At 39.4% G+C, this 72,089-nt stretch overlaps 2 protein-coding genes and 1 non-coding gene across 4 annotated transcripts in view; 2 read left to right on the forward strand and 1 right to left on the reverse strand.

The window, feature by feature from the left end:
- Positions 1-357: 357 nt before the first annotated feature.
- MGME1 (mitochondrial genome maintenance exonuclease 1) lies at positions 358-25,727 on the reverse strand. Of its 2 annotated transcripts, XM_032220104.1 has the most exons (8): positions 24,995-25,726; positions 15,082-15,653; positions 11,310-11,532; positions 9,795-9,927; positions 8,732-8,896; positions 7,788-7,897; positions 1,520-1,561; positions 358-778 (listed from the first exon to the last, which is right to left on the reverse strand). In XM_032220104.1, the coding sequence occupies exons 2-5, from the start codon at positions 15,581-15,583 to the stop codon at positions 8,747-8,749; spliced, it is 1,008 nt and encodes a 335-aa protein (XP_032075995.1). In that variant the 5' UTR covers positions 15,584-15,653; positions 24,995-25,726; the 3' UTR covers positions 358-778; positions 1,520-1,561; positions 7,788-7,897; positions 8,732-8,746. The 2 variants fall into 2 exon arrangements, with proteins under 2 accessions (XP_032075995.1, XP_032075996.1); XM_032220105.1 differs by lacking the exon at positions 7,788-7,897 and having other exon boundaries at positions 24,995-25,727.
- Positions 25,728-40,615: 14,888 nt separating this feature from the next.
- On the forward strand, positions 40,616-40,726 carry LOC116510861. Its single transcript, XR_004255694.1, has one exon. It is a non-coding gene; the product is annotated as a U6 spliceosomal RNA (small nuclear RNA).
- A 12,541-nt stretch (positions 40,727-53,267) lies between these two features.
- Positions 53,268-72,089, forward strand: part of LOC116510599 — a 31,825-nt gene continuing 13,003 nt past the window's right edge. Inside the window, 13 exon segments of the mRNA XM_032220209.1 lie at positions 53,268-53,680; positions 57,167-57,341; positions 59,898-59,932; positions 60,922-61,018; positions 61,020-61,049; positions 61,051-61,171; positions 61,174-61,428; positions 61,431-61,580; positions 61,583-61,687; positions 61,690-61,747; positions 63,033-63,093; positions 63,095-63,214; positions 70,278-70,425. Coding sequence (XP_032076100.1) covers positions 57,249-57,341; positions 59,898-59,932; positions 60,922-61,018; positions 61,020-61,049; positions 61,051-61,171; positions 61,174-61,428; positions 61,431-61,580; positions 61,583-61,687; positions 61,690-61,747; positions 63,033-63,093; positions 63,095-63,214; positions 70,278-70,425 — 1,273 coding nt within the window. The 5' untranslated portion in view covers positions 53,268-53,680; positions 57,167-57,248.

Consider the following 72,089-nt stretch of genomic DNA (forward strand, 5'->3'; position numbering starts at 1 on the left):
CAACCATATTGACTTCTACTTGTCTCTTGGTTTCTATCCAAGAGTGTTTTTAAATTTAAATCCCTAAATGACTTGGCCAAATGTACCTTCTCCACTCCTGTGTCCTTTGTAATTATCTCAAACCATTTCACCACAGTCTTGAAGATCAATATTAAAGTAAATATTACAAGAGGTGGGCTGAGTATTTCCAAGTGATTTTAAACTTGTTTAAATGTTAAATGTTCTAGAAACATTCACTGTACATTATTAAACAAGCAGTTGATAGCCTAGAACTAAACTGGAAAAATTAACACAAATTGTAGCTTATTCAATATCTTTGGGATTGCACAAATAAGAAATTCAGTTAAATGTAAACAATCAATTCAAAATTCTTTTTATTCAGGAAAAGATTATATAATTTTGTAAATCTTGTAATTTCAATTCTAGGTGAAATGTGTACTCCTGAATTATCGTAGTGAAGACAGCTGTAGTTTGGAGAGTTGTAGCAGCGGGGATGCAGAGACTACTAATGATTCAGTCCCTGAGTCCATAGAAGAAAAGCTTCTGGACTTGACATTGAGTCATCGTACAGTCAGATCTAAAAATATTTTTTATTTGTAATTAGGAATATTTCTTCTATATTGCTCAAATTTTAATTCAAATAGCTATTTTGGCATATCAGGTTTACTTCAATGATTTTGTTGAAGAGGTGTTGATAGTTGTTATTTCCTGAATATAATTATTTGTGATACCACCACTGTATGGGCCTCACGCAGTGCTCCAAGAAATTTTCTGTGATCTGCAACAATAGCAATTTTGGGTCAAATTTACTATAGACAAGTAAGCTATAACTCTGAAATATATTATTCAAAAATAATATAAGTTACTTCAGTAGATAATTCCTGAACAGGTTTTTGAGCATTAAGTTTTACAAAAAACAGGCAACTTAATAAAATACTTCAATTAGTTATTTCAAGATCATTCATTATTCCTATGCCAAGCTTCAAAACATGCTTCATCAGTAATGGTTCATACAAAATATCTTTCACACTGTTTCATAAAGTAACATAGTCCCCGTAGTTCTGATAGAGAAGTGAATTAACTGTATTGTTTTGCTTTGTCTCATTTCTGAGGTCTTCTCTAGAAGATCTATAGTAATTGGAAGAATAGGTGATGCAAAACATTTTTGTGAAATTAACCCTTAGAGGTTAACCCTTTAGGTGTGAAATTACCAAGAGACAGCTGAACAATAATTAGAGCTTTATTGAACTTTTGCAAAAGGGACCTCCATGCTCATATGGTGAAATCACAGAGGACATCTTCCATAGAAATATATGATAGTTATATACATTTTCCAAAGCTCAGCCTTGTTACTGCCCACTCATCCTATTGGCTAAATTCTGGTTGAAAGGGTCCTCTTCCATCCCATCTGTTTACCAATTTCCAGTAATTTCCATCTCTTTTGGCGTATTCTCCATCCTGTTTGGCAGCTACTATAGTCAGCATTATTACTTTTAGCATGACAACTAGACAGCCTCACCTGCCAGCTATCTTCTGTGACCAGCCAACTATTTTCTTTGACCTGCCAACAGAATGTGCAAAACAGTCTTGTTATTGTAACTAGAGAACATTCTTACACAATGTCTTACTTAATATTCCAGTAAAGTGTCTTAGGTTACTTGGGGGCTAAATATGGTGTTACCATTGCTGTCTCTTATAGGAATAATTTGTATTTTTCACAATTTTGGTAATGAAAATCATATCCTCTCCCAAACTTAATGAATTGTTGCAATGCCTCACAGAAAAAAACCAGGTTATCTATGTGATGATTGATTTCAGAATTGTCACTCTTTTGTCCTTTACTTAATATTTACTGTACAGATGGTACCACTTAATGTACGGTCTTCACATGCATGTGAAAAATATGAAGTTGACAGGTTTTTAACATAAATGTACATACCATATTTTTCAAAGTATAAGATGCAACTTTTTCCCCTCAAAAAAGAGGATGAAATCTGGGTGCATCTTATACACCGAATGCAGCATTTTTTGCTTCCAAATCCCCCCCCCCTTCACTAAAATGGCCCTACATAGCTTGTAAGAGGCTTTCAGAGAGCTCCTGGGGGCTGGGGAGGGCAGAAATGAGTGAAAAACAGGCCATTGTTTGCTCAATTTTGCCCCCCCCCCCCCAGCCCCTAGGATCAATCCTCCTAAAGGCTATACATGTCCTTTCTTTGACAAAAAAGGGCTCCTTTTCATGAAAAATGGGCCATTGTTTGCTTGTTCTGGGGCCCCCAATTCAATTCAGTTTATTAGATTTATAGGCTGCCCAATCCCGGAGGACTCAGGAGCACTTTACAACCCCCAGAAGCACTCTACAAGCCTCCTAAAGGTTATGCAGAGTACAAAAACTTTTTTTTTTATTTGCCTCTTCAAAATCTTGGTGCATTTTGTGGTCGACGGGAAATTCTCCAGCTGAACAGACGTGGGGTATGTGGGCTCTTAAGAGTCTCACATGAACCCTGTCTGACAAACCATCTCCAAGATTCTTTTGAATCAGAACCCTCACTGGAGGTGGAGGTGAAGAAGGGCAGTGTCTCATCGGACCCTGAGGGAAGCAGATCCCTCGTGGGTTAGAGATTTGCCTATGAATTGGAGTCGGTGTGGTAGCCATCAACATGGCTGACAACATGCTGGCTTTTTGTCAAGCAAATGGAACAGGAGTGGAAGAGATGAAAGGACCGGGTAAGAAAATTTATCTAATCCACAACTATAAATCAAACCTGGAAAAGGCAAAGAAATTTTGAGAACATAAATAATATTGATGGTCAGGTTGGGACTTTCTCTAAAAGAAAAGGAAAAAAGGAAGGTGGAGGGTTGTAACACCCCCCCCCCCCCCCGAAGCTCTTTGTTTGTAAAGCTTTCAGACAGAAGGATAGAAAGCAGAGAAGTGACAAACCCATGCAATTATAAACTCTAAATCTGGTTTTGGATCCAGAAGAATTTATTTTTACTTTGCTAGAATTCCTCCAGGCTAATATAAACCAGAAAAAATCACATCTTACTGATAATGGATAACTTAACCTTGACTGTGCAGGAAGTTTTAATTAACCAACTGCCATAAATTAGAAGGAGGCAAAAAACTCTTGGCTGATTACAAACTTGCTACAAGTGATTTATTTTGAGCAGTTATTAAAGGAAAGAATAAAGCATCACACTCAAGAACTGGGAAATACGAAGGTTTCTTTTTTCTTCTCCTCCTCCTTCTTTTTTTCTCTCTTCTGCAAAAGATTAAGATGGTGTCAGCTTCTCTTCCAATTTCAAATTACTTGGATTAACTAAATTTAAGGTGGACCAGAATTTTTGAAATAAGACTTGTATAACTAACTGCAATCTTGGAACTGGATATTGGGGAAAAACAAAAGACTAAGGTGGCTCCCATTGCATTTCTCCATAGCAGTTGAAGTAGATAAACTTAAGGTGGATTAGAACTCTGAAACAAGAATTGTATAACTAACTATAACTTTGGAACTGGACATCATGGAAAGCTGGGAATTAGAAGAACTATGTGAAATTATAAAAAAATGTGCATAAATCAGTAAAATCAAGCCTAAATGGAGTTCTGAACCCAGGGAAGCAGAGATTTAAAGAAGAATTTAAAGAAGAAGGGGGGGGGGGCAAGGCAACCTAGGGGTAGAAACTGAGGGAAATCAAAAGCAGACAAAAAGAATCATCAGCCTTGGCAGTAGTATAAGGAAAAAGGTAAAAAGAGGAGGTGTCCCAACAAAAGGGAATAAATAGCAAACAAAAGTGGTTTTGAAGGTTCTTAGTGGTATAAGGAAAATTGAACTAGGAGACTATGCCCCAACAGAGAAAAATAAAATACGCTTGTGAGGGTGGCTGGGGGAAAATTGATGGGAGTGGAGTTGTTAAAATAAAGAAAAAAGAGAAGACAGGAATAGAGAAGTGGGGCAAAAGACTTACTAGGAAAAAATCAGATACCTAGATATGAGAAAATATAAAGCAAGATAATGATTTTATCCCTTAATATGATAATAAATGGAGTTGTTAACTGGTTGAACATAATAATGGGAAGGTAACAAAAAAAGACCAAAATATACAGAATATGGATAAATATGAAACTGATATGGGGAGGTTGTAAAGCAGAGGTTTGTGTCTCACTCTTATACATGATAATTAAATTAATTAAATTGAGCTACAAATTGATAGAAAATGACAACGGAGGGATAACTAAACATGGGTTAAAATATATGAAACATGGATATATATAGAACTTTTAAAATGATGAATAAAGTAAGATGTTTACTGCTTGTCATTCTACATAATAATGTAATGGCTCCAAGTCAAGTCCTCCTAACTTGAGAAAGTAAAGACTCTTGAAACGGATTATTTCAAAAGGAACCTTTAATCAAGCAGGATGGAAACCATTAGAAGCAAAACAGCATCTGAAAACCTTTAGGCCATGCAAATGGGATTAAGCTGATAATGACCCCTCCCCTTTCTCCAAATGCAGATTCTGACCAATACACAAGTGTGAAGATGCTTCCTTAATTCTTCTGCCCTGTGAGTCAATAAAGAACATGTTCCAGTGCTGGGTTTCTGCCGGTTCGCACCGGTTCAGGTGAACCGGTTTGTGAAATCCAGCGAGCCCGTGAGAGGTTGTTTGACCAGTGGACCCGGAAGTAACTTCCGGAACACTTGCACCGGCCCTGTCGCTCACTCGCCCTTGCCGTCCCATCGCAGCTTGCTCACTCCCCTGCCCGTCCGCACTAAACTAGGCTAGCCCAGCCGGCTGTTCACTGATTGGCTGTGATTGGCTGGAGTCCAGCCAATCAGTGAGCGGGCTGGACGCGACCCGTTTACAAGTGTGACGCCAATGGCCAACATTCCTCTTTTGAAAAGAGTCTTTCTCTTTTGGAGACTTCTCTTTTGAAAAGAGTCTTTCATTCCCGAGCAGCTGTCACATCGTGCTTGCTGACCGGGTCCTCCCTTCATTTAGTTTTGTTTCCCTTCGCCTTCCAGAAGCTTGCTGCTTCCCTCAGGTGAGCAGCTAAGCGCGAGGGGGGGGGGGCAGGACTCGGGAGGCTTGCTTATGCCAGATCACGAAAGCCGCGAGCTGGTGTACGCCGTGGCCGAAAGCGGGTGGGAGGCGGTGGAGGTGGCTTAGCTTTCATGCGAGGGAAGGCCTTGCAAATGTTTTCTTTGTGATGCAATATGTTGCTTTTAAGTGTTCAGATCAGGCTGATGTGTCTCAAAGTGGCTGCTTTTCTATGGGCAGGCCAGGTTGGTGCAAGGCAGCTTTGCCAGATTTAGTGTGTTTCACCCTCGTTGTTTCTGATAATTCTGAGGTGGTTGCTGGTTCTGTGAGCTTCCTGGCACTGTCCTTTATAATTTCCCACAATGCCTTGATGGTTTTTATTCCAGTGGCTTTGTCTTTCCTGTCCTTAGGGTTAGGGAAAAAAACTGGTTTCATTTGCAGTCTTTTTTGGGGGGAGGGAATTCTTATTTTTGGGTGTTTTCCTGGCACTGTCATTGTGTGTGTGTGTGTGTGTGTGTGTGTGTGTGTGTGTGTAATGTCCCGCAGTTATCTACGCATTAATAATGATCTAGTAAGTAAATGTATATCTAGTAAGTAAAGTAAATGTATATTTCCTTATACATTTTAGGGACCTTTCCTTACATAATTGGTGTTTTCTTTCATACTTTTGTATTTCTAATTTCTGTTTCTGTTAGTTAGCAATTGCTAAAACAAATCCCACATGAAAAAGTATTCAAAGCTTTCTTGATTTTCATTGTCAATTTATTTATTCCTGCACATTGTAATATTTATTCATTTTCATATCTCTGTTTTTCCACTGTTGTGCAAACACAATTCCAGAAGCTGCTAACATGTGTAAAATTAACTATACATTGGACTCTCTTTCAAATAGCCAACAAAATATTTCTGGTTTTTATTCCATATCTTGCTTTACCATTGCTTCTAACCACTAACTTCTCAATAGCTACTTGGACCGACCTAAGTACTGAACCTAATTCATATATTCCTGTTCTTTTGGACCTGAGAACTACATTTCAGAAAAAAGGAAATCTGTATTGCTCTGGGAATATAACATTCATTCTTGAACTATCTTCTTGGATGAAAGACTATATCTTTCCTGTTTGTTTATATCTTTCCTGTTTCTCATCCTTCCTGAAAAGACTGTACATTGTTGGTTGAAAGCAGAGGTCCCTTCTGTTACCTGTAGTCCTTAGCTTACAACCACAATTGAGTCCAATATTGTTTTATTTCTTTGGCAGGCAGTTAGTATTAATTAGCATAATGAAGAAGAGGCAACAGAGTATGACCGCTTTCTTCTCCAAAAAAACCAAGAGTTGAGGAATCAGCTAATCCACAACAGTCACCAGCACAAGCACCACCAGCACCACAAGCACGACCACTACCACCACTTGAGGTCGGAGAAAGCAGCAAGTCCATCGACTCCACTGAAGTTCCACAACTTCCTGACTGCTGGAATTTGTAGCAATACAGACACTTCAAGGACAAGTATGATGGACTGGCAGTATCCAACAAGAAGGTGGGTTGTGAGTACTGTGCAAAACTCATGTTCTCGTTAGAGAAAGTTATTCATGTTTCTAGGGAGTGAAAACATTTCCAGGTTGTGCCAGCAGGGAAAACCAAGGATATAAAACAATCATCACTCAGAAAAAAATTAAGGGAACATTTTCAATCAAAAGCACACTTATTTGCGTGGAGAGCAGTAAGCAATGGGAGCAGGAAGCTTTAACCAAATCCCTGGATAAGTCAACTGAGAAATATTTATCCAGTACTTGCACAATATTTTCTACTGTTTACGATCTGGCGCAAAGATGTAATCCATTCTCAGACATCGAAGCGCAAGTAAATTTGCTAAATACGATTGGAGTGGATGTGGGAGTTGGCTTGCATTTATGGAGATCTGCAGTGAAAATAGTTGAATTCATTGTGAACCAAATCAAGACCACTGTGTTTTCAAGGATTATTGCAAATAATCAAAAGGTGTGCCTAATAATCGATGAAGCCTCAGCACTTTCAATGAAAGCAGTGCTGATAGTTTTTGTTAGAGTTGAGGATCCAGAATGCCCAGCAACCGTCTTCGTTGAGCTTCTGGAATTAGAGAAACAAGATGCGGAGACCATATATTCCGCATCGATGGGAAGCTTGCATAAAGTTGGATTTACCACCGAATATTTACGGAAGAATTTAATCACTTTCTGCTCCGATGGTGCCAACGTTATGCTTGGAAGAAAATCTGGAGTCAGCGCCAGAATACTCAAACATCATTATCTGGCACTGCTTGAACCACCACCTGCAACTTGTGCTGAATGATGCAATAAGAGAAGTGAAGCAGATCAACCACTTCAAGATCTTCCTTGATAAAGTACACACCATCTTCCACAAATCCTGTAAGAGCCAGAATGACCTCTTCCAAATCTCCGAACAATTGGGCATAGAAATTGTGAAGATTGGCAGAGTTTTGGGACCAAGATGGGCTTCCTGTAATTTAAGGGCAACCATAGCTGTGTGGCATGCTTATCCAGTGCTACATCAGTTTTTTCAGGGCAATGAAAAATCCAGACAAGTACAAAATTCCTGACAGTATCAGAAAAGCTAGAGATATTGTCAGGACAATTGCTGTCAGGACAATTGCTGTTAGTTCAGCAGAGGCGGTGCTCATATGTTCAGAGCAAAGAACACGCCTAATTGTTCCAAACATAAGTAATCTGATGGTGATGTGTTGTTGGCATACCTGTTGAGAGATGGGACCCTGCAGTGAAAATTTGGCTCAGAGCGCACGACCACACAGCTGATGATCCACGAGTAAAGACCAGGAAAGCTGCAACAGAGGAATCTGGAAGCCTAAGAACAGTATGGAAATATCAACAACTAGGAAAGCAATAACACAAATAAGTACTTGAGTGTATCTCTTTCATTGTGTTATTCTTATGTAAGGTGTAAGTGCAAGCAATTAAAGTCTTGCTTTCTGTGTTTGTCCTTTGTGCAGGTTGTTTGAGCAAAGTGATAAGGTGGTGTGCAGAAGATCGGCAAGCCAGTGATCCTTCCTCTGTAAGTAGCTGTCTTTATTGCTGGGTGTGATCTGTGCTGTGTTCATCCTTGAGATAGTGAAGTGCAAGCAATAAAAGGCTTGCTTTCTGTGTCTGTCCTTTGTGCAGGTTATTCGAGCAAGGTGGTGAGGTGGTGGTACAGAAGACGCAAAAAAGGACAGTAATTTTCCTTTTCTATTATTTTGTGTCCTGGTTTCATCCTAATGCAGTGCATGCAATTAAAGTCTTGCTTTCTGTCTCTCTCCTTTGTGCAGGTTATTGGAGCAAGGTGGTGAGGTGGTGGTGCAGAAGACGCAAAAAAGGACAGTAACCAATATGACAGACAAGAACTGCTTTCAATCAAGCTAAAATGGACATTGAAAATGGAAATAATTTTAAAAATACTCTAAAAACATGATTATTATTCCAGAGGCAATAATAGCAATAACAACAATAACAATAATAAAAAAACCAAAAACAAAGAGTACTTGCAGTGGAGAATCACCAAGGAGGGAATGGCAAAGCTTCACCCAACTTGTTCATTTTCCCTCCCAAGAACATTTGTCCACCAGCTAGTTAAAATTCCTCCTTACTACCCCAGCTCCCAAAACAGAAGGAAAGAAAAGCAATGGAATTAAATATAATTTACCACAAACTACTTGCTTTACATAGTATTATCATTCCCTTTCTTTTTAAACTCTTCCAAGCGAAGCAGCCACTTGTTCCAGTACTGGGAGCACAGCTCAGAGCTCATAAAATGTGAATGTGCAGGAGAACCATCTTTATAGGCAACCACAAGTAAGCCACAATTAACCTAGGAAACAAAGCAAATCAATTGCTCATCAAACCATATGCAATTTTAGTCAATGTTCATTAGGGATATATAGTTGAAATGCTTACTAAATAGTAAAAATGGGTAAAGATGAACAGCATTTCACTCAGCTCCAAAATATTTTTGTCCTTTTTGTCACAGGAGCTGACAAAATATAGATTATATAAATCTGAGATGAGATCATGGTTTACTATAAAAATGCAATGTTTCCACTAACCAAGGCATTTTGTAGACGATAAGAGTTTCTGGATTTTTTGTGCAAAATACCACTGTCTCCAGAATTCCCTTCATAGAAGCATGAGACTTGTGCACTACTTCCCATAATATCAAAAGCTATTACCAGGTACCTACTAAATTTAGTCAACCACCTACTTTATCTGAAAGATCATAATCTGCTTTTAAAAAACTTGACAACTGTATTCAAAATGTTGTCTGCAATTTCTCTAGGGAAGCTCAGTTGTTGATAATGTTGAGACTGCAATATTTTTGGTCTAGCATGCTACATTTTACAGAATGAAATAATTAATATTTTACTTGCACGTCTCCACAACTGTTCATAGATTGATTCCTACTATGACAATTCTGATAGGACATATTTTCATAATGGATTAGTATAAATAAAGATGCCACAGGCACAGTCAAAAGAGCTAAAGCTGTTTACTTTTTTCTATTTGAAGTTTTTTCTTCATCCTGACATTGCTACTAGAGTGATAGAGCGCAATCAACCTACATCACTTATAGGTACTGGCTACTATTTAGTAAGACTGGAATATTGGAACTGGAATATTATGCAGGGAAATAAATTCAACTGTAGTTAAAATGTGTGAACAAGAAATCAGGAAGTGCTGAACCGAGATGTTTCTTTACAGCTGTCACTTACCTGGAAGTCATAGTTGCTGTCATGGTTAATTGCTCCTATGTATGCTGCAATTTGTAATGGATTATCATATGTATTCTTAAGAAATGGCTTTGGTTTCTCTGAAGTCTTCCAGTCAATTACACATAATGTTCCGCTGTGAGATCAAATGTAAAAGATAACTTAATAATGTATAGTCAACTAAAATTTGTGCTTACCACTGACCACCAAGAATGTAAAATCTTAGATATCACCAGACTAAATTTGAGGCCTAATGCAACTGTACAATAAGCCTTCACTTTTCCTCCAGCTGTAAACAAAATGGATGTGGATCTTGAGGATACTTGGAAAGCAGAAACATTTATTTTCATTTCCTTAGAAATCAGCAAAAATTTAGAGAGAGAAGTATGGAAATTGGCACTAAACTGAAGGCTCATCAAATCAAAAACACCTTAATAAAAATGGGAATATGTATAAAACCTTGTTTAGAATTAAATATAATTAGCATAAAATTACAATATGGAACTATAATAATACCAGATAGTAACTACCCTTTACAAATTTTATACTTGTTATTTGGTGACTACTTCATTTAGTAACTGTTTGCAAATATAATAGTAATAAACTAATAAAAAGTTCATTTTCCAATCAATGTGCACATTTATGAACAAATTTGAAGTTTCAAATAATTTTAGCCTGACTTCAGCATTACTTCCCCTCAAAAAGCCCTTTTGTGTTGACTGCACATTTTATCCACATGCCTTTTATTCCATTATCTAAGTCAATTATGAAGACGCCACAGTAAAGTCCAAATAGATGTTAACTCTGAGAAGTAGTCCAGACAAGAAGCACAACCAGGAGTACTAACTCTGCCTTTATTGTAGGGTTACATTAACAGAATATTGCAAGACTGAAAGTATTTCTCCCTAACTTTCTGTCTATTCTTTTAAAACTAGTCCCTTCTGAAACATTTCCCATGCCTTTCTCCTTCGGTGGGCTGAAATACCTCTTACATGTTGATTGCCCAGGCTGCGGCTTTTTATCTCTCACACACCTCATTACAGTATACTACATCCACAGCATTTCCTTAGTTCACTAATTCAGTCACAACTAATCTACAATTATAACACTCCACCTCCCCAGTTTTTTTGCTATTTTTATGCAAGCCAATGAGGATCTTTTCTGTTACGATTTCTCAGGGTTTTCTTTTAACTGTGAATATAATGTTAAATATGTAACTCTGTAGTTCTTGATTTTGAACATGCGTTTCTTCAATTTTTTTCTTCAAATGGAGAGAATGATACATAGTTTACAATGATGAGAAAAGAACAAGTTTTATAACATGCTTTATCTTATTTTTGAGTGTAAGGGAAATATAAACCTACAATTGAATTTAGAAATATTGGGTATGAGGCAGATGAAGTTAAGCATTGAAGTCATTGTTTTGAATGAGAAAGTGAAACATGACCTCAATATATTTTAGTCCCCAAAAATGTTTAACAAGGTCACAAACAATATTATCTAAATTTAACCTCTCACCGATATTCTGCTATGCAATCTATTAGGCCTTGGTAATAAAGGACCTCATGCTGTACTGCACTTTCAAGAGCTCTCACTCTAGTAATATCTTGCAGCACATGCTTTACACTCATCACATAGCTTGAAATGCTGGTATCTTCTTTCTGTTCCTTTATAACATTTTCCTTAGTTAATAGTAAGGCTTCCATGGCTGCATGAAAGTTCTTGCCTTTTTGAAAAGTATCTACAAAACAAGAAAAAATGATATATAAAGTTGTTATTCAGGATTAAAATTGAATCTTCAGATTGAATCAGATTATTTTATAGAATGATAATAGAGACTTAGCATCACACTTAGTAAATGATTTTATAGGAGATAGCAGCCTAATTGCCCTTTTTAAAGTGACTCAAGCCTGGCTGGTAGAGGAATGGGTTATAGGACTGTCTGCAGGAATGAGGACTATTTAGCCACCTGGCAAATAAATTCCTTTGGATTCACTCAGAGGGATAGTGCAGCCCTTTTAGCAGCATTCAATATCATTGACCATGATATCAATTCAATATCATTGACCATAGTATCTTTCTAGTGTGCCTGTGGGGATTAGGAATGGGGGACATAGTGAGACAGTGATTCTCCTTCTCTCTCTGTGGTTAAGTACAGTCCATATTGATAGGAAGAAGCAATCAGGCCCAAAGTCTCTAGTGTGTTTGCAGTACTTCAGGCTCAGCCGCATTTCCTCTCCTGTTTAATATCTACATAAGGCTGCTGGATAAATAGATTATCTGTTGGTTTATGCTCAGGCGTCCTCAATATGCAGATAATATACAGTTGTCCCAGCCTCTTAATCCCAGACAGACCAGATGATGCTATCATACTAACACCTCACATGATCTTGATTATACAGAAAAAAGTGTGAAATGTAGTGAAATACTATCAGAAATGAACATGAAAAATAATGTAATTTCTCTACTGTGAAATGTTACATGAATTTAGAAAGGAAGGATCCTTTCAACTGTGGTGAAAAGCATCAGAAGAATCTGACAAAATAGATAAGGATAAAAAATAATGCATGTTATGGGAAGTTAAATATCCTAAGAAAGAAAATCAACACAAGGAGGGTTAAGAACTTAGTAACAATAAGTAGGTAAAAAAGTGACAGATTTGATATTATATTTTCAAAATAATTAGACACTTTCTTTTAATTTAGGATACCATGAAAACATGAACAATGTCATACAATCTTTCTTCATCATTTGTTTAGAGCATCACTAGAATGGCCCATCACTCTTGTGCTAGGCTCTGCATATTGTGTTCTCCATACTGCAGAGAATCAATCACTTAGAAAAGAAAAGAAAAGTCAGGATAATTCATTAATTTACCAGACATTCTTTCTTTTCTGGAGTCCACCCTCAGGGAAACTGGCTGAAAAACAACCTCCCCTCATGATATCATGCATCAGGTAAAAGCAATGCAAAACAAGTACAGGTAGTCCTCAACTTATGACCACAATAGAACCCAAAATTTATGTTGCTAAGTAAGACATTTGTGAGTTTTGCCTCATTTTACAATTTCACTTGTGTCATTTGTTAAGTGAATCACCGCAGTTGTGAAGTTAACAACATGATTGTTAAGTAAATCTGGATTCCCCATTGACTTTGCTTGTCAGAAAGTCACAAAGGCTAATCAAATGATCTTGAGAAACAGCAACCATCATAAATATGAACAAGTTGCCAAGCATCTGAATTTTGACCACATGATCATGGAAATGCTGCGATGGTCTTAAGTGTGAAAAACAATCATGTCACTTTTTTCAGTACCATTGTAACTTTCAACTGTCCCTAAACAAACTGTTGTAAGTCAAGGACAACCTGCATACTCTGAAAATGTGAGATAAATACTAAGAAAAAAATAGTCAAAATTGTTTAGCTTTTTTCTAAGATGCAACCATTTCTTGGTAGGTGAAAAACAGAGGATCAAATAAGCAAGGAAGACATTCTATACATTGCTGGATTTATATCCTGCCTTTCACATAGAAACTCAAAGCAGGATGTGTAGTGGATACATCTTCATATTTTTCAGCATTCCCAATGAAGTAGGTTGGGCTGAGAGAGAGAGAGAGACTGATCCAAAATCACATAGTAGTCAGGTCTCCCCATTCCTAAAGTAACACCTTCTCTACAGGACTTTTAACAAAGATTGTTAACAAATATTAACAAAAATGAAGATAATTTAAGCTATTTTATTAAGTAACATAAATCAGTGAAAAAAAATCAAAAAGATTACTGATTAGTTAGAAAGAACACAACAAATAATATACTCCTATAATATTTTCTATGTAAAATCTTGATATTTATTAAAGGAATAAAATTAAATATTTTCCAAGTCTCATAAAAATTAAAAGTAGACATAATAAAGATGAGGGGGGGAAATCACAACAAAATGTTTAATTCCTTTTTGTGTATCCAATTAGACACTATTGGAGTGAGGTGCTACATTTATCAAATTTAACATCATTTCAATCTAATTAAACTCTACGTTTTTACTACATATATAAAACTACCGTATTTTTCGGAGTATAAGATGCACCTTTTTTCCTCAAAAAAGAGGCTGAAAATCTGGGTGCGTCTTATATATCAACTACAGTATATTTTTTGCCTCCCGAAGCCCCGCCCCTTCATCAAAATGGCCGTGCATAGCCTTATGAAAGCTTTCAGAGAGCTCCTGGGGCTGGGGAGGGCAGAAATGAGCAAAAAATGCACCGTTTTTTTCCCCTTCCCAGCAGCACTCTATAAGCCTCCATAAGGCTATGCATGCAATTTTTTGACAAAAAACAAGCCCGTTTTCATGAAAAACTGGCCATTTTTTGCTCTTTTTTGTCCCCCCCCCCCCAAGAACACCCTGCAAACCCCTCCAAGGCAATTCATGCCTTTTATTTAAAAAAAATGGACCCGTTTTTGCAAAAAACAGGTTGTTTCTCGGAAGTTTGCAGAGTGCAAAACTTTTTTTTCCTTTTGGAAAGCTCTTTAACTGATGAAAATTACATTGATCAAGTGCTGTGCCAGCAGAAACAAAGTCTTAAGCTTTGTCAGCGATTTTCTGCTCCAGCACATGGATAAATACACCTGGAAACATCTACCTACCTACCTACTCTCTCTCTCCCTACCTATCTACTGTATTTCTCTCTCTATTTCTCTCTCTCTATCCCTCTACCTACCTACACACACACACACTCTCTCTCTCCCCCTATCTACTGTATTTCTCGCTCTCTCTCTATTTCTCTCTCTCTATCCCTCTACCTACCTACCTACTTACACACTCTCCCTACCTACCTACTGTATCTATCTATCTATCTATCTATCTATCTATCTATCTATCTATCTATCTATCTATCTATCTCTATTTCTCTCTCTCTATCCCTTTATCTACCTACCTACCTACCTACCTACTGTATTTCCCTTTCTTTCTCTCCCTCTCTATCCCTATCTACCTACCTACTCTTTTTTTTAATTTGCCTCTTCAAAACCTTGGTGCATCCTATACTCTGAAAAATATGGTACATTTTATAGATATAATAAAAATTAAAATATATAATGAATACGTCTATATAAAAACTAAAAAAGTGGAAATTGTACATGCTTTGTCTAGAAGCCTGCATCTAGACTGCTTTTTTCATGAAAATGGCAAAATATTGTTACAGAGGCAAAGATTTGAATTATGAGCAATTATGAGATAAAAACAATGCATAAATGTATTTAGAATTATTATAACATCTAAATGCATTTGTTTACTTACTTTTAACATATTCTTCAAAACCTTCTTTCCCAAGTTGTAGAATCATTCGCTGTTTCCACTTCTCCAGGTTAGCAGCCTGTTCCACAGGCATTGTCTGGTGCAGAACAGATGTCACGCTGGCCCAGTTGTTCTTTTGCAAAGCAATTTGCAAAGGCAGCCCCTGGTGAAATTTCTGATGCTGAGTGGTCTTCCTGGGATTCATTAAGGGAATCCAGTGCTTAAGAAGTTTTGTTTCTGTTTTATGAGCTGGACGTTTGTGTTGACACCCTGCATTGTCTTCTTCAAACAGTTTGGATCTGTCAGATCTATCTTTGCCTGAAGTGAGGTAATGGATCAAATTTCCATATTTTGGGCGGTCAATATTTTCATACTCTGTTTTTCTCTTCTTATAAAAAGGCAAAGAAATAGTGAAGGATCTATGAAAAATATTTTTCTCACTGAACAGTGTTGAAAATACTGTCAAACTTCCAGTTTTCCTAATCACCAGATGGAATGACTCCATACTCCAACTTTGCAGATAGTGCAATCCCAATTCCTTTTTGCCTTTAGGAAACACTTCTACTTCCTATTTCCTAGTGTAAAAGATAACATGTTATAGTTATTTACTCTGATTTGCCACTGCATTTTGGTAGGAAAGGCTTCATCATTAGAAGTCCTTCAAACTGCAGATTATGAAGTATTAGTTAAAGAAAAATATTAGGGTATGATTAATAGTATCAATATGTATTTAGTTGTCTTTGCTTAGTTTAAGATTTTACACTATATAGAACAAATGCACACTTTTAATTCTTATAGTTTATTTTCTCAGAAGTAAATATCAATAAATCTCTCAGAACTGCCACCTCAATCCTGTGCTGTGTATTTGCTTGATACCAGTCTGTCATGTACTTTGGGGAGAGGGAGCCGGAGGGGAGGTGGAAAAGGTCTCTACTCACTGTACCTTCTGGAGATACAACTTTACAGTCAGACATTTGCGAATGGCATGCAACTGCATACTGGCCAGTCCATGGTTGAAGTGACAATTCCCAAAAAACTTCATTTGAATATAAGTGGAGAATGAGAGACCAACTATGGAAAGGGGGGTGGGAGGAAGTTAAACTAGGGATTTTTGCATACGAATTTCAGTTTTGCCTTTGCTTTATTGTATTCTGCTTGACCTTTAGTAAACTATACCTTTCTCATTAAATGAAGTCAAGGGTCATTCTTACTTAAAAACTCGAGCTGAGGCACAACTGACATTATCAGTAAAACCTATTTATTATTGCCTGGTTTATTGCCATACTTAGTTGAATCAACCTAGTAAATGTTGGATTTATCCTGAAGCAATTCTACGTTTGTTTAAGGTTAAATTAAGTAATGTAAATCCCTTCTTTATTATGCAATCTCCATATTATGGAATTAACTGTTTCAGGATTGAGATCATGCCTTAATTTCTTTTCGGTGATTTGTTGCGACCAATAAAACACATTATTTTGAAAGATAATCAGCAATTCTGCCTCCAAAATCACTAAGGACAAATAACATTGAATAACAGCGTTAGAAGGGACCTTGGAGGTCTTCAAGTCCAACCTCCTGCTCGAGCAGTAGACCCTAACCATTTCAAAAATGGCTGTCCAATCTCTTCTTTAAAAAACTCCAGTGTTGGAGTATCCCCAACTTCTGGAGGTAAACCAAGAGTTTCTGTGATGATGTCACAGCGGGACAGTTGGGGCTAGCACAGCTCAGTGAAGCCCAGCTGATTTCTACCTCCCTGGAGGTTCCTTGGGGCTAAAATCTCCCTATAGGGGTGATGAAGATAGGAACGGCTCTCCATAGACACGGGTCCCTTTGCTTGATCTGGAGAAATCTTCCTGACAGGCAGAGAACAAGACAGCCATAATGGCTGAACCAAAGCTGTGAAAGCCGAAACGAAAAAAGCATGAAAAAGAAGTGGAAAGAGAAACAGTGTATAGGATCTGGGTAAGGATTGCCTAATTTCTACCCAGAAATAAGTTCCCCAGAAGTAATCTTAATAAAAAGAAAGTGGCACTCCAGAGAGGATGGAATTGTTTCTCCTCCCTCCAAAGGAAAGTGGCAAGTGAAAGTTTAGAGCTGATTACAAATCCATGCAAAAAGAGAAAGAAATGAATGGAAAATTAACTTTAAAATACAAAGAGAAAGACTGCACTGGCTATTTTAATAGATAAGTACTATCTAAGATTTGAATATGGACAATATTCCTTCTTTTTGAGCTCTCTTTTCTTTTTTACCTTTAGTTACAGTCAGGGGTGGTATGGTTTGGGCGAACTGGTAGCAGCGATTTGAATTGGTTCAGATAAACAGATAAATACTATCTCTGACTGACCCCGTCCACATTTGCCCGGTCTCCCGGTTGCTGCTCGCCCTTTCTGGCCACTCACTGCTCCCCCCCCACCATATATATGTTGCTTTCACCACACACAGCTAATTGCCTTGCCACCTCTGCTCAGCTCACCAAAAGTAAGCAGTGCATGCCTCCCACTCATCCTTGGGTCAGGGCCCAGGGATGCACCATTCCCCAAGACCCCGGAGCCGCTGCTCACCTTCGCCAGGGAATGCACCATTTCCCAGCTCCCGCCTTGCTCCGGAGCCACCATCCGCTTGCCTCCCACCTCACTCATCTACCTTCACACCTTGGGGGGGGGGGGAGACATGATGAGGCTCAGCTGCTTTTTGCCCTGAGAAGCCTGAAGCCGCTACTGGTAATTTTTGGCTACCTTCTGAGCTGCTATGCTGCGACACCGTCCTTCTGGCTACTGCCTTTCTCCTGGCATGTGCACCCCAATGTCTGCCGGTACCAGGAGAATGGCAGCAGACGGAGGGACAGTCACAGCAGAGCTGCTCAGAAGGCAGCCGCTGGCCACAGTCTTTAAGGTATGATCCTGAGAGAGAGGGGATGGACCATAAAGGGACAGACTGGCCGGCAGTTGCTTCTGAGCAGCTCTGCTGTGAAGTGAGGGAGAAAGGTTTGGCTTCTCTCTGCTGTAGCAGTCAGCTGCTTTTCTACTCTTTCTTGGGCTCATAAACACAGAGCAAACATGAGAAGGAGGTGAGAAGCAGCTAGGTTGAATGCTAGAAGACTTAGCCAGCCGAACGTCTCTGTCAGTTCTGTGGGCATGACTTGGTGGGCATGGCTTGGTGGATTGCCATGAGTGATGTCAAGTTGGTCACACCCACTCAGTCACATGACCCCACCACCACCAAGCCACACCCACAGAACCGGTAGTGGGGGGAAGTGAATTTCACCACTGGTTACAGTGAGCGGAAGTTTTCCTCCCTCTTTTTTTACTTTTAAAACTTGCAGTAGAAATTGAGAAATACAACAAGAGCAACATCTACTGGCTAAAGTTAGTATGGAGGTGGGGAGTCTAGGATAAAGGAAATTCTCTGGAAGTGACTAAGCTAGATCAAAGACTGACCTTGAATACTTTGTTTTGGCAACTGTGGCACCTTGTGTATAGAGACTGACTGAAGTTAGTTTTGGAAACTAACATGGGAGGAATGAGATAGATGGTGGCTATAGCAAAGAATTTCTCTTGAATTTCTCTGGATTATAAATATCCCTAACTGACTGATTGACTGAAATAGTGGAATAAGATAAAGCTGTTTTTGAGAACCTGGGAAAAAACATTGGAACTAATCCGAGATTTTTGATTATTAGAGTATCAAAGGCTGGGAGACTCAGCAGGCCTTGTGGATTACAAATACTGACAGAAGACAAGAAAAAACAACGGGTATCCTTAAATACAAATATTTTTCTTTCTTCGAATCTTTCCTTTTGACTTCTTTTACAAAGGACTGTTTGAATGGATTGACTCTGGATTATAAATTTAACTGATTGAGACACTGAAGACTCGTTTAAACTGAGGGAACTGGACTTGTGACTTGGTCTTTTCTCATTGGCTATGTGAGGTATTGAAGTATTGGGGGGCTGCCTGTGGATAGCCTTTGGGCTGTTAGTAGGGCTGATGGGTGCATTTCTATTTAAAGGGAAATAAGAAAAATAAGGAATTAATATTAGCTGCTGAGATATCAAGTATTCCAAACTTAACCAAAATAGGAAAGAAAGCATCTTCTACACCATCAAGTCCATCCAATCAGAGGTCAATAGAAAGCATGTTACAGCAAGATAAATCAAATAAATTTCAAAAGGAAATTCAAGCAATGTTTCAGTTGCTACAGGAGGCCATGACAAAAAACACAATGAGATAAAAAAGGAGATAGGGAAAGTGAGAAATGATATGGGAGAGATGAAAGAAAAAATACAAAATATGGATGAAAAATTTGAAACTTTCAGCAAATGATAACAAAAAATGAGCAAAGAATTCAAAAAATGGAAAAAAAATCAGAACAAGCAGAGAAAAAAGTTGATGAAATTGATCAGATTGACACAAGAAAACAAAGACCTAGAAAATACAGTGATAATGCTAGAAACAGAAAAAGCAGCTCACTATTTAAGATTCCAGAATATCGAGAAAAAAGGGGAAGATCTACCAGACATAATTAATGAGCTGTTGGCAAATGTGTTAGGGATTGTTAAGCAGGAGATGGAGGCAGAGATAGATGAAACTTAGAATACATACAAGCTACATGAGGAGAAATAAACTTCCAAGAGAAGTGCATGTGAGATTTGTGAAAAAAATGACGAGAGAAAATACTTAACAAGGCAAGAGACAAACCATTACAATATAAGGGAAAAGAGTTGGTGGTCTTGAAACAGGTCCCTAAGAGGGTAAGAGACCTATGGAAACAATACCAATTTTTTACTACAACGTTGATTAAATATCAGTGCCATTTTTTCTTCTTGCTTCCTGACTGCCACATATTTTAGCCTGGGAAATTGGGACATATTTTTTTTGTGGGAGCGGTAGAAACGCAGCCACAACAAAATATCTAGCCTCAGAGTTTTATTTCATTGGGGGTGTTTTCTGGAACCCTGACATTCAGGTAAATTTCAGATGGCTGATACCTGAGGAATACTAGTTACCTGGTGTGATAAGAAATATAGACTGGATTTACTGGATAAAGCAATGGAATTTTATAATCACCATTTTAACATGGATGAGGGACAGGAAGTGAGGGGAGAAATCAGGAAGGTGGTTAGCCTATAACCTGAAGGAGAAAGAGAAGAAAGCAGTAAGCAAACTTCAGGAAGAGGAATGCACCACCAAATGGAAAATAAAAAGAAGATAAGTCAGGAGTTTTACAAGAAGTTATATGTCTATGAAAAAATTTCAGAGGAAAAAATAATACAATACTTGGAAAAAAGCTAACTTACCAAGAGTGTCTGAAACAGTGAAGAATATGCTAAATGAAAGAATAACAATGGTAGAGGCTAGTAGAGGCGATTAAAAGAGAAAAGAATATAAAACACCAGGTCCAGACAGCCTATCAGCAGAGATCTACAAAAACCTACAAGATACATTAAGCTTGTCAATGTTAGAGGTATATAATGAAGTTTTGTTAGAAGCTAAGATATCACATACATGGGCAGAAGCTAATATTACTCTAATCCCGAAAGAAGATTCAGATTTAACACAAATAAAGAATTATAGGCCAATATCCTTATTAAATGCAGACTACAAAATATTTGCTTCACTAATAGCTGAAAGACTTAAGAGATTTTTGAATGAGTTCATAGACCCTGATCAAAATGAGTTTTTACCTAAAAGGCAAATTAAAAATAATGTGAGAATTATCTTAGATACATTGGAGTATTATGAAGTACACTGTGAAAAGCAATTGGCATTGGTCTTTCTAGATGCCCAGAAAGCCTTTGATAATGTAAACTGGCAATTTATGATGCAACAATTAAAGTGCATGGATTTTGGTGAAAAATTTATAAATACAATTAAGGCAATTTATACAACACAGAGAGCAAAAGTGATTGTGAATGGAGACTTGATAATTTTTATATTTAAAAAAGCAGAAGACAAGGATGCCCATTGTCTCCATTGCTATTTATACTAACATTGGAAGTGTTAATTAGAAATATTAGGCAAGATCCAGAAATAAAAGGAATGGAAATAAAAAAAGAAAAATATAAATTACAAGCATTTGCAGATGACCTGGTTTTTATATTAGAGGAACCATTAGAAACCAGCCCCAGACTAATAGGTAAAATAGAGGAGTATGGAGAAGTTGCAGGACTGAAAATAAGTAAAGAAAAAATTAAAATATTAGTCAAGAACCTTACAGTTAAGCAGAAAAACAAATTAACAAAGAAGATCTTCAGATAGTAAAGCAAGTGAAATATTTGGGAATTCATTTAACAGCAAGATGTGCAACAATTAAAGATGACAATTATACAAAGTTAATGCAACAAATTAAATTGGACTTGGAGAAATGGAAGAATCTATAACTTTCTTTTTTTAAATTTTTAATACATTTTATTTTGTTTGTACAAACTTCACATCTTTGCAACACATTACATTTTGTTACCTATCTGTTGTGTCTGTTTTATCTATACCAATAAATCTTTTTTAACTATGACTGTGACTAACTATATTTGTGCACTTACATTATTTCATACATTTTTTTCATTCTATATGTAAGTCTATATGTTCTATGTATAGCAGTTTTTACTACGTTTATGTCATTTTGTAAAATATATATTTGCTATAGTCTATCTCATATTTCAGTCTTTTAATCCTTTTCCGGTTTTGTAGTTGTCTATTGTTTTGTTGATCTTTCTTCCTTTCTTTTTTGCTTCCCTGCTTTTCCCCTCCTTTCCTCTAGCCAATTGTACAATAAATCCCATATGGAGTAGTATTCAGCTTCGTCTTTCTCTTTTAGTTCTTTCGTGAGCCTATCCATCTCTGCACATTCCAATATTTTTTTAATTACATTTTCTTCTGTTGGTATATAATTATTTTTCCAGTTTTGTGCGAATATAATTCTCGCTGCCATAAACAATGTATAAAATTAAGTATCTATTTTTTTTTCATAATTTCCTTTTATAATCTCTAACAAAAATGATTTGGGTTTTAGTGCAATTTGGTGTGTAGTAATCTTCTCTAGCCAATCTTTTATTTTTTTCCAATACTGGGATGGGAAAGACAAGATTCATAGCTATTTCCAAAAACATTTAATTAGAAAAGCTCTACTACAAACATGGTTAAAAATAAAAACAAAACATTATAATATAATCCCAACCTGGCTAACCTGGAAGCCCTGATATACCCAAACGTATTGGACATAAACAAGATAATAAGATATAAAGACATATTAGACAACCAAGAAAGCCTAAAAACAAGGCAAGAATTGAAAGACGAGGAAATAGATATTGGCTGGTGGCCCTATTTACAAATACAGGCAAGGTATAAAAAAGACAGGGAAAAGGATGGATTCTATAAGGCGCTGCAAAAGCTGGATAAAATTTTACAGGGAACCAAAGAAAAATTGATTAAAAAATATATCACAACTTATTAAAATTTAAAATGGAAAAAGAAACTGTGATAACATGGGCGATACATTTTGGGTATAGAATAGAATTGATGGAATGGGGAAAAAATTGAGAAATAAACTACAAATTAACGATGGCAATGGCTTATAGAGAGAACATGTACAAGATGTTCTACAGATGGCACCTTCCACCAGTGAGAATTGCAAAAATGTTCCCGGAGTGTTCACCTATCTGCTGGAAATGCAACAAACAACATGGAACATACTACCATATGTGGTGGATGTGCACAGCTGCGAAAAAGTATAACTTTCAATGATAGGGAGAACAGCTACTATAAAAATGAATATATTGCCGAAACTACTTTTCTTATTCCAAATAATACCGATAAAACTAGAGAAAAAATATTTTGAGGAACTAAATAAAATAATTTTGAAATACATCTGTCAAGGGAAAAAAGCAAGAATAAGATTGGAAATGCTACAGGTGTCTAAATGCAATGGGGGTTTCGGGCTACTGGACTGGAAGTTGTATTACCAGTGCTTACCATGTGCTTACATGGGTGAAAGACAGAATAAATGAGACATAGAAGATTGTTGTTACTAGAGAACCATGATCTTCAATTAGGGTGGCATGCTTTTCTGTGGCATGGAAGGAATAAAGCATATAGATATTTTCAAAGACACTATGTGAGGAATGCTTTATTTTTAATATGGGAAAATCTCAAATAAAAAAACTATAGGAAAATACCAATCTGGCTTTCTACAATAGAAGCATTGATATATCCAAATATTGTCAATTTGGAAAAAAATGTATCTTAAACGAGGAAGGGGAACTTAAAACTAGACAGGAATAACAGAACCAAGGGGTGGATCTAGCATGGTGGCCGCACTTGCAAATACAATCAAGATATGAGAAAGACATGAAAATATGGTTTTTTAAAATAAATAACCAACAATACTTGATCAAATACTTTTAGGGACAGATGAAAAATTGATAAGGAAACTACTGTATTTTTCGGACTGTAAAATGTTCCAGATTATAAGACACACATTAGCTTTACAGGAGGAAAACAAGAAAAAAAATCTTCCTCTGCCTCCCAGAACCCATGCGATATTCATCATGCTAGCAGCAAACAGCAAACAGCCTGGTCAGCTTCAGCACATTATCGCAGCCCCAGCACATGGATTGTCAGGGCTCTGCTCTGTTGAGCTCACCACTGGTCAATTGAGTTGAGCCGCTGCACCGCCAGGGAATACTGGAGCCTTCTATGCCAAGCATTGGCGATTGGATTTTCCTCCCAGAATACCGCCAGTCAGCTGTTCTAGGCAATGGGGATCGCTGCAGCCCATTTGCCGCCACCCATTCACCGCGATTGGATGGAAACAAGCAGCGGTGGTGGTGATGGCTGCCACTTAGAACAGCTGATCAGTGCCGCACCAACCTCCTTCTGCATCGCAACATTCGCTCTATAAGACAGAGACATTTCTTCCCATTTTGCAGAGTGTGCATCTTATACGGTATATAGTTACTTACTAAGCTTTAAAATGGAAGATGAACAAGTTAAAGAAACATTGATAGCATGGACGAAAATTTTTGGCTATGCTATAGAATTAGATACATGGCAAAAGCTTTGGGATAGAAATTATAAGCTGAAAATGACCACTGCATATAAGGAAAACATATATAAAATGTTCTATAAGTGACATTTGCCACCAGCAAGATTAGCAAAGATGTCTAGAAATATGTCCACCAAATGTTGGAACTGCAATCAGATACCAAGTACTTATCATATGTGGTGGACATATATGAGGGCAAGTAAATATTGGACTAAAATACATATGTAGTTGGAAAAGATGATTAAGCAGCACTTAGATTTAAAGTCAGAAATATTTTTGCTAGGTAGTATACCAGAAACCTATGATAAAGGAACTATACACTTAATACTTCATGTATTGACAGCAGCGAGAATTGTATTTGCACAATTTCACAAAAATTAGAACACCATACCAGACGAAAACATAATTTGGAAAATATTGACTGTGTAGAGATGGATAGACTGATATTACAAATAAAAGATAAAGGAGTAGTATTCAACATGGGATAGATTTTATCAGTGGTTAGATATGAGAGGTAGAACTTAGAAGAAAGATTATTGTTATGTGTATGTAAAAGATGAATACTATCTGCGACTATAAGTTATTAATAGAAGCACAAATAAGTTAATGCAACTATAATTATTATAATTACTACATATATTATTACTGTTACTATATTTGGTGTTTTCTCACTAAAATGAAATACCTGGACAACCCACTGTTTTCAAAATAAATAAATAAATATTACAAAAAAAAACCCAAACTTCTGGAGGTAAACCGTTCCACCGATTAAAAGTTCTCACGTCAACTATCTTTTCGAAAAAGGACGCCTGTGGAATCTGCTTTCTTGAGCTGCCTAGTAAATCTGAAGAAGCTCTCGGGACCAATACTGTACCTTGTTCTTTAGGAATAAGACACGTTTTCAGCCACGATATCCCGCCAGATATAGTAAGCCGCTTCTCTTTTCCGGGGAGAAAGTCGTCCCTTCTCTGACATTTTTTAATCTCTATGGTGAAAGAGAAATGGGCGGAGTTCGAAATTGCGTTGAGGAGCATTTACCCAATAAGAAAACGAACGAAAGCCGTAGCGGCTGAATTATGCCTGTGATTACGAGTAAGGGAAACAGGACGGGTGAAAGTAAGAGCCCCGGAACTGAGAGGCCGGTCGGCATTCGGATGCGTATAATTGTTAAAAGATTTATAAATATAAATCCTTCTAATATATACATGCATATATTTGTATTCGGTGATTTGAAGCTGTTATTACTTGAATAAGGTAATACGTCACTAATATCAAGTCATGCCTTCTCTCTCCGGCGTCTCAAGTTAGTCTAATTCAGTTGAGGCATGTTATTGGGGTTGGTGAAAGAAGATAATGTGGAACCTTAGCATTGCGGTGAAACGGAAGCAGCTCTGCTGGCTGGAGAATTCTGGGAGTTGAAGTCCACAAGTCTTAAAGTTACCAAGTTTGGGAACCACTGCAGTAAGCCATGGGCAATGTATGGATTCTTTTCCCTCCACATTTCTACGAGAGTGTATTTATTTAAATAACGCCGAACTATCAGCCTTTTCAGCTGTGTTTCAGTCTTTTTATTCATTTAGTGAATAAAAGTGATATATAATTATTGTATGTACATGAGAGCTACCGCACCGGAAACAAATTCCTTATTGTGTGTCTAATCACTTGAGCAATTAAAAAATTCTATTTGTCCACGGGTCTTGGCCTAAGAATTTCCTGTGAGTTTGTATGAATACATGCTGTATTCTAGAAAGGTGAATGAGAGGTCTGTTCCATTAGACTGCAAATTTGCTTTTTTTAAAAAAAAACTCAGGACATATGAATTGTTCAGGGTTAGTGGAAAGAGCTACTTTAGATAATAAAGGGCGGCAATACTTAGATTTATATACCACTTTAGAGTGTTTTACATCAGAGGTCCCCAACCCCTGGATTGTGGCTTAGTACTGGGCTGTGATCTGTTTGGAATCAGGCTGTGGAAGCTGCAAATAAGTGTGCAGCTCCATTTGCGTGAGCGATGGTGGGTGAGTGTGCACATTCTTGCAGGTTCATTTGTGCAAATGGCTGGCAAGCACACGTGGACACAGATCTATTTGTGAGCAGCGGGCATGCATGCCCGCCACTCATGCAAATGGAGCTACGCATATGTGCATGAATGTTGCTTATACAAAACCATACCCTCCTTCCTTTCCCCGCCAGTCTGCCAAGCCAGAAAGGGCTTTACAGCACTCTCTCAGCAGTTTACAGTCAGCATATTGCCCCCAACAATCTGGGTCCTTATTTTACAGACCTGGAAGGCTGAGTCAACCTTGAGCCAGTCAGTATCAAGCTCTTGTTAGCGGGCAGAGTTAACCTACAATACTATATTCTAACCACTGCACAACCACAGGATTTTTTTTTTAAAGATTTTTATTTTTTGTTCTCTATACAATTATAGGTATACATTCACACAGTTATTATTCTTTTTTACATTCATTATTCTTATACATTTGTTGTTCCATTTACAGGGTTATAAGTTATAACTTAGCACGTGCCTTGTGGTGCCTCTGCCAGCTCAGGGCAGCGGGCTCAGCTGCAGCCCGGATGAACCGAGGAACTGCGGCTAGCCTCCTGCATTTTGCACCCCCTCCTAACCCCAACCGGTTTTCGCCTGTGCCTCTCTGCCATTTTGGGGCAGCCACCTCCTTGGCCAGCTGCCTGGTCTTGCCGGAGAATGGCCATCTTAGCATGAGATCGGCAACTCAAGTTTCAATAATACAAAGGAATGCTAAAAGACCGCAAATTGTTCACATTTTTGAGAATGAGGATGCTATCTATTCTGTGATGGAAAAATTAGCCAATAATGTCTCCTTGTACAAATATGCTATTATTATATAACTTGTACCACAGGATCTTTAAAACAAATGCTAAGATAGCCCTCAGCCTTTAACAACTCATGGGTGTGGCAGGAAAGGTTGGCGGCAGAAGAAGAGGGCAGTGGCAGAAGAAAGCAGTGGCGGTGGGAGGAGAGGGCAGTGGCAGTGGGAAGGGCAAGGTTAGCGTGCTCCCAGCCACATCCTGCGGCGCCTCCGACTGCCAGCTCAGGGTAGCACACTGAGCTGCAGCCCGGACAAGCCGAGGAACTGCGGGGAATCTCCCATGTGTTGCACCCCCCTCCCAGCCTTCTCTTGCACTTCTGTGCCATTTTCGGGTGCCCAGCTTGCTAGGCTGCCCCTGTCCCCACCACGGCTGCAACAGTGGTGGCTTCAGGAGATGCTGGCCAGTGGAAAGGCGGCTGCCCAGCCTGGCAAGATTCGTAGCCACATTGCTACGAAGCTTGCTGGGCCGGGAGGCCCACTCCCCACCAGCCAGTGTCTCCTGAAGTCTGCAGCGGGGATGGGGGCAGCCTGGCAAGCTTCGCAGCCACCATTGCAGCCACAAGGGGGACAGGGGCAGCCCGACTGTCAGCATTCCAGATATCATCCAAAATTAAATCAGAGTCCAAGGCAAAGTATTGCTCCAAGTTCCAATTTATTAAGAGAGACATGTTGGCACATCTGTGGAAAACCCGAATCTGAAAGCTTCCCGGTTATCCCCACCCAGTTGAAAGTTCATGATCTTGCCCCCACACCCACAAGTCTATCACATGGTCCAATCTTCCACTGCCATGCTGGCAGTTCCACCCATCCAGTTCCGGTCAGGCTCAAAGGTAAAGAGAACAAAATATGAATTTGGTTTCTAGAAAGGAATTTTTTATTTTGACAACACATTCTACTCCTTATTATTCCCCCTCCCAATTACCCACTAATGAAACAGATAGTAAAATAAGAGAGAGTGTGCCAGGCCAAAGTTCCTAAAAGGACCAGGCTGCAGGCCTGACAGGCAGGCGGCCTCTCCTCAGAAGAGAAATGTTTCCTGAAAGAGAATAATATAGGGGTTAACATAACAGAATTAACTACCTCTCCCCCCGCCCAGTGGGACCCTTTGGCTTGTCGGGAAACTTCTCATGGAATTGTTTTACTAGGTTATCAGTTTTTAGGTCCCAGCTTTTCACCCAAGTAGCTTCAGACAAAGGGTACCCCTTCCAATGCACTAAATACTGTAAGCGACCCCTATACAGCCTGGAGTCTAAGATTTTTTTAACCTCATAATGTGTTTCTCCTTCTACCACTACAGGAAGGAGGAAGGGGAGTTTGGGTGGATGGTCTTATGCTGTATCCAATTATTGGCTTCAACAAGCTACAATGAAATATTGGATAAATTTTCCCTAGAATTCTGGGTAGACTGAGTTGAACTGTAACTGGGTTAATTATCTTCACTATTGGGAATGGACCAGTGGTGGGTTTCAAATTTTTTTCAAACCTACTCTGTGGGTGTGGCCTCCTTTGTGGGAGTAGCTTGCCGGCCATGTGACCTGGTGGGAGTGGCTTGCCGGCCATGAGTTTTTTCTCTCTTTCCTTCCTTTTGTCTCTCTGTCCCTTTTTTCTTTTTTTCTTTCATCTCTCACTTTTTCTTTTTTTATTTCTTTCTTCCTTTCTTTCTCTTTCTCTCTCTGTGTGAGTTTGTCTCTCTGTGTGTGTGGGGGGGCTCTTTGCCTCTCCCTCCCTCCCTCCCTCCCTCCCTCTGTGTCTCTCTATGTGATTCTCTTCTCTATGTCTGTCTGTCTCTCTCTGTGTATCACTCTCCTCCCTCCCTCTGTGTTTGTGTCTGTCTCTCATTCCCTCTATCTCTCTGTGCATCTATCTGTCTGTCTGTCTCTATCACACACACACAGACACAGAAACAGACATACACACACATACTGTGGTCACCTTGTTGAGTGTTCCAATCACATTTGAAACACTCAACAACTGCCCTGTATTCATGTTTTTTTGCAGCATTCTGCAGACATGGGGGCAAAATATATGGTTAAAAGTACCTGGCAACGGCATTCTTCCCTGGGGGGCTCCACAGAACATCCCAAGACCAATGGCTCCGGGATGAGGGACGGAATCTTTGCCGTGGGCCAGTAAAGCTTCGTCCACCAGAGGCAGCAGGACCAAAGCCCCTCTCCCAACTGGCCTTTCCTCTGAGGGTGAAGGACCCAGCTGCCCCGCTGCTTCTGGCTTCCTTCCGAGAGTCTCCACTCTCCGGGGCTGTAATTGTGCAGGCTGTGCGTACGTGCTTATGTTTTCCACGGGGGCTCCGGAATCGCTCCATGCCTTGGAAAACAAAGGCACCCGCGGGCAGCGGAGCAGCCGGGACAAGGGAGTGCAACCCGCACGGCTTGTTCAAACAGCAAAAGAAGGGACAGGAGAGGAGTTCGTCTGTTTGAAAAGCCCCGCTTGGAACTCCTCTCCTGTTCCTTCTTTTGCTGTTTCTACATGCTGAGCGGATCACGCTACCTTGTTGGCAAGGGCACTTTGCAGCGACAGGGGCCAGGAGCGGTAACAGCGTTCCCGGAAGTTAATTACTTCCGGGTTCACCGACCAACCGGTCCACACGAACCGGGGTGATCCGGGAGGAACCCACCCCTGGAATGGACCTAGAAATTTTGGACCTAATTTCTTGCTAGGCATTCTTAATCTTATGTATTTGGTAGATACAAAAACTTTGTCCCCCACACGAAAGGGAGGTTGGAGCAAGCGACAAAGCATCCACCAACAAGTTCCTCCCTGCAGGGATGTGTTTAAGTTTGAATTGGAACCTTTGAAAGTATTGTGCCCAGCGAACTTGTTTGAGGGATAGTCTTTGATGGGCTTGGAGAGCTTCGAGGTTTTTATGATCAGTCCAGACCTCAAACGGCATATCCCCCCACTCTAGGAGATGTCTCCACGTGAGCAGGCACCACCTGATCGCCAATGCTTGCTTCTTTCTTCCAAATGGCCCACCTCCTTTCAGTAGTGGTGAGTTTTTTGTAAGCGCACGGCAAGAGGTGGCCTTCTTTATTCTTTTGCAGTAGCACTGCAGCTATCACTACATCACTGGATTATGAATGGTTGCTGTGGGTCGGGGTGGACAAATAGCCGTTTTACTTTCTCAAAGTCATGAAGTACCTTTTTGGCTTTGATAAGGTAGGTTTGAAGTCTATTGCACAATCTGTGGGCTGGTGAGGGGGAAGATAGTTGACATCTTCCTCACACCTCCGCCAAGTCCCAGTAGTCTTTTGGCACTTGTTGGACCCTTGGGGGTTTGGTGTCTGCTGCTGATGCTGCAGGTTCTGGACGGTCTGGGCTGTTGGGTTCAATCGTTCCTGGGTGACCTTTTGGCTCCACCGGTGGTAACGACCCAAAGTTGATAATCAATTTCCTAATGTCGTCCTCCCACTTTATTTGGTAATTTTTGAAGCTCCCCCCCCCCCCAGTTAGTGTTCCATCCACTTGCTCAAACCGAATGGGATGAGTTAGGGGTCTTGTGTGTATGCGTAGCTGTTCCACAATTGACATGCTGATTAAGCATCGGGTGCAGCCGGTGTCCACAATTGCCCCAACTTCCCCCTCCACTCCTGGTTCTGGCACTTAGAGGTTGCATTTTATTGTAAAGGGGCAGATGGGTGCACTAACCATTGGGTCGTCTTTAGCATTTTCCTCCTCCAAAGTCTCCCCATTGGTTGGACGTTTCATCACCTTAGGTTGGGGATCAGATTTCTGAGGTTGTTGGCCCAGATGACTCTTTTGTAGTGGCTTCTGGGGCCTTCTCTTTACCACACTGGCAGTTGGTGCGCACGTTTGTGATATTGGGGCTGGAATCAAGCACTTTGATGCTTTGTGGCCAGGTTGACAGCAACGTGGCATTTTATTGCCTCCCCAAGGGACGGAACCCAGTTGCATCTCTAAACTTAGAAACCACCTCATCATATTGTTCCGCTATCCATCCTGCAGCTTCCCCATCATTCATCCCCTCATTCATCCCTTCTGCTATTGTCGAGATCATTTCTTCATGGGAAGGTGGGGAAGTCAATCCCTGAGTTGGCCCTTGCCCAGTTATCTGACATGGTGCCATCTGCTGAGGGAAGGCAGATGCCTACTGGCATCTCTCCAATAACCTGGGAAGAAAGCCCATTCCAGTGGTGCTTGATTCACAGGTTGCAGCCCAAACATCGGTTGCTGGCTAGGGGGAGATATAGGCCAAGCCCCTTTCTGCTGGCTGGATTGATTTTCCCATGTTGGTGGCCAAGACTGCAGTCATTGGCATTTCTCCCATCCATGACCTGGGAAGAAAGCCCATTCCAGTGGTGCTTGATTCACAGGTTGCAGCCCAAACATTGATGGCTGATTAGGAAGAGATGTTGGCCAAACTCCTTCCTGCTGGCTAGGTTGAATTCCCCATGTTGATAGGAAATCTGTCTGCGATGCAGCTGCAGGGTAATGGGTCATTTCATTTATCGCTGTATGGAAGGAGTCAAAATCTCCACTCCAGTATATTGCAGAGCTTTTGCTAGGGAGGGAGAGGGAGTATTCACTCACATTTGGCTGCACAAGTTGGCCTGGGAGGCTCCAATCATCTTGTCGGCTACTGGGTGATTGTTCTTGCCCTCTCCAGCCATGTGTTGAAATAGCTTTTTCAACCCCCTCCGGATGCATCTTTCCAGATGCTATAATTCTCCAATTTTGCTTATATATACTAGTTGTACCCAGCCACGCGTTGCTGTGGCCCAGTCTGGGTGTAGTGAGGCGGTGGATGGGTGCTACCATTGGTCAGGTCTCAGGGTTGCTGAGCTGGGCGAGACTGGTTGGGGGAGACGGTGGCTGTTGGCCTCATGGAAGTTGTTGAGCATCTCCTCGGAGGAGCTGCGCTCGGGCTCCCCCAAGTCCGTGGCCCACGAGAGTGAGATGTCCAGGATCTCGGAAGAGAAGTCCTCAGTGTGCCACCTCACGGGGCACCCAGGGGCCGCCCCAGCCCACCTGCACCTCAGACTGACACCGCTACTGCTGCCCCGTCGGACCCGCTTTGGCGAGGCCATAGCTGGCTCACTGTGAGGGCGGGTGGAGAGCGCGTGTGGCCGGCCAGGCTGAGGAGATGCTCTGCTTCCTCTGGAGCTCTGCTGGGCTGGCCGGGGGTAGGCTGGCTTAAGGGTGGGGGGAGGCGGCCAAGGGATGGCGCAGGTGGCACCCCACCACAGACAGCAAATTCCCGGCAGGAGGAGAGGGGGAGGCCAAAGGGCTTCGGCTCCTCTTGGCGGAAATGGCCGAAGCTCGTCAGAGGAGGGGCGGAAAGGGGAAAGGGTGCGGCCGCAGCCCAGCCACAGATATAAAGGGACCATCGGGACAAAGCTGGAGAGAGGCCGAACTGTTCCGAATATACTATATTCACTAAGTGAACGCTATGGTAAACGACACAGCTCAATTCCAACGCAATGTCACACGAAATAATTAAATCAAAATGAAAATAAGTTGAACTCTATGAAAATTCAATATAACAATGCAATCGGAAACATTGAAATGGAATCATGAAATATTTAGTATAGCGTGTGTTGCTTTTATGTCCACCAGATGGCGCTGGAAACATTGAAATGGAATCATGAAATATTTAGTATAGTGTGTGTTGCTTTTACGTCCACCAGATGGCGCTGGAAACATTGAAATGGAATCATGAAATATTTAGTATAGTGTGTGTTGCTTTTACGTCCACCAGATGGCCCTGGAAACATTGAAATGGAATCATGAAATATTTAGTATAGCGTGTGTTGCTTTTACGACCACCAGATGGCGCTGGTTTTAAAAAAAGCATGTTTTTACAAAAAATCATCTTTTTACCTGTCACAGGTGCGACATCTATGTAATATACGTATATAAAAACATTCACGTATTTGAATGCAATGTTGTGTCAAAATTTCAAAGCAATCGGTGAAGAACTTTCGGAGATTCTCAATTTTGAACAAACAACCATTACATTTTTATTTATATAGATACGCAAGAAGTTTTTATTTTTATTAAACAACACAAAAAATCATCATCTTACATTACATCTTGTAGAAAGTGTGTCAATTGGTTACAATTAGCTTTCGTGCATCTCTTCCAAGTCATTACTTATATTCATATCAGATGTCAAAGATTCTTAATGAATCTTACTATCATCATAGCATAATTCTCATTTGATTGAAGTTGTTTTAGTCTCCTTTTGCCTAAAATAATTCATAGTTAAAAACACAAGCACCTGATGACATTTCATTAGTTATTACAAAAATCATCCAATAACCTTAAGCCTTTATAACATATTCTAAATAAAGATTAGTTGACAAAGTTTCTAAGCCTTTTTTTCCCAAGTCACTGTTTACAATTTGTGTCCAGGTTCCTTTTGCTATGGAACTGTACCTGTATCCCTTATCATTGTCATTCCATTATCAGCTGTTATAGTTAATATTAACAGAAGATCCTTTACTGTTTATATCCATTTTCTTCTCATCAAACCAACACTTATTGCCATTATTGATTATTTAACATAACAATCTAAAAGTTACTGAATTACTACTTACTAATTATAAAACTTAGTTAATTTTTTGTTATCAACTTTCATATATCCAATAACATTATACCTTTATAACATATTCAAAATAAGGATTAATAAACATTATTTCTAATTCTTTTTCCCCAAGTCACTGTTTGCAATTTATTCCTTAGGTTAAACATTGGTGTGTGTGTGTGTGTGTGTGTGTGTGTATAAAATTAACTATATCTATTATCATTTGATTATTATTGTTATCATTAATATTTGTTAACAAAATCATTTGCTACCTTGTTACCATTATCAACTATTTATTTAACAAAGCAATCTAAAAAATGCTGAATTCCTACTTACTAAGCACCAAACTTAGCTACTTTTTTATTATCAACTTTCATATATCAATCTGTATCCTTCCAGAAGGCATATATATTTTTATTTCTTTTGCCATTTGTGGAATTAATATTTGTTTATTTCCTTAGTAAAGTTTTTATGGACATCTCTCATCATCTCTTCCAATCAAATGGCGCCCTCCATTTGCTACTTTAATTAATTTATTTTTGGTTGTCGATCGTGCTTCTGGTAAGGTTTCTCTCCTTAAAACCATCATTTTTCCCTTTTTTCTTCTTCTGTGCCTTGAAATTCGGGGTACAGCTCCAGTCCATCAAATTCCCTTTTCCATACTCCCATTTTTTCGGTTTCAACCACTTTCACTTCACAAATCAAATCATTAATTTTCTTATCTTTATATTCATTTTTCTCTTCAATTTTTGGGGCTCCATCTTCATTATTTTTTTTCTAGTATAAACTCCATCTTCTTCTCAATTCTCCCAGTTACCTCTAATAAATTTTGAATTCCATCCCAAATCTTTTGCAAAATTAAAGTTTCCTCTTCTGAAAATTGATCCATATTTCCAAATTGTAAATTACTGCCACTTTAGCTCAGAGGTGTAGAGAACAAAAGATGACCTTGGTTTCTAGAAAGGAATTTTTTATTTTGACAACACATTCTACTCCTTACTATTCCCCCTCCCAATTACCCACTAATGAAACAGCATAGTAAAATAAGAGAGGGTGTGGCAGGCCAAAGATCCTAAAAGGAACCAGCTGCAGGCCTGACACTGACAAGGGTTCACCTGTGGCTGCATGCCATTTTCAGGTGCCCAGCTTGCCGGGCTGGTTGGCCCCTTCCCACTGGTCAGCGTCTCCCAAAGCTGCCATCATTGCAACCGTGGCGGAGACGGGGGCAGCCCGGCAAGCTGGTCACCCAAAAATAGCACGGAGGTGCGGCTGAAGGCTGGGAGGTGGGTGTAAAATGCCCCTGTCCCTGCCATGGGTGCAATGACGGTGGCTTCGGGAGATGCTGGCCGGTGGGGGGGGGGGTAGGCTAGCACGAATGCTTACCTGTTTGTAGGCAGGGGGACCAGCAAGAGATGATCCCTCTAATATCCTGTCCCAAGCCATGAGGGGCTTTCAAGGTGACAACCAGCATCTTGAATTGCACCTGTAAGCAAATTAGCAACCAATGCAACTCCTGCAGGAAAGGTGATACAAGTGTACACCGAGGTATGAACAAAATGATGTGGGATGCTGCATTTTGCACCAACTGAAGCTTCCAGATGTTCTTCAAGGCCAACCACATGTAGATCGCGCTGCAATAGTCAAGACGGAAAGTGACTTGGGCATGAATGACCGTGAGTAGGGATTGTTGGTCCAGGAAAGAGTATGTCTCTCAATCTACAGAATCCATTAGGTTTGCGGGAAATGTGGAGAACTGCATAATTTCTCTTCTGTGTCCCATTTAATAATCAGAAATAGAAAGTAGATTATACCCCAGTTAATAAGAAAAATAATTAACCCTTGCAGGATGCAGTTTCCAAAGTACCTACCCAACTAAATAACTCCGAGGACATCCAAATGTTCATTTTGTGTATTTTTTTTCCAGATGCTTGGCCAAAACAGAATAATGTTCTTGCCAGGGATAGAAACTAGAACAGCCTGATCACATCACTCTCTGGGTGCTAGCACCTGATCAGCATTTTTATTAGACCCTTGAGTGCTCACTAGCCACAAATAAAATATTTATCCCATTAACATTGCAACACTCTTCCTATAGGTGCTGGCACAAGTGAAGAACTATTTGGGGCAAAGGTGATATTCACTAATTTATTAATGTTTGTGATTATTACAACAGAAAACACCTAGTGACACTACATTAGGGGCAAATCAGAGTAGATGGAGGAAAAAAAATATTCAGAAATATTTTGAAAGCCAAGACTTTAGATAGATGAACTGTCAAGGTTCCGAGTAATGAACCCAACCAATTTACAAACTCTGAGACTTTTAACTTTCTCAAATAACTGTTGTATTGAGTACATCATTTCGGCAAGTTGTTGATGACTGATCTGACATTCCAAAGCCCCCCCCCCCCCAAAGTATGTCAGCTGAGAAATGGAAAAAATGCCCGTGACAGTCCCAATCCATTTCAAAATTGACATGTATAGTCATGGGTTCCACTCTTGACATGGATGGGCATGCAAGCATAGATTCACCAATTATAAATATCCAGATTATTCACATAGCAAAATATGCTGTATTATGCTAGAGCAATACAAAATTAACAGGAGGCCAGCATTTATTTACTTGTACATTATATATTCAGTACATATAGTTGCAAGGGTTTGAAGTACATACATCAAGAGAGTGAAGAAAGAATCTTCAAGTCCAAACTCATAGGAAATACAATCAAGGCAATTAACACCTGGGCAATTCCAGTCATTAAATACACAGCTGGAATAGTATACTGGACTCAAGCAGAACTAAATCCCTGGATGGGAAGACTAGAAAATAATAATATGAATTATGCCCTTCATCCTCAGAGTGTTGTTGACTCTACTTACCAAGGAAAATAGGTGGGTATGGAATGTTGCAAGTACATCAGATGACTGAAGAGGAAAAAACGGCATTGAAAGAATATCTGAAGGATAGTGAAAAAGATAGTGAAAAAGAAGCTAGTATATCAGGAAGACTTACTAAATACTGGAGAGACCAAAATGTCCTATAAAAATGACCGAATGAAGAACAGAAAATAGGCATGAAAAGATAAAGTATTACATGGCCAATATACTAAAAAACAAACAAACAGATAAAGCAGATAACAAGACCTGGCAATGGCTAAGAGCAGGAAAGTTGAAGAGACATGCAAATTCTGGCTGGAACAAGACCAAGCCTTAAGAACAAATGCATACAAAACCAGAATTGAGAAGACACCAACAGATAGCAAATGCAACCATTGCAAAGAAGTAGAAGAAATAGTGAACTACCTGGTTAGCTGCTGCAAGAAGATTGCATAGACTGACTATAAACAATGGTATGACGAAGTAGTAACAATGGTGGCATTGAAAGATCTCAAGAAGGTTCCCTGAAAATGGCATGCTGAACAACAGGGCATTTATTTCCTCTTCCTGACAACAAACAGCTGATTTTGCCACCAAACCTGATACTTTGGCAGTGTTTTTTGGTGCATTTTTTTCAATTTTTTATTCTCTTACATGCCATTTTATGTATACATTCACATAATAGTTATTCTTTATATTTGTCATTCTTATACATTTATTATTTCATATTGCTTTATTTACCATTCCTTCCTTCTGTTGTAACACCACCTTATATTCCCTTTCTTTTCTCCCTCCCTTCTCTACTTCCTTCCTTCCTCCTCTCCTCCCCCTTCTTTCTTCCCTTACCTTTCTCCTACTCCTACTCTTTCTCTTCCCCTTCCCCTTCCTACTCTCTCTCCTTCTCTTTCTCTCCCTTCCACCCTCCTCTCCTTACCTCTTTCTTCTTTCCCTCATCTTCCTTTCATTTTCTCCTCCTTTCTCCCTTTCTTTTTCTATTGTTGTTGGTGTCTATTTCAAATCTCAGTTTTTGTTTCCTTGGGATGGTATTTCCGCAAGCCCAGATATAATTTACTATCATTTCTTATTCCCTTACCTTCACTAATCTATCCTAGTTATGTTCCCCCCCCTTTATATCTCACTCTTGAATATATACTTATATATTTAATATTTTCTTTTCTGTTTTCCCCTTCTTCCCCACCTTTTCATTTAATAGTGCATCGTCTGGGTTCTTTATCTTCTCCCTACTTTCTTTTCCAGCTTCCTTTCTCTAGCCAATCATAAAATCTTCCCTATGTCTTGAAGTACTCTGAGTCCTCTTTATCCTTTATTTTCATTGTCAACCTATTCATCTCTGCACAATCCAATATCTTTTATTATCTCTTTGTTTGTTGGTAGCTTATTTAATTTCCAATTTTGGGCAAATACAATTCTTGCTGCTGTAGTTATATGTATAATCAAATAAGTATCCTCTTTCCTGAATTTCTCTGGGATAATGCCTAGTAGAAATAGGCATTAATGCCTATTTCTTGTTGTAACATTTTCTTTAACCATACTCTTATTTTAGTCCAATATTTCCTTGCTTCTGCACATGTCCACCACATGATAGTATAAACCTATTGCTTGTTGACACTTCCAACATTTTGCTGACTTGTCTTTAAACATATTTGCTAATTTTCCCGGTGACATGCACCATCTGTAAAACATTTTGTATGTTTTCTTTGTAAGCTGTTGACATAGTTAATTTATAGTTCCTTTCCCATAGTAGTTGCCACTTTTCTAGCTCAATCGTGTGGCCAAAATTCTTTGCCCAAGTTAACATTGTAACTTTAACCACTTTTTTTTCTAGCATAGTTCTTAATAGGTAGCTACCACATTTTTTGGAGTATAAGATGCACCTTTTTCCCCTCAAAAAAGAGGCTGAAAATCTAGGTGCGTCTTATATACTGTATACAGCATATTTTGCCTCCCAAAACTCCACCCCTTCACCAAAATGGCCATACATAGCTTTGTAGGAGGTTTTCAGAGAGCTTCTGGGGGCCAGGGAGAGCAGAAATGAGTGAAAAATCGGCCGTTTATTGCTCAATTCCCCCCCCCCCCAGCCCTCAGGAGCACTCCATAAGTCTCCTAAAGGCTATCCATGCCTGTTTTTTGAAAACAAATGGGCCATTTTTGGGAGGTTTGCAGAATGCAATATATATATATATATATATATATATATATATTAATTTGCCTCTTCAAAACCTTGCTGCGTCTTATACTCCTAAAAATACGGTATAGTGTTTCTTAATTGTTCTTTCTTCCATTCCCGTAAGTATCTTATCCAACTCCCAACTTCCTAAGTTAAAACCGTACTCCCTTTTATCTTTTTCATATCTTGATTGTATTTGCAATTGTGAAACCCATCCTATATCAATCCCTTGTTTTTCTAATAGTTTTTGTTTTACTTTCCCCCTTTCTGTTAAGATATCTTTGTATATAATAATATTTTTCATACTACTAATATTTTGATGTGTCAATGCTTCTATTGTTGAAAGCCACATTGGTATTTCTAAGTAATGTTTCCCTTTCACTCTTTCCCATATTGTTAATAATCCATTCCTTACATAATGTCTTTGAAAATAGCCATGTGCCTTATTTTTGTTATACCACTTGTTATACCAAGCATGCCAGCCCAGTTGCAAATCATGATCCTCCAATGTCAATAATCTTGTATTTCTCAATAAAATCCATTCTTTCATCCAAGCTAGTCCCGCTGCTTGATAGTACAATTCCCAGTTTGGAATTGAAATCCACCTTGAACTCTTGCATCTTGCAAAATTTTTATATTAATTCTTGCATTTCCCCCCTGCCATATATATTTCCCCACTATTTTATTCATACTTTCAAAGTATTTTTTCTCTAATTTTATTGGTTTTGTTTGGAATAGGTATAGCAATCTTGGTAATATATTCATCTTTACTACTGCTATCCTTTCCATCAATGATAATTGTAGGTTTTTCCACCTTTCCAGATCTATTTCTATTTGTTTTCTCACCTTATAATAGTTATCCTCCTTTAGTATTACACATGTTGATGTCAATTGAATACCCAAATATTTCACTTTTTTCCCCACCTGTATGTCCAGTTTCCCTGTCAACTCTCTTTTCTGTTTTTCTGTCATGTTTTTCACCAAAATTTTAGTTTTGTCTTTATTACTCTTTAAGCCTGCTACTTCTCCATATTCTTCTATTATTTCAACTAGTTTTAGCCCTGTTTCTATTGGATCCTCCATGATAAACACCAAATCGTCCGCAAATGCTTGTAATTTATATTCTTCTTTTTTAACCCTCAAAAGGTAACCCTTTTACCTCTTTATTTTGTCGTATTTCTCTATTCAAAATCTCTAGTGTCAATATAAATAATAATGGTGATAGTGGACATCCTTGTCTAGTTCCCTTTGTAATTGCTATCTTTCCTGTCATATTACCATTTACCATTACCTTTGCTGATTGGTTATTGTATATCATTTTAACCATAATCAAATTTTATAATCCAAAGAGTAGATTAGTAGATTGATTGTAGTCCTGGAGTCGCCCACATCTGCCCAAGCACCAGCCTCCAATAAACCAAGCCCTGTTCTTGGACCCCGTCTTCAGGTTCTTGCTACCTTAATCCATTCACTTTATAATGCCAATGAGAAGTAAAAAAGGAAAAAAAATAGGAAGCAAAAGAAAAAAAAGATTGGTGAAAAGGCACTCATGCCCCAGAAAACGGGGGAGCGGGGCACAAAATTAATTCCACATTGGTAAGCCACACCTCATTGCAAAGAGGCAAAAAAAGAGAGACAGAGAAAAAAAAGAAGGAAAAAGATAAAAATTGCATAAGTAAAGGATGAGCCAAAGTAGCCAAATGAACAAAAGGAGAGGGGAAAATAAGAATCTTTAGTATAAATTGTCTGGATTATCCAAAGTTCTTCTCCCAGTAAAAAAAAGGGGGAAAACACACTGTCAGAAAGACTTTCTCAGGAGCCATTATAATGTAGCAAGAGAGGGCAAGTTAGTGTTTACACAGCTGGTCTTATTTTCTTTCTTCTAGAGGGACTTTATCATCAATTCGTTGTTGTCAGCAATAGTTCAAGGTCAACCCTTCTTAAGCAGCTTTTATTCAGGCAACATTTACTGCTAGATAGCAATGCAGACAATTAATTCATCATATTTATCTTTTAAGTTCCTTCCTTCGAAAGCAGCACATATACTAAAATTGGAACGATACAGAGAAGATTAGCATGCCCCCTGCGCAAGGATGACACGCAAATTCGTGAAGCGTTCCATATTTTTAGCCGAGAATGAAACTTAAAATAATGCAAGATGTACGTGAGAGAGGAGGCTTGAAATTGCCAAATTTAAAACTATACTATGAACCAGTAGTTGTATCACTATTCAGTAACTGGATCAATTCAACAGACAATAGAACACTTAACATCGAAGGGCATGATTTGGTATACGGTTGGCATGCTTATCTGATATATGACAAGAAGGTGGATAAGAATTTTAAAAGTCATATTTTAAGGAATGCTCTATTGCATGTCTGGAAAAAATATCAACATAAACTAAACGACAAGATACCTATGTGGGCAATTCCCTGACATGCAATAGAGAACATAAGTATAGCACAAAAACAGGATGTAACTACATATAGACAACTTCTTACTATAGAAAGAGGTGTATTACAGCTAAAACCCTTGAATGTATTAAAAGAGGAAAAGGTAATCCAAACATGGTTTCAGTATGGACAGTTACAGGCCAGATGGAAAAAAAGATCAGAAAATTGGTATTACGCAAAATGAGGACAATTTACTAAAACAAATTAGGGATCAAAGTCAAATGCATATAAAAAGGTTATATAATGTATTAATAGAAATGGATTCGGAAACAGAACTAGTTAAAGATTGCATGATAAAGTGGGCACAAAATTTTGAAGAACCAATAATGCTGGATACATGGGAAAAGATATGGGTAAGGAATGTAAAATTCACGCAAGGCCAAAATCTGAGAGACAATTTTTATAAGATGTTTTATAGATGGCATTTAGATCCTAAAAAACTGGCTTGTATGTATCTGAATTTACAACCTAAATGCTGGAGATGTGATTGTGTTGATGCTACATATTACCATATATGGTGGACTTGTAAGAAGGTTAAAGCATTCTGGATAAAATATGGTGGATTATGCAAAATATTTTTAAAAAGAGGATAAAGTTTACCCCTTAGTTATCCCTGTTAGGTATAACTACTGATTGTACTGTCATAGAGACTAACTTGATTTTGTACTTAATAACGGCAGCAAGACTGTTGGTGGCGCAATACTGGAAGAAGGAAGATTTGCCTACTATTCAAGAATGGACATTAAAAGTAACAAACTTAGCAGAGATGGCTAAAATATCAGCATATCTTAAGGATCACTCAGATGAGAAATATAAACTGGAGTGGAGAAGATGGATTGACTATATTAAATAAATACAGGACTAAGAAATTCCAGATAGTTTATGACTGAAAAAGTGAGGAATGATATAATCTGTTTAGAGTTAGCCTAACAAAAGAGGAGTTAAAGCACAAATGAAAGAGGATACTAACTTTCTTTTAGTCTATTTTAGAATATGTTTGTTAAAGATTTATACCCTGTATTTGCTCTGGGAAGTCGGGGGGGGGGGAAGGTTGGGAGGGGGTTGTGTTCGGGTGGGGAGGGTGGGGGAGGGAAGGTAAATATTTGTAAAAGCTTTTTTTTTTAAATTTTCAATTAAAAAAAAGAAAGCAAATCTCAAAGGTTATCAAAAGTTACTGAGAAAATCAAAGGCATAGAGTGAAAGTCAAAAACCAAAAGATTCCAATTTGCTTTCTAACCCTTATGCAGTTCTCAAGATCTATCGCTTCCTTGTTCTGCTAATGGCTCTGTCTGTTCGCTGCTGGTCCGAAGGCAGGAGAGCTTAGTAATGCGCGCACACCCCACTCTATCTCCTGCCTCTTTCTTTAAAACGTTTTCAACTGGAGGTTAAAAGTTAATTTACAGGAATGTTGCACTTTCGAGCAATCTTATTATCTTACCCAGACAATCACCACGCTGATTCCCAAGTTTTGTTGCAGTCCCTCAGCTGTGGTAGCTCTCAATGGCTGCCTTCCCTGCTTTGGGCCTGGTGGCAATTGCAGGCATTTTAGAGGAATTGTGAGTTCCCCAACCACACCCACTTGCACCTCCCCCACTTCACTGTCCCCCCAGGACAGCTATGGTTAACCAACCCCCAACACAGCAGGGAATCTGACGGTTTGTTGGCACACATTTTAAAGGAGCAACTAATGTTCCCCTTTTATCCCCATTTGTCTAGTCCAACTCCTTAAGCAGGAGGTTGGACTAGAAGACCTCCAAGGTTCTTTCCAACCCTGTTTTCTATGATTCTCCCATCGTATAAATTGTTTATGAAGCTATTGAACAGTACTGAGAGAACCTTGAGGTATCCCATTGCATATTTCCCTCCATTTGGATGCAGTTCCATTAAGGACTACATGTTGAGTGCAGTTGATCAGCCAGTTATTAATCCATCTGGTGGTGATGCTGTCTAATCCACATTTTTCTATCAATTAGCTCCAAAGGATCTTTTTTCTTTGAAGACATTTTGGTTCTCAACCAAGAACTTTCTTCATCTGAGAGGATAGTGGGAAATGGAAGGATTTACAGTATATTCCTTGCAGACAGATGGTCATTTGCATCATTTTAGAGGGTTGTTGAAGCACTAGGATGTTTATCTGTGTCCTCCAGGTCACCTGAGTAGTGTTCCTGGTTCCTGTAGTCTGCATTTCCCCTCTTTTTTCCTCTGGAAATCCATTCCTACTCCTACACCATTCAAAGGGTGTTCATTCCAAATCGTATAGCTAAAGGTCTGTAGAGATTCTCAGTCATTCAGATCATGGTTGTCCCAAAGCAGGTTGTGCTGCTTTTTCAGGAGGCAACTGGACTTTCTTGTTTTTTCTTTGAAAACATTTTGCTTCTCATCCAAGAAGCTTCTTCAGCCCTGATAGGATAGTAGGGAATGGAAGGATTTATATTCCTTCCATAAATATATAGTCTTCAATGAGTTAACACTGGCTAACTCAACATGTGGACAGTTCAGTGCTACACAAGCTCCTTGCCTCTCCAGACTGCTGGCAGCCAAGGGCGTGCATTCACACACACACACACACACACACACACACACACACACACACACACACTCCATGTTTGCAGAGTTTTATCCACAGAGAAGGTGACAGCCTTCCCCCTAATCCCAGGCATGATTGGCAGTTTGTAAGCTCAGATGTGAATAAAAGTCTCCAAGTTTGGAGTGCGTGTGCAGAACATGCCAAAGGAGAAATTCTTCTCCCTATCCCAGACATCATTGGCATTTCCCTGTCTGGTGTCCCTGCCCAGCAAATCAGGAGGTGGAGGAGAATGCTGCTGGACATGGAAGCGTGGAAGAGAAAGTTTGCAGGAAGGAGGAGCTGATGTCGTGATGACACAACATGCGATCTTGGAGCTCCAAGATAGCAGTCGATACTTTTGCCACTGGGTGATCCTCTTGGACCTAAACCATCCCGAAGAAATGGTGACAGAGGAGAATATGTCCTGCTGATCTCAGGGAATTGATATGAATTGTAGGTGATGACTGTGGAAGGGATGCACGGAAGTTTTTGTAACCAATTGACACACTTTCTACAATTTGTAATGGAAGATGGTTTTGTGGTTTTTGTGTGTGTTTTGTCTGTTTGTGTTTATTCAAAAATAAAAAAATCTTTATAAAAAAAAGAAAGTTTGCAGAAAGCAGTTCCCTTCGAATCCAACTTCTGCCTTGACAGATCTCTAGAGAGCAAGAGGAGGCCGCAGGGGAACAGTTCTCGAAAGGGAATCCCTGTTTCCAATCATGTATGGTAAGGATGCTGGCTTGTTGGGGCAGCCTTCCCTCATGCAGCTCCCCCACTACCCCTTCCTCCTCTCTGTCAAGATGGAAGTTGGACGCAGAGGAAACAGCTTCCTGCAAACTTTCTCCTCCTTGCTTCCATACATAGCAGTGTCATCCTCCACCTCCTGTGGGAGGCAGGCAAGGCTGGAAGGGTGGATCCAGGGGTCTCCAGCAGAGGAAGGCAAGACCAAGGTGAGCACCAGAGACTTTGTAATCAAAGCAGCAATAGGATGGAGAACACCAGGGGAGACCAAAATGAGGGAGCAAGGGAATGGCGAAAGGGCAACAGGGCTGCTGGTGGCCAAGTGCTAAGGCAGGATTTCCCTCAGATCCTCCTTCCCTCTCATTCCAATCTCCCTCCTTCCCGGCATTCCTCCTTCTCATTCCCATCTCCCTCCCTTCTGCATTTCTCTAGGTTAAAGAGAAGCTCCTCTTCCCTATTACCCACTCCTCCCTTCTTGCTGCGCTATCAGCTGGCTAATCTACCTGCATATTCTCACATACACAGCTGTGAGAGATTGAATCTGTGAATTCCCATCTCCTTTCTTCCCTCCCTCCCTTTCTGATTCCCATCTCCTTCCTTCCTTCATGCTCAGAAAGAAATGAGGGGGGAGAGATTGCCAGCACTGCTGGTGGCCTTGCTGCAGGCAGCTGTAGCTTTCCCACATGGGGACAGGGGTGGTCCTGGGGAAAGGGAAGTGCTTATGTGCTGTGAAGCCTGGCTGGTGAGCAGGCCATGGAAGCACTGGTGCAGGGTGCTGCACTGATGTACAACTTGGTAGCAGCCATCTGGGCTAGAACACAGTCAGATTTAGATCTGTGTGGCCATCCTGGAGCCAGTGGGCCCATGCATGTACACAGGAGACAGCGAGATGGGGCAGTGTCCTGGGTGAAAGGGAAGTGCTCAGAACGCAGTCAGACAGGCACACCTACCCCACACAATTGTTGCCTCCTATACCCATGGGGTGGGGACGCCTCTCCGCTGGCTCCAGGGCAGCCCCGCAGATATAAGACTGATCACATTCTGGCCCAGATGGCTGCTACCAAGTTGTAGATCAGCGTCCAGCCAGTGCCGTGGGCCGGTCCTTCGCTGTCTCCAGGGAGGCAGAAGTGGACCAGATCTAACCACATCAAGAGCCGGATCTGGCCCACAGCTCTTGAGTTTGACACCCCTGTGGTAAAGGATTCGTGTTTGTAATTTCACAACTCTTTGTGACCCAATTTCTAAATTTCACTATGTACATCTTCCCATGTCAATTGATTTTGGTACTGCAAAGCAAAGAGTAAAAAAGAGATACCTGTTGCTGAAACCCATTGTGGCCTAAATTAGAGAACATCCCCGCTGCTGTTGTCAATATAAATTATATGAATATTGTCCTGTGCCATTGTACTCAGATGTAAATAGCAACTGGGAACTGTTCTCATGTTGTTTTTAATTGGTTTTCAGATTCAAACACTACAAGAACAGCTGCCGAATGGCACTAATGCCCAGCTAGCTCGTTTGCAGCAAGAAAATTGCATTCTCGGAGATGCTTTAAACCAAGCAACAAGCCAGACTAAAAGCAAGTAAATGGGAAGTATTACTTTGAATTTTTGAGCTGTCAAGGGAGATAAATTAAACTTTATAAATGTCTTTTTAAATATGACTTTGTAAGAAAACTTCATAGCAAACTAAAAACCATTTTAATTAACTAAATGCAGGTAAGAGTGCAGGGAAAAATAGGAACGGTAATTCTGTTTTTCCGGAGAGCACAGGATGGCTTCCTGTGTAAGGTAATTAAAATTTTTTGACTCATGTAGAACTATGTGATTTAGGTGAATTATGTAGTTCATACATGCTGCTTATTATGAAGTGGATTGTGTTAATATTAAGCATCAATTTCTCTTATTGAATTTTGCCCTAAAATATTCAGATAATATAATTTAAATATTTATTCCTGATTTAGTGATGCATGAATAATCTGGGATCAAAACTGCATGTTTCAAGTAATATTACTAAATCTTCAGGGAGTACTTGACCTATAATCATCCCATCTGAAGTTACAATGGTGCTGAATGATTAGTAAGTTTTTTTAAGTTTTTATTAAGTTTTTTTAAGTTTTTTAAGTTTTAAGTTTAAGTTTTAGTAGTTACAACCAGTCTGGAATTCCAGCCATCCCAGTTTCCCAGAGGCTATGAGATTGCAGTTTGGGTGCTTGACAACCATTTCATACTTACATCTGGTTGCAGAGTGCTGAAATCATGTGATCCTTTTCTACTGGCTTCCTCAGAAAGTCAATAGAGAAGCTGTCAGGGAAGGTTGCAAGTTGCTGGGCTAAGTCTCCTGCACGCTGTCCACCCCCACTAGCCCTTTTGTGCTCATGCTGTGCCAGCCACTCATACACTTTCATGCACTTTCTCCAACCCACAGTGTAACTCCATACATGCTGATTCATAGCCCACCCTCCCCTACCTATGCCACTTCTCACACAGTCCTTTGCGTACTTGTGCAACTACATGACACCATTCCTGTCAGCCTTCCAAGGTAGGAAACATAACCAAATAAGCTAATTCTACTTTATTATAAGGATACATTAACAGAATTTGCAAATTGGAAAGTACTAATCTACTACATTTACAGTCTATGAATCTACGAAGGGTTCTTTTCTGAGTCTTTTTCTCACACATTATAAAGATGCAGGTTATTTCCTCCTTGCCTGACTAATCCCTAGACATCATTTCTTTGCCCCCCTCCTTTTTTTTGCAGGTCTTTCTCACATATCATTATATTCTGTGATCTTATTGCACATTTCGCAATTTATTTATTTATTTTAGGAAATTTATATTACTGCCTATTTGCAAATGATGACTCAAGGCAGCTTACAGGAATATAAAAACCTCATATAAAACAATAAAACTAATAAAAGAAAATAATCACATAAAATAATGTAACCCCCCAAAAAAGAGACAACACATCATACAAGACATTTAATGGGTTCCATCCCAATCTATGCTGCATACTGCACCCTCACATACCCACCCTAACCTTGCTGTACTGTAAATCCAAGGTCCAAATATAATGTTGAGTAACAAGGTATGGGTCTGGAAGCAGGAGTTCACAAAGTTGGAGCACACACATGGCAGAAAACAGATGGTTGTCTCCAACACTGCTTTGCTCCACATGTCAGTATAAGCAGGCACCAGCCAGTGCAATCCATTAGGAGGGGTGAGCCTGCCTCCTCATGAGTAGCCTCACTGATCTTCATTGTGCCTCCCTCAGTTCAGTTTTTTTAGTATTCTTTTTATTTTTTCATTTTCATAACATATAATCACATGTATACTATTACATAGCCAGCATCGTTTTGTATTATTAAATGTTTACATCAATTCATCTTACCATCAACTCCCAAAAGACAATTATTAGCTCTTCTGCTCTCCATACACCATATTTGTCCTTATCCATCACTTTTTTCTCCCTTTCTCCTCCCCCTCCCTACCTCCTTTCTTCCCTCTGTCATCCTTCCCTACTCTACTTCCCCTTTCTCTCTCCTTCTCCTCTCCCCCCTTTTCACTCCTCATTTCTCTCCTCCTCTTCCCCCCTCCTTGCCCTCTCTCCTCTTCCTCTCTTCTTCCCTTACCTCTCTCATTTTCTTCCCACTCTTCATCTCATTTGCTTGGTGTATTCAGCTTCTGAGCAAGTTCCATTTTATGTTGATGGTATTTATAGTTCCTTTTCAATATACATATTTAATTTTAACATATATTCTCCTCCTTTCTTAAAAAATAATAGAACAAAAAAGTATACATATATAGTCATTGTACTTTTAAATATACCCCACCTCCCCGCAGCCTAATTTTGGTCTAGAAGTAGACTTGGCTACAATTCCCAGCTATTCTCATTATCTTTATATAATTATACATCCTTACATGCCCCCAATTTTTGATTTTGTCTTTAAATCTCAGTAATTTCCAATTGTAGATATATTCCATGTTCCCTCTCCATTTTTCCATATCTTAGATTACCCTTAAATATAAATGACAAACTTCACTGTTCAATGTTCATTACATTTCCCTTAATCTATTATGTAAAATGACAAGCAGTAAACATCTCACTTTATTCATCATCTTAAAAATTATATATATATATATATATATATATATATATATATATATATATATATATATAATCTCCATGTTTCATATATTTTAACCCATTTTTACTTATCCTTCTGTTGTCATTTTCAATCAATTCGCAACTCAGTTTAATTATCATATGTAAAAGTGAAACAGAAACCTCTGCTTTACAACCTCCCCATATCAGTTTCATATTTATCCATATTCCACATAGTTTGGCCTTTTTTAGTTATCTTTCCATTATTATGTTCAACCAGTTAGCAATTCCATTTTATTGTCATATTTAGGAATAAAACCTTTATCTTGCTTTATATTGTGTGCAAAGCTTGGACTCTTGAGCCTCTTGGCTGGAGAACTGGTTTGAGGCGGTGCCTGGTGCCCAGCTGTAGCCTTTCCTGGCCTATCTCCTTAGCCCAAAAGAGAAACAGTGGGAGGAAGCCTTTGGGCCAGAAGGGGAGCCAGGCCAGGAAGTCACATCCCTCATCAGAGACCCCTGAATGTACCTTGCAAGGTCGTCTTTTGGAACAATCTGTTGCAGTTTGGATCCACAGCAAGGTCCTCTGGTACTTGCTTGTCCTCCTGAGCTTCTGGCAACATGACCAGACTGGCAGCAGGCCAGAGAGCCATGTGGCCAAGGTCTAGCTAGAAACTTATGGTTGTGGGTTGAAGCCTCCTTAGGATCCTGGGGAGCTTTGAGCCAGACCCACTTCACGGGATCATTGGGGTGGGGGAAAAGGAAGAGGTGGGAGTGTTGGCATCTACATCCCATTATGTTGATCAGCAGGAAAGGCAAGGTAAAAATCAAATCCATTTGCTACCATTTACTTTGAAATAAATACACAAAATTTCCTTCTTCTTGACTCCGCTCTTCTGCACTTTCCAGCTGGGGGGAAGGGCTCACCAAGCAGGCTCCCAAGAGGCAGTTCTGCCCCCCCAAACATGACGAGTCATGTTCCCTGTTTCCCTTCCTACAATGGCGGCGGCACGGAGCTCGGAGCGTTCACGCTGTGCTGAGCCCCAAACATGGGATCTGTCTCCCACCTCCAGCTCCTTCCTCTAGGCTGCACCTCCTCCTTCCCATCAATGCTGGGAACTGCGCTTGCAGCTCCGGCGACTTTCCCACAAGGGAGAGGCCGAGAACTGGAGCAGGAAGGCTGGTGTCTGGTGGCAATCCTTTGGCCGCGCCCAAGGAGGCAGTGATGACAGAGGAGACACACCAAGCTGGCACGGACCTAGAAATCTCTCCGCGTGGGCTTGAAGGGCGGAGACAAGGCAGGGCTAGACAGTTGTGAGAAAAGCTGCTCTAAGAGCCAGGCCTGATTTCTCAGTTTAGAGGAGTCCGGAAAGCTGAGGCTCTCTGTAAGCTGGGGATGGTTCTTGGCAGGCAGCCGAGGGATACGGAGGAAGGGCCATGATAGCACCAATGCCTCAATTATCACCTGGGGCTGACATGAGGGTTTGCTTAGCGGTGTCTTGGTTCCTAAGATAATCGAAAATAAGTGTTTTCCGACGGTGTTAGGCGACCCCTGTGAAAGCGTCGTTCGATCCCCAAGGGGGTTGTAGCATTTAGGGTCCCGAGGCTGAAGATGGAAAAATAATCCAATCCACGGATAGCTGAACCAACAGAAGTTTATTGAGCAACCAGAATTGACATGAGAATCAACAGCAAAATTATTAATCATGAAACATCATTCTTTTTTTTTTTTGCTGTATAATTGTTTTATTTTCTGCATCATCATTCTTATAGTGTTTTCAGCTTCTTTGAACTCTACCTACTTTACGTGTTATATCATTATTGGCTAACAAGTCTCCAAGGCACAATAATTGGTTAGTCCTTACATCGTTAGTGTTCGTGAGAACTTTCACGTTGTTATAGCTGAATAAATCAAGTGTTATCAAATGAGTGAATAAAATGATGCAGGTTATACTTTGTTTCATCCCGTGTCCTCAAATCATGCCTAGGAACACTGCAAGCAAAGAATAACTGACAGGCAAATATTTTCTGCAGATTGCTGCAGTTTTTACTTACACGTGTAACCTCAGTTCCAAGGACCATTCAGATGATTCACTGTAAAAACCCTACAGGGGTCACGACCCAAAGGTGCAGAACTACTGGTTTAATGTCAAGGTTCCGATTGACGAACCCAACCAAGCCAGCAAATTGAGACAATCAGATCTGTTTAAAAACGGGTTTATCCCCAACGAGAATTGCAAGAATGTCCAAGAATAAATCCGAAAAATGTCATCAGACGCCGAGCACATACTACCACATGGTGGACTTGTACTGAAACTAAAAGATAATGGACTAAAATCCACATGTGGTTGGAAAAAATGATACATAAACACATAGACTTAAAACTGGAACTCTTTTTATTGGGAATAATATCAGAAACCTACAATAAGGACTTGAAATACCTGATCGTAAATGTTTTAACAGCTGCTAGAATTGTATTTGCCAAAAATTGGAAAAACAAGAAAGTACCATCACAGGAGGAAACTATTCGGAAAATAATGGAATGTGCCGAAATGAGTAAGCTTACATTTGAAATTAGAGAACAAGAGGACGAGCAATATTATAAAGTATGGGATTTGTTTTACCAATGGTTAAATAAAAAAACCTGGGAATGAAACTGTTTACTTATATAGTAATAGAAAGTTATAGTTATTGTTATGAAGGTTTTTTTCTTTTTGTTATGATATAGAGCACTATGCATATGATATATAAAGGACAATAATGATCTCAATGTATAAGAGTGGGATGATTTGAACACTGGTATAATTGCATGTAGTGACCATTTTATATTAGAAAGATCTTTGTGTATTAAACAGATCAATGATGATGTAATGAACAATTGATATACATATGATTTGAAATACTTAACTACTATATGGATTAATAATTAAAAATGGAAAACTATTTTTGGAACTCTGGATGATTGGTGACATTATGATCAATTGAAAACATGAATGTATATTATAAATTAATGGGAATTCTTTGTTCTAATCTCTTTTTTTCCTTGGAGATAGGTGATATTATAATACTTGACAGACTCATTGTTATTTGATAATTATGAATTCAAGGAAATAAGGATTGTTACAAATGAAAGAATATTAATGGTAATTTGAACACATAATGCTCAATGAGAGTGAAATATTCAGTGATGTTTAATGCAAAACCAGTGATTTATGTGTGTTGTTTTGTTTAAAAAGTATATATATATATATGTGTGTGTGTGTGTGTGTGTAGAACTGGTTTATTGATTGCATCATTTCTGCACACGTGAAAGGAAAACTAACTCTAATTAATTCCTGCAGTTTTTACATAATTAAAGAATAGATATTTCCCTCCTCCATGTCACAGGTCATATTGTCCAATTAGCTGTTCTGATGTCTCCTGGGTTAACTCCTTCCTGACTCTGGCCAGCACCTGTTGAAATAACTTTGGTTCCCACAGGATGATCTGTAATTGTCTGGTGTGACATTCCAAACCTCTCCCTCCCCCCAATACTGTGTGGCAAGCTGAGAAACGAAAAGATGGTTGTGGCAGCATACAGTAAGTCTGTTTTGAAGTTGACACAATCATTTCTTCATTATCAATATGTTCTGGTACCGTGCCTTTACTCCAGTCCCTTCTGTTAAATGTTATCATCTTACAAAACTAAGAAATTATGACTTCTCAGGCTGACAAACCATTACTTCTCTGGATGAAGACTAATTTGGATTAATTGAAAAAGGTGAAGAAAGAGAGAGAGAGAGAGAATTGTAAGGTGCAGTGAGATAGAGTGGGAACAGGTTTCTTTCATTTTCGACTTCCCTTGCCAAAATTCCTGTTTGCCTGCTCTGCCCATTGACTTTGTGACTCACTCTTTTAAAACTGTGTGCCTTATATGCTCCCAAGTACTCCTCAGAGAAATCAGCAAGACCTATACTCCAGATACAATGTACCATCTCTCAAAAACAATCACAATAATCATTCAGGAGCAATTAATAGTCAGTTAATCATTTCTTCTTTCTATCTTGAATTTGCATTTTTTGGTACGATTTTTATCATCTTGGAGAGATATGTTCTATGACTGTATGTGCTCCTTGGGTCCACAAGTGCGACCCGTTATTTTCCTCTTTTCTACTTGAATTCCTTCAGAGATAGGAACAGTAAAACATCTGATCGTTCTGTATAACGCTGTTTCCAGCAGTCTGCTTGATGGCATCATGAACTTCAACCTCCAGTTTCGGCAAACGCTCTCTCCGTTCTTCTCTGCAACAAAAAGCACCGCATTGTGAGGCAAATTTCTCGGCAACCAGGCAATTCTGTCTGAAGAAGCTCCTGGAATACTGTACTGGGGCAGCTTATCATGTCTTGAAGAAACGTGTCATTGTCTGCAATTTTGAGCATGAGCTCCACTGTCCAAATGAATCTCAAGCAACGTTCCAAAGGCCTTCCGCTTTCATTTCCGCTTCGGATAAACAAAATAAAGGGAGACTCTTCCTACGACTCCCGGCTTCAGGACAGCGACGGAAGTAGAACAATGATCAATTTCCTGTGTCCGATGGACAAATCAGGGCCCAGTGACGGCCAAAGAGGTGGTGCCTTCCTTTTCTTCCGTTGCGAACTGCTGTACTCCCGGGATTCCACAGGTGGCCGCGCGTTCTGATTAGGGAGGGGTGGGCGGTAGTGGGGGGCGGCGTTCGTCTGTTTTCCACCTCTCGCTCCTGGCCATGTGTCATGTTATTTACAACTGCCCAGGACCTTATGTAATTACAGGGTAAGCCTGGGGGAAAGGAATTATTGGGAGGAGCTGCGACAGGGAGACAGTGGGCAAAGAAAGTAGCGATGCCACTCCCACCCCGGTGCTAAAAAGAACAGTGGGAGCAGTTTGGGTGTACTCGGCAAATAGTATTATCACCGGGATCTTTGGAAGGAGTCTCGCGGTTGCTGGAGTCTACCTTCTAAACCGCTCCGGAATGATCTTGCTGGAACGGAACGTTTGCTACTCCAGGAAGGATAATCAGTATTAGAAAGTTAACACGGGGAGCAGTAGCTTCGGTTCTTTCACAGCGAACCGGAAAATGTTTCTTCCAAGATTTGGAATCATAGTAGAAAAATAATTAAATTTTGAACTTTTCGACATATGGTAAACACCAAAAGAAATACAAACCGTATAAATGGATTTCGGTCTAGCCAACAAAATCTAGTTATGTATATTAATCATAATCATAAGCCTTAATATATATCCAATATGTGTGCAAAAGACAGAAAGAGATCTTAGCAGGGCCCTTATTTTACTCTTGGAACCTATCCTTGCATCTCCAGAGTTTCCTTTCCATGTTTGGGAACAGTTGTTTTAAGCTTGAGTGTTGTTTATGTATTTCTAACGACAATGGTTCATGTCCCACTGGATGTATTTGGTCTGAAGTAGCTGTTATTGAACCAGATTTATCTATTTTGTGATATACACTAGTAATACTACTAGGGTGAACAATGGTTTTAGTCCAGGGGCTAACATTCTTCTTTTCACTTCGACTCCAGCATTGTAAGTAAAATAATCTCGTTAAGCGATTTCTTTAAATTAGCATGAAAATGTCAGAATAAGAAATATGAATAATTTCCAAAGGCAGAATTCTAAAATGATATCTGAATATTAAAACATTAGTAAACAAATGCAAAATATCAATATGAATTAACCTTGAGAAAATTGCATTGCTTATATCCATTGATTTGAATCCAACACAATATTTTGTTTAGATTATGTTATATAAATATTAACATTTTGTTAATGTTATGTTATGAACATTATAAATGTTATGGAAATGTTATATATGTTAAGTAAGGTCCTGCACCTAGGCCAATATGTTTGTTTCACAGAAGGTACAAGATGACCGGAAGAGGGCAAATAAGGGGGAAAGGGTATTGAAAAAAAATGGAAATGTCACAGCTCCTTTGTTGGCTACTTTTCATCTCTTCCTTACAAGGGAGTGCTATCTTTTGTGCACCACTATTATCTACATATCTGTCTGTATTCCATTGGCACCACAATCTTAACTCCTTTTTTGCTCCTGCAGATTTGTTTTTTCTTCATAAGAAAAAATATCTCTGTACTCACTGCAACTGAAATGTTGCAGTCCCATCCCATGAGCCCAACATTCTTGTATCTTACTTAGGTATAGTTGGCAAGTATGTTAATTTCTATGTAGATTGTATCTCTGTATTTAAAAACATCTAAATTTGAGAGCTGTCTATTATGGATGCCTACTATTTGTAAGGAACAATTATCCCATCTCTTTTCTGAGGTGAAATGGATTCAGTCCTCTAATACACACATACATGTTGAAAAAAAAAAGACGAGTTAACATTTTGGAATAACAGAGTTCAAAGGGATCTGGGAGTGTTCTAGTCTAACCCCCTGCTTAGGCAGGAAAGCTTATATCATTTCAGACAATAGTTATCCAATCTCTTCTTAAAAACTTGTTCCACTGATCAATTGTTCTGTCAGGAAATTTCTCCTTAGTTCTAAGTTGCTTCTCTCCTTAATTAGTTTCCACCCATTTCTTCTTATCCTGCCCTCATGTGCTTGGAGAATAGCTTGACTCCTTCTTCTTTGTGGCAGCCCCTGAGATATTGGAACATTGCTATCATGTCACTCCTAGTCCTTCTTTTAATCAACTAGACATACCAAGTTTCTGCAACCGTTCTTCATATGTTTTAGCCTCCAGTCCCCTAATCATCTTTGTTGCTCTTCTCTGCACTCTTTCTAGAGTCTCAACATCTTTTTACACCGTGGTGACCAAACTGGATGCAGTATTCCAAGTGTGGCCTTGATTTTGCTAAAGATGTGGAATTTCTATTATTTTTTTACAGATAAGATGTCCCAAGTGGAATCCCAGTGTTAAATGATGGGTACTTTTGAAAAAGTTGTACATGAAAGCTATCACTACCAAAATGGCTTTATTTAAAACACTGTTCTTTTGTACTGATTATTTATCATATCTATTTTCTGTTAAAGTGGTTTTATATTCTTGGTTGTGAATGTGATATTAGTTGCCCAGATATTCTGATATACTCCGTTTGCCAAGTACTTTTCTTTATAGGAGCATAGAACTGGTATTATTCATACTTGAGCAGGGTAATTTCATATGATGTCAGTTGGCTAACGAAGCTAGATCTTGTTTGTAAGTCAGGAAATTATTGCTACCACTAATCCCAATGTATAAACCAGGTGTGGCACACTGCGGCTCTTTCATCCCCCTGCCTGGGGCTCCCTGTTAGCTGAACTCACCACTGGCGGACCCCGCCCCCCCCTCCCAGTCACTCTTCATCCTGGCTGAGAAGGTAGGGGCAAAGGCAGGGGAAAAGGAGAGCTCCATATTCCAGAGTGGCAAGCAAAACGCCCTTGTAGTTGCCTGGTCTCTTGGGTGCTTCTTCCGGCCCTTGTTTGGTGCTCTGCGCACCTCAGTCGCTCAGGGAGACACATGGTCTCACTCTATGCCCCAATACACTGGCCCGGCTGTGGCTCACGCCACTGCTCTTGCCTCCATGGCCTGCCTGCTGCTCTTACAGCACCTTGCGCACCACAGTTAATTTTAGCACTCCTTCCTTCACCATGAAGGAGATGATGCCCCCTTCTCCTACTAAAGCCCACAACACAGGTCATCGACCACAGCCAGGCCGGGCCAGTGTCTCGAGGCAGAGAGCAAGTGGCGCGTCTCCCTGAGTGACCAAGTGTACGTGCAGCACCCAACAAGGCCCGGAAGAAGTGCCAGTGAGACCCAGCAAGTACAGGGCTTCGCTCCCACTCTGGAATATGGAGTGAGTCTCCATCCCCCACTGTTGCCCTTACCTTCTCAGGCCAGCAAGGAATGACTGGGAGGGGAGGGCGAGGGTCAGGGTCAGCCAATGGTGGTTCAGCCGAACAGGGAGATACAGCAGAGGGATGAAAGAGCTTAATTTATCTGTGAAACTTGAAATGACTCGTTGATTAAAATATATGGTAGAAGCACCCTAAGAACAACATCCAGCAAAAACCCCTTGCCTGTTTTTGGAAATGGTTCAAGAGGGAACACACATACACGCACAGAGAGAGAGAGAGAGGAGAGAGAGAGAGAGACGGATAGAAAGAGAAGAGAGACACAGAGATGAGAGAGGGAGAGATGAGAGAGAGGCAGACACACACACACACATACCTATTTCCCACTGAAAGAAACATCGGGAGCCACAAAACCTGAGTAGGCATGCTGTGGATGTCATGTGACTGGGTATGAGTGAGTGATGTTGAGTTGGCCATGCTCAACCGGTTTTGTGGCTCTCGGTGTTTTCTGTGGGAAACTGGTCCAAATGGTTCCAAGTGTTTAAGGTTGCAGACCCCTGGTATAAACCATTGTGTACAACAGAAGATACCAATATGCTTATTTTGCAAGGAACAAACAACTAAGGCCTCTGCCTGTAAAAAGCTAATCTGCTTGGTGGATATAAGATGCTTTTTGGTGAACTGGAGAAGAATAAAAATCTATAGAGAAAAGGAAGAGGTATAGAGTGGCAAAAACTGAAATATGAACATTCCACATTGCAGCATTTTGCTAATATTCCATTTGTTTATTATTATTAATGTATTATTATAACAGATACATAAAGCTATACATTTTCGTATTTTTTTCCTGCTTTTTCCTGCTCTAATTATTTTTAGGTGTGTGGCCTGGCAAAGATAAATAATGGACCTCATATCAAGAATTTTACATTTATAGGATCCAATCTTACGTTTATGGTGTATGAATACACCATTGCATCAAATCTCTGTAATCCCAGCTCAAGATGTTACTTTTTCCAGAGTTTCTAAGAAGAAAGCCAAGAGGAAAGAACAGGTATGGTCATTTCTTTCTCCAGTTAGAAGACACAGCTTTAATCTGAAGAGAATTGAGAAGCATAACTTTTTGATCAAAGTTTCCATATAAAATTGCCTGTATTTTTCCTCTAACAGTTTGACTTTTTAAATATTCTATATTCTTCAAGAAGCTATTACAAGCGGAAGTTCTGAAAATATTTAAGCTGTTACTGGGGGAGAAAAACCTGAAACTTCTCAGCAAATAATTGATCAGTAATAACCAGTATATTTATTGTCAGGATTCTGTATTTTTTTGTCCACTGAGAATCTCAGGGTGAATGGTGGTGAAATCACTGGAAGTGAAGACTTGAGCTTTTCAGCCTGCCATATTTTTTGGAGTATAAGACATCCCAGAGTATAAGACACACCAAGGTTTTGAAGAGGCAATTAAAAAAAAAGTTTTTGCACTCTGCAGACCTCCCAAAATCAGCCAGTTTTTCACGAAAATTGGCCCGTTTCCCCCCACAAAAAGCGGGCATGAATAGCCTTTAGGAGGCTTGTAGAGTGCTCCTGGGGGGGGGTGCCCCCCCCAAAATGAGCAAAAAAAATGGCCCTTTTTGCAAAAATGGGCCCGTTTTTTGTCACAAAAAGGCATGCATAGCCTTTAGGGTGCTTATAGAGTGCTCCTGGGCTGGGGAGGGGGGACAAAATTGAGCAAAAAACAGTCTGGTTTTTCATTCGTTTCTGCCCTTCCCAGCCCCCAGGAGCACACTGAAAGCTTCCTAAAGGCTATGCACGGACAATTTGGTGAGGGGGCAGGGTTTCAGGAGGCAAAAAATGCTGTATTCAGTGTATAAGACGCACCCAGATTTTCAGCCCTCTTTTTTGAGGGAAAAGGTGCGTATATATTTTTATACTCCAAAAAATATGGTATTTTTGTATGCAAGAGCTCTTTTGGGAATAGAGGGGTAGAAACTAGATATATTAAATTTTTAGTAGTTACAAAGCTGTGTAGACTACAAAAATGGTATAGGATAATGATCAGCTTTTATGTGATTTTATTGATTGCTAACAGAAAAAAAAGAAATATTAGTGCCTTTAGCAGTTGCGTTATCTCTTATTGTTTAGTTTATGACCATTTTTACTTGAGTATCCAGGTGATGTGCGCTGAAAACCTCAAAGGCTAGAGAAATAGAGACTGTAGTCTAGTCTGGATGAGGTTGCACATGGCCTCTTTTCATTTTTTTCTATTGCTCAGGAAACTTTATACGTTTAACTTGCTATCTTGTAAAATATTCTTGAAAAATATCCATTTTTTACATATTTATATCACATATATACATATTAATATTCTGTTCCCATAGACCTCTTTATTTTTGACTGGTTCTGCTCCTCTGCTGGTTCTACTGTGTTCTTGTCACCAACTGCATTGCTTCATTGGATTGAGGTCAATTTAGAATCAACACATGTCCAGAAATCCAATGTTGGAATTTTCATAACTCTGCTAGGTCTTCTTCCCATTCCAAACAGCAGTTATTTATAAGGAGTGGCAGTTCTTGCTCCCAGACATAAAGCAATCACTTTGCCTCAGTGGTAATTAAGTAAATGATAATTTAATGGAAAGATAATATAGAATGTGTAAAAATTCATAACATGACATTTTGAGCCAGTAAGACAGCAGTTTTTTGAGTAATGTATATTAACAATTCATGTATTTCCATCCATGATTGATTGGGAGGGGTGGGATTATATGTAGGTATAGGCAGTGGGTAATTAGCTGCTGACAGTTTCATTCAGAAACAGGGATATGGGGTGGGCTAATTCATATTTAGTCTGGTTGCAATTTCTGTTGTGCTATGTACCATTCTAATTATGCTCTTGCCACTACTGTGGTGAGGGTCACCTGAGTTCTTTCCTTATACATATGTCACAAGTAGTAGCTTATAGTTGCAATAGAAAGAAAAGTTGCAGACAGTCAAGGGCATTTAACTTGAATAAGTATTCTAAGATGATAGTTTTTAAAAACTCAAGTATTAAAAAATGTAAAAATACAACTAAAGTACATTGAAGTGGAGAGGTAAATCTGCCTGTAAATGACGTTTTGGTTCCTAGATAACCTGATTAATTATTCATATAATTCTTAAATAAGATGAGAGATTTATTGAGTCCAAAGGAACTAATCTACCCTTTGAGTCCAAAGTGTAAATTGATTTAAGTTGTTAAAAGTAACCAGTAGTTTCCTATCAAAGATGTATTTTGTTAATGATATTTATATGGAAGCTTAAGCAGATCAGCAACATCAGAGAAGGGGCATTTCAGGACTTAAAACTGCCTACGGAAACCACCAAAACTGCAATTGTTTCCTCTGCAGGTCATTGGAGTGCTTTCCCTCCCAGGCAGAATTCTGTTCAAAATAAGCATCCTCAGTTTAAATGTTTGAGGCAATAGCTTGTTTTTATTGAAACTGGGAGGGCTACTACAGATTCCCTGGTATGAAAATCAACTTAACCTGATAAAAACAAATGTATTATTTTTTAATTGTTTTGGTAGCCTGCTATTTTCAACCTCTTTTCCTGCTCTTTGTGGCTTTTCTCAGGCATCTGCTACACCAACCAATCAGGACATTTGCAGGTGAAGTATTAATTGTCATTGCACTAAAACTGATGACAGTCACAATGTCAGAAGTTTATGCTATCTTACAGCTGATGATCTAGGAAATCTTGCAGGACAAATAACAGTTGGTATGGCAATAAGTAGCCACTTATCTTATGTTTCAATTGCCATGTAAAATGTATTAGAAATCGTTGTTAACATAATGTTATATTTTGGTACAATACCTAGTGTTTCCCATAACAATAGCTTTGTAAGATGAGTTGAGCTGAGAGAGAGTGCCTGACCTAGGGATCACCTAGAAACTTCCACAGTGGACTAGAATGTGGATCTCACAATCTGAGTGCAGCACTTGAATCACTGCACCACAAAACATTTTAGATTCTAAATAGCTGTTCCAACTATAGTGTTTTGAGCTCAAAATAGAGAGAAGTATCATAGAACATTTCTCACAAAGTTCGAACAACTCATTTGGAGCTTGAAACAGGTTTCAAGTGTACTTATTTTACACATCACTACAAGGATACATAAAATCAACAAATATAAGATGTTTTTGGTCAGGAAATACTTGATATTACAAGAATTAAAATAAACCAAATGATTACACATACATTACTTTAATGTACATTGTGCCAATTTCCATATAGAGGTGGAATGGGGCAGAGGTGCATGGAGCATATTCTATGGTGGTGAGAACTGGTTCTCATAAGATGTCTTTTTTCTCAAGTGTCCATAATACCTAGAAAAAAGCACATAGGACAGACTTCAACAAATCCTGTCCAGCCATGCTATGCTGTATGTACATGCATATATATGTTTAAATGATCTTGGCATGTAATCCATTGTGACACATGGATTATGCCACCATATTGACTGGCCTATTTAATTCTGCCTTTTTTATGTTTGTAATTTGCCTTCCTCATACTGGCATGAAAATGTCATTTCTTCAACAAATTGTATGTACTCTCTTTTAATTTTTTTGTGCTTTTATTCCATTGTTCTGCATGCAGTTCCAGTGCAGTGGGTTTTGAATGTTGTCATCCCAGTCCAGTACAATCTGCTGTTATCTTGAAAAATCTTGTCTGCCAGAATGCTCTGACCTCCAGTGGCCACTGTGACAGTAACCTGTCAGAATATGGATGCAGGCTTCCAAGGCAAACTCCCATGGGCATGGACGTGTCTATTCTCCCAAGTCTAACAATGAAAAATCCAGCCATGCTCTGAAATACTCCAAGTCTCTCAGTGATATGGATCAGAAGGCTCCGATACAATTGACAGATTTAGCTGCATGGAACGTACATGTTCAGAAGGCAGACTTACCCAAATGCAAGAGCAGTGTTTAAGACTTAACATATGTCATAAGGAGGAGAAATCATTCAGCTTCAGGCCCTTCACTGTTAACAATGGCAGACTTTCATATTTCTGGTCACTCTCGACCAATTACTCAAGCACTTCTCTGGCTACTGATACTCATAGTGCTGTACGTATTCCTCTCCTGGAGGACAAGTATAGCAACGAATCTCCCAGAATAAAGATTTGTTGCAGTACCTTTTCTCTTTCTCTCATAGTTCCAAATCAAGCAGTCATGAACTGGATAACAAGTCAAGCTGTCTCCGGCCAGAGAAATCATCCACTGGTATGCTAGAGAGTACAGGTTTCTGTTCAGATGATATGGAGATGATGATGTCTTTGAGGACAATTCTATGAGGCTGAACATTACAGCACTACGGGCACCACTCTGCTCAACTGAAAAGGATAGTGATCTAGACTGCCCTTCCAATTGTCAGAAAATTTCCCTCCACTTTCCCCTGTGTCTGTGTCTGGAGATGTCTGCAGGTTGGTTTATTGCCAAAACCACTTTCTCTGCCCCCTCCCAGGTCTATGGTAACTTGCTCTGCTCTTTTCATTTCCTCAACCATTCCTTGCAGTTCACACTGAGCTTTATTTTCTTCTGAATTGTCAACTTTTTTGAATGTGCAAAGCATTTTGAGTTTTTGTCCTGATGCCATGCTAATCATGTATTTCTTACATATGTTCCATTTATTGTATGTATAGGAAAAAAAGGATATCAAGAGCAAAGAAGTATTTTCTTTATTCCTGCAAACTTTTTAAAAATACCTATCTCTGAGAAATATGTAGTGCTTCACATCTTGGAACAACTGAATTTCTTGCCCCTGAAACAGATCTCAATTCCCCTGGTTCCAAGCACTCTTCAGTACATAATTGCCTTTCACCTTTGTGCACATCTCTTCTTTTCCAAAAATAGCCTCTCCTGTTTCAGGTTAATCCTCAACCGGGACAGGTTCCCTGCTTGTCTGCATATGCCATCATCTCCCAGTATTCTGGGACTCTTGAGAAAGAGAGTGGCACTGACATAAAAGGACTTCCCTTGTACCCACAATTTTTCAGAGGTCATCCATGTGTCTCACTGAATTTTCTACAGTGTTACTTGTGTAATTCAGGACATTTGATAATAATAGTGAGAAGTGCTATGCCACAATTTGAATACACATTTAACTTCCTCTGAAACTTTTGGTCCTGGGATTTGTGGTTCAGTATGGAATCATGGCTATACCAAACCTGTGCCAGAGTTTTGTGCGAAAAGTTTTGTGCAAAGCAAGCTGAGATTGTTGCTTGCTAGTTGCTTTTGTGGCAGGAAGTTTATAAATGGTTATCCCAGAAATTTCAAGGAAAATATTTTAAGCACATTTCCCTGCCATCAACATTAAAAATGTGAAAATTCAATTTCATGTTATTTTAGATTATAATAGTGTTTTAAAAATAATCAATTTTCCATGACAGGGACATAATTGTTGATGAAGCGCAAGCAGTAAGTAAAGCCCTATTAGCCTTGTTGAAAAGTTAATAGCAATGTCCTTTTTATCCTTTTCCTTTTTTTACAAATTTTATTTGATTTTGTTCTTATAATTAGAGAGAAGCAAGAATCAACATTTTACTTTAGCCTAATTGAGTAGTTATTTCAGACTCTGAAATATGGTCACATATGATCTCAAATAATTATTATTCTTTGATATTGTGCCTTTTTCAACAAGACATTTTTCTAGTTTAGACCATAGTTTGTCTTTTCTTTCCCGTACAAATTGCTATGTTCTTGTCATAGGATATGCCATTGTGAAGGAGATGATGAGAGCCCATTAATTACTCCCTGTCATTGCACCGGAAAGCCTTAATTTTGTCCATCAAGCTTGTCTGCAGCAGTGGATCAAGAGCTCAGACATCCGTTGCTGTGAACTCTGCAAATATGAATTCATCATGGACACCAAATTGAAACCTTTAAGAAAAGTAGGTCATGGAATGATACTATAGAGTGAAATATAATTATGAATTTCCTCTTTAGCACAGATTACTGCTGTTTATACATTTAAAATTTAGATTACAATGGAAGAAGGCGCTGTTGTGAATCTTCACATTAAAAAAAAACAGTATTTTGTGAAGCAAGTAGAACATTAAGAGGATCTCTGTGTTAAACTAATGCTTTTGAATCATAAGGATATTCTTTTTTAAAGCATAAATGAGAGATAATAATTATCTCTGTTCATTTGGAAAGGGACCCATCTGCCCAGAAGAAAGAAGCAAGCTGAGGTGACAGTGACTGTGGGAAAAGTAAACAGAGTTTTGGGAGCAGTTGTATATATTGCCTCTGATAAATAGCAATAGCACTTAGGTTACCATATTTTTTGGACTATTAAGACATCCCAGACTATAAGATGCCACCTAACTTTTGGGGAGAAAACAAGGGGAATAAATCTGCCTCTGCTTCCCAGCATCCATTCAGTATTCATCAGATTTATTTGGTGTGGCCATTCACCACTGTTGCAGCCCGTTTGCTGCAGGCCTGTTATTCACCCCTGCTTGTTCACCACGGCCCATTCGCCATGGCCCATTTCCCGCCACCAATTCGCCATCTCCCATTCACTGCGCCCATTCACTGCGGCCCATTCACTGCAGCCCATTCTGTGCAGTCCATTTGCTGTGGCCTATTCGCCACAGCCCATTCACCTTCGCGGCCGTCCATTCTAGAACAGCTGATCGGCACCACACCAACCCCAATATTTGGAGGTATAAGACACACAGACATTTCCACCCACTTTGTGTGGAGGAAAGTGTGTCTTATACGCCCAAAAAATATGGTATACACAACTTCACAGTAGTTTCACAGTTTACAGACTCAGCATATTGCCCCCAGCAGTCTGCGTCCTAGCTATTTTATGACTGGCCACATCACAGTTGCAACAGTTTGTAAATTGGAAGGAGCTATTTGGGCACCAGTGTCCAGCCTCTGCCTAGCATAGATAATATCTGAGAGATAATCTTGCTAGAGCAACAGAGAAAACACCAGAGGTGGTAGTCAGTAAGTTCTGACCAGTTCTGGAGAACCGGTAGCAAAATTTTGAGTAGTTCGGAGAAACAGTAAATACCAACTCTGACTGGGCACCCCACCATCTATTCTCTGCCTCCTGAGTCCCAGCTGATTGGAAGGAATGAGATTTTATAGTATCCTTCCCTTGCCCACACCCACCAAGCCACGCCATGCCCACCAAGCCATGCCCACCAAGCCACGCCCACAGAATCGGTAGTAAAAAAAATTGAATCCCCCACTGGAGAGCACCTACTGTTTTTTACAGTAATTGTTAACCTACAGTTTTAATAGCTAAGATTTTTTTTTAGTGTCAGAGGCGTCTGCTTGTAGTGAAAATCTTTATTTCAGGAATGAAGCAGGAATGAAAAAGGATAATTCCTAAACTGTTTCTACATGTCATCATTTCTCTGCATATGATGAAGTTATTTTTTTCACAATTCTTTTTCCAAGGCTATGATTGATAAGAAACAAACTGACAAATTAAAAGACAAAAACATGAAGTATAAAAAGGTGGAAAAGGGGGGAACATAACTAAGGCAGGCTATCAGCAAATAGCCTGTAAAGATGAAGTAAGGAAATCTAAGGCTCACAATGAAGAAAGGCTTGCCACAAAAGTAAAAAATAACAAAAAAAGCTTCTTCCACATGTTAAAAACAAGAAAAAGGTTAAGGAAAACAATTGGTCCATTGCTGGGAGAAAGTGGCAAGAAGGTGACAAGCAACAAGGAGAATTTAACTCATTTTTTTGCATCTGTCTTATACAAAGGGATAAAACAGTCCAACCTATCAAAAACAAAACACTAAAATCAGATTAGGAACAACAAATTGAAATAGGGAAGAAAATGGTAAGTGAGCACCTGTCTAACCTAGACGAGTTCAAATCACCAGGACTGGACTGATTACAACTCCAGGGTTCTAAAGGAATTGGCAGATCTCAAAATCACTGAACTATATCTTTCAGAGATCCTGGAGCACGGGGAACTGCCAGAGGACTGGAAAAGAGCTGATGTGGTTCCCATCTTCAAAAAAGGAAAAAAAAATAGATCCAGGAACTATAGACCAATCAGCCTGACCTCAATACTAGGAAAGATTCTGGAAAAGATAATCAAGCATGAATTAGCGAACACCTAGAAGTAAACAAAGTAATAGCCAAAAGCCAACAAGGGTTTGTCAAAAACAGATCATGCCAGACTAATCTTATTGCATTCTTTGACAAAGTGACAAAATAGTGGACCAGAGGAATGCCATCGATATAGCTTACTTGAACTTCAGTAAGGCATTTGATAAGGTAGACCATAACCTACTACTAGTTAAAGTAGAAGAATGTGGGTTGGACAGCATCACCACCAGATGGATTCATAACTGGCTGACCAACCGCACTCAACGTGTAGTCCATCTACATGGAGGTCAACGTGTAGCCATCTACAAGTATACAGTGGAGTACCCCAAGGCTCTGTTTTAGGCCCAGTACTCTTCAACATCTTCATCAATGATTTGGATGAGGGAATAAATGGAGAACTCATCAAATTTGCAGATGACACCAAGCTGGCAGGAATAGCCAACACTCTAGAAGACAAGCTTAAGATACAGAAGGATCTTGACAGACTTGAACATTGGGTACTATCTAATAAAATGAAATTCAATGGTGAAAAGAGTAAGGTTCTACATTTAGGCAAGAAAAACGAAATACACAGGTACAGTATAGGTGGTACTTTCCTCAATAGTAGTAACTGTGAGAGGGATCTTGGAGTCCTAGTGGACAACCACTTAAATATGAGCCAGCAGTGTGCAGCAGCTGCCAAAAAAGCCAACACAGTTCTAGGCTGCATAACAGAGCGATAAGATCATGTGAAGTGTTAATACCACTTTATAATGCCTTGGTAAGGCCACACTTGGAATATTGCATTCAGTTTTGGTCGCCACGATGTAGAAAAGATGTGGAGACTCTAGAAAGAGTGCAGAGAAGAGCAACAAAGATGATTAGGGGACTGGAGACTAAAACATATGAAGAACGGTTGCAGGAACTGGGTATGTCTAGTTTAATGAAAAGAGGACTAGGGAAGACATGATAGCAGTGTTCCAATATCTCAGGGGTTGTCACAAAGAAGAGGGAGTCAAACAAGTAGAACAAGAAGCAATGGGTGGAAACTAATCAAGGAGAGAAGCCACTTAGAACTGAGGAGAAATTTCCTGACAATGAGAACAATTAGGGTGGAACAGCTTGCTTCCAGAAGTTGTGAATGCCCCAACACTGGAAGTCTTTAAGAAGATGTTGGATAGCCATTTGTCTGGAACGGTATAGGGTTTCCTGCCTAGGCAGGGGGTTGGACTAGAAGACCTCCAAGGTCCCTTCTGACTCTGTCATTCTATTCTATTCAATCTTAGCAGATAAATATTACTATGATTAGTAGATAGCTTTTACTTACACAATTCGCTTTTCACATAATATGTGAATTCTGCATTCCTAGATTGTTATTTATTTCTAATTTGCATTTCTTTTTTTTCTGTTTAAATATTTTATTCATTTCATTTTCAATTTTGTACATTCACTTATTATACTGAATATTTGCAATAATAATAATATAATAATAAAAAAGAAAAACTCCAACCTAAACACAACTCATCATAAACCCAACCTATCGCTTTCATACACCCCTTCTTCTCCCCCTCCAACTTTCCTTTCTCCCCCCAACGATCACCCCTCTTACTTCCCTTTCCCCTCCTATCTTCCTTTCCTCGCCTTCCTCACCCTCCTTCCCCTCTCATCCTCCTTACATTCCCCTCTTCCTCCCTCCTTACTTCTCCCTCTTCCTTTCCTCTACTTCTCACTTTGGTGCATTTCTCTATTCCTTAATCTATTCAGTTACTAAAAATTACGCTGAAAAGAAAAAAAAGAAAAAAGAAAAAAAGAAAAAAAAAGAAAAATAAAAGAAAAGATAAGGAACAACAGTATACAAGTGTATTCTTCTTATTCTATATATTGAAACTATATCTCCACCCCCCCCCCCCCCCAATGAACCCCCCTCCCTAATCCCCTCCGACTTCCCAGGTCCCACACCCGGCACAGTTCAGTACCATTCACCTTCTAAAATATCTATTAACAATATAATGAAAATAAAATAAAAAGAACACTCCGAAAAAGAAAAAAAAAGAAAAAATAAATAAAAAAAAATAAAAATCTTTTGCATTATGCTCAGCCTCCCATCATTCTTAAATTTAAACAGTATAAATCATTCCAATTATATTTTGTCCTCGTCCCTTACTTCTTTGATATTTACCCCCATCTTCCTGTAGACTCTCCAGATAGCCTTTCTTAACCTTATATTCAAATATTAGTTTATACAAAAATCAATTTATCTTCAAATACAGAGCAGTCTAATCATACTTTCGCTACTCATCTTCCTACCCTTCGTTTCTCATCTCCATTCCTCCCAAGTCCAAATTCCATAAGATTAGGATCTCGCTCTTCACTTTAAAATCCTGAGCTTTTTATGTTATACTTCAAACATGTAAATCCGTAAAATGTGTGCCCAAAATCCATACCACTTCATTCAATCCCAAGATCCCTTCATCAATATCCCGCTCCACCTTCCCTTCTGCCCCACTCCTCCTGACTCCATTCATCCCAAACCGCAATTCAAATAAATCTTAGTCCCCGCTTTCCTCACAGAAAACAATTCATGCACAGTTTGGATTGAATTCAAATAAGTCTTATAAAGTCCCGTACAATATCGTCCAAAATAAGCAATGCTTCTTTCCATTCCTCATCGGTACACAGCTTTACCATTTCATACCAAACAGAAATCCTAAAATTTTAATCAGTCCAAGAGCTTAGAAAGTATTTAAAGACATTGCTGGATCTATATTCTTTACTCTTCTGCCCTTCCGGAAAGAGAAGGCAACCCTCTGCCTTATAACCACGTGTCCGCTGCTTTGAAAATATGGCTAAATCCTCAGTTTCCGCTCTTCTGCCTCTCCAGTAGGGGAGAACATCTCCCTCCATCTTGTAACCAAGTAAATTGCTGCTTGTCTTTCCTTCACCTTGTCCTTCCGCATTTCCGAGTGAGTCAAGAAGCCCCGCCTTCAGAGTTTTATAATAAAGTCCCGAGCTTCCGAAACAGAATTAATACGAAATCTTTGATTTTCGAGTGTAACTGTGATTCCAACTGGAGCTTCCCATTTATACTGTATTTGACGATTTCTAAGTTCTTGGGTTAAAAAAAGTATAGCCTCTCCTTGCTTGCAGCATCTGGAGCGGGATTTCTTTAAAGACAAACAAATCATGGCCATCGATTCGGAGCCTGTTGTTGTAAAACTTTTGGATGATCGCATTTCTGGATTCCTCTTGTGAAAAAGTATATAATTATGTCTCTTGGAAGCTGTCGTTGTTCTGCTACACACGAATTCTGGCGATAGATTTTCGAATATTCCAATCAAAATTGAATCCCGGACCTCCCACCGCTTGGCTGAAAGCTTCTACAAACGTCTGTTTCAAGTTCTCTCCTTTCTTTTCGGGCAGTCCTCTGACTCTTATTGCAAACGCCTTTCTGTTATAATTTATCATTATGAGTTGTGTTTGAGTATCTCTAATCTCTTGTTGTAATGCTTGGTGTTGGAAGTCAAATTAGAATTAGCCTCCTCCAAAGTTTCCAGCTTAGTCTCCATTTCTTCGATATAATCTGTCAAAGTAGACATAGCTTCAAACATATCCACCTTTATTTGGGCAATTTTAGTCTGTATTTTGTCGCATAAATCCAGCACAATTCTTTGATTTCTTGTTTAAAATCATTGAGTATTTGAAAAAGAAGCTCCTGTGTCAAGGAATCTCCAGTAGGGGGTGTAGGAGGCAAAGGCAGCGATTTACTAACAAGTTCTTTAAGCACATGCGGGGGGGATTTTTTTGCCTGCTTAGACCTGGGAGGCATTATAGATAAAACTGAGAATATGCAGATAAACAGTGTCTTCACCTGGTCAGTTCTCAATAAATTATTTGTAGATTTTGCTTGTTAATGAGTAGCTCTCCGGGAGATAAAGCCGGTTAATTGCGTCATCAATCACCACCACAGTAAAAACGCCATCTTGTAGCACGGTTGAACAAAGAAGTTTCAAAGGAAAAACAAGGCTGGTGTTTAGATAGTTATAAAAAAAGGAAACATCCAGGAGTAAGACCCGCTCGTGTTAGCCTTAAGTTGCTTTAAGCAATTTATCATTGTCCTGAGGGGGGGGATCGCCTGTCCAGGCTGCAAAAAAGGCAGCTGCGAGGAACTGGCTGGAGATAAGAGCTCAGTTACGCTGGATCTCTTCTCCGTTCGCAGCCCAAAAAAAAAGAGGGCTGTGAACTACGAATAAATCCTAGCACCTGAGCTTCTGCCTGCCCCTTTCTGCCAAAAAGGGTGATCCTATTGATCTTAATTAGATATACAGACCAGAACTCTGAGAGGGGCTCCGTTGAGCTCCTTCGGCGACAGGCTCCGCCCCCAGGAAGCCCTCTAATTTGCATTTCTAAAGTTGCCACAAATCATTGGTGACTTTGCGTATAGAATAAATTAAAAATAAAGCTTTAAAACATGCACCAATAGAAAAGAAAAGAAGATCATCCCAGTAGAACAAAACATCCACTATAACAACCTTGCATAGGGAATTGCCATCCATCTTAGTCCACAATCTGGGGAAAGAGCCAGCTCGTCAAAGCACATTTAAAAGACAGCAGGATCGGCGTCTTTTAAATCTGTGAAGAAATGCAAAGGGCAGGCATTATGACAGAGTATGCATGCTACCTGAGTGCCCTCAGATGCCATTGGTTGATAAGGGGCTTAATATAATACAGAACAGTGTATCATATCCATATGTAAACTGTGTGTGCTTGCTTGATCATCTGTCATCAGGGTCAAATTCAATAAAATAAAGGTTTCTAACTAGACAGCAAGTATCACTTGTTCTTTGACAACAGAATTGAACATTTCTATTTTCCTGGATTTCTTTCTAGTGGGAGAAACTGCAGATGACAGGCAGTGAGCAAAGAAAGATCATGTGCTCTGTAACTTTCCATATCATTGCTATCACTTGTGTGGTGTGGTCACTCTATGTCCTCATAGACCGGACGGCTGAAGAAATTAAACACGGAGAATCCATGGGTATGTTACTTTATTTCTTTCTAACAAAAAGGAATGCTCGAGCCATGACAAATTGCTCAAAATCAGGGAAACATTTTTTATATGTTATGCTTTGTTTTATCAAAATTGGTTTATGTGGATTATATGGTATTCCTTTAATGAAAATGATGTATCCCTGTTTTTTTTCTTGCTCTTACTATTTTATTTTGCCACTTGGTTCTTTTGTTTTGAAATGAAGTAATAATTACTTTCAATGTGAATTATCAAACTACAGTAGGACTTGCTCTTCCACTTTGCCATGGCAATTTGGACACAAACTAAATTTACTTAATCTTTGGAGCAGATTAAGACAGATTAAGGAACATCAGATCATAAGAGAAATGTTCACCAATACTTTCAGTTCTACTGACCAAAATATTAGTTGCAAGCTATTTTGTCACATAAAACAAAGTTATGCATTTGGGGTCCTCTAAATCTGATGTTTGCTAGATAAGGAAGGGTGTAGTATGGTTTGGTATGGTATATTCTCTTCCTCAGTGAGAAAGGCTAATTCTTCCTCTCACTATTCAGACTGATTCTTTTACTTCCCACTCAACTAATAATTGGGAAGAAGAGAAAAAGCTAAAGCTATAGCACATGTGCCCCGCAAAATAATAAAAAGATCCCACTGCTCTTGTTCTCTGCACGGTCGTTTTCTGAGTCATGTTGCAATTAAAGGTCTAATTATTTATCAGGACTTGTGTATGTTTACTGCAAAAAGAATCCAGCAGTTAAGTCTGATTTTCTGATCAGATATGCAAAATCTGTGCCAAAATATGAGGCAGGGTAATTGTTTTTTGCAGCTTCTATAGTTGGGATAAACATTCATACCTGGATAAAATTTAATTGGAGATGTCCAATTTAATGTAGTCTGTAGGCCACTTTGCCTACTTATAAGATTGGCACTTGGATTTAAACTCACTGTTTGATCACTGCGGTTCAGAGTCAGAAAAAAAGCATGAAATTATCTGCATTTTGTATATTCAACATTATATATGAAATGAACTTTCAAATTGTTAAAAATCATGTAAAAAGTCTGAAAATGTTATACATACCCATTCTCTTTTCTGATTAACTATTATAAGGAGTAATAAGCAAAAATGGAAAGGAAAGGAAAAAATAAAAGTAAACAAAAGAAAATAAGGGGGGTTGGCAGAGATCCCGTGAAAGATTTGGCTGTTACCTTTTCTCTACTCTGAAGATAACTGACTATGGATGACTATTCTTGAGAACCATCTCCATGGGGGAATGGGGTGACTTCCCACTCAGCATGGCCATCTGAGTGCCATCTGGTGGGCATGGGTGGGTGTGGCCAGGTCGATGTGAAGGATTAGGTGCAGCCGGCTCGGCGCGGCTGACTTGGGATGGCTGACTTGGGCAGTTGGGTGGGCATGGCCAGGCAGACATAACCATGTGGGTGTGATCAGGTGGGAACTCTCAGGTTGGTGTGGCCAGGTGGACTCAGAACAAGTCGCCTCAGGCAACTAGACGTGGAACCAACTCAGCACCCCCCCAGAACAAAAATCACCTGAAGATGTGCTGGCAAACAGGAAGTATGGAAGCTGCAAGAGGTTCCTCTGCTAAATTTGGCAGGGAAGGAAGGGGCTCAAGTACTTCTTTACATACTGTGCATAGTTAGACAATGA

This window comes from Thamnophis elegans, chromosome 6 (assembly GCF_009769535.1).
Source record: "Thamnophis elegans isolate rThaEle1 chromosome 6, rThaEle1.pri, whole genome shotgun sequence".
Lineage (NCBI taxonomy): Eukaryota > Metazoa > Chordata > Lepidosauria > Squamata > Colubridae > Thamnophis > Thamnophis elegans.

What these genes read in the sequence shown, in the direction of transcription:
- MGME1 (XM_032220105.1), bottom strand. Translation starts at nt 15,583, where the DNA reads ATGGAGTCATTCCATCTGGTGATTAGGAAAACTGGAAGTTTGACAGTA. An exon ending in TTTTGAAGAATATGTTAAAA is followed by an intron (nt 11,533 to 15,081) that starts GTAAGTAAACAA and finishes CTTGTTTTGTAG; the next exon opens with ATACTTTTCAAAAAGGCAAG. An exon ending in ACAGCAACTATGACTTCCAG is followed by an intron (nt 8,897 to 9,794) that starts GTAAGTGACAGC and finishes TTTGTTTCCTAG; the next exon opens with GTTAATTGTGGCTTACTTGT.